We start from the raw sequence: 72089 nt of genomic DNA, 5'->3' as shown, positions 1-72089 counted from the left end.
TCAAACTGCTTTATAAAAGGATGAAGAGCAGTCAAACTGATTTATAATCGGATGAACAGCAGTCAATAATCGGACGAAGAGCAGTCAAACTGTTATATAGGAGGACGAAGAGCAGTCAAACTGAATTATAATCGGATGAAGAGCAGTCAAACTGATTTATAAACGGACGAAGAGCAGTCAATAATCGGACGAAGAGCAGCCAAACTGTTCTATAGGAGGATGAAGCGCAGTCAAACTGTTTTACACGAGGATGTAGAGCAGTCAGACTGGTTTACAAGAGGATGAAGAGCAGTCAACCTGTTTTACAAGAGGTTGAAGAGCAGTCCAACTGTTTTATAAGAGGATGAAGAGCAGTCAAACTGATTTATAAGAGGATGAAGAGCAGTCAAACTGCTTTATAAAAGGATGAAGAGCAGTCAAACTGTTTTATAAGCAGACGAAGAGCAGTCAAACTGATTTATAATCGGACAAAGAGCAGTCAAACTGATTTATAAAAGGATGAAGAGCAGTCAAACTGTTATATAAGCGGACGAAGAGCAGTCAACCTGATTTATTATCGGACGAAGAGCAGTCAAACTGATTTATAAGAGGATGAAGAGCAGTCAAACTGTTTTATAAGCAGACGAAGAGCAGTCAAACTGATTTATAATCGGACGAAGAGCAGTCAAACTGATTTATAAAAGGATGAAGAGCAGTCAAACTGTTTCATAAGCGGATGAACCGCAGTCAAACTGATTTATAATCGGACGAAGAGCAGTCAAACTGATTTATAAGTGGATGAAGAGCAGTCAAACTGCTTTATAAGAGGATGAAGAGCAGTCAAACTGTTCTATAGGAGGATGAAGCGCAGTCAAACTGGTTTATATGAGGATGAAGAGCAGTCAATCTGCTTTATAAGAGGATGAAGAGCAGTCAAACTGCTTTATAAAACGATGAAGAGCAGTCAAACTGTTTTATAAGAGGACGAAGAGCAGTCAAACTGATTTATAAGAGGATGAAGAGCAGTCAAAGTGATTTAAAAGAGGATGAAGAGCAGTCAAACTGCTTTATAAAAGGATGAAGAGCAGTCAAACTGATTTATAATCGGATGAACAGCAGTCAATAATCGGACGAAGAGCAGTCAAACTGTTATATAGGAGGACGAAGAGCAGTCAAACTGAATTATAATCGGATGAAGAGCAGTCAAACTGATTTATAAACGGACGAAGAGCAGTCAATAATCGGACGAAGAGCAGCCAAACTGTTCTATTTGAGGATGAAGCGCAGTCAAACTGTTTTACACGAGGATGTAGAGCAGTCATACTGGTTTACAAGAGGATGAAGAGCAGTCAACCTGTTTTACAAGAGGTTGAAGAGCAGTCAAACTGTTTTATAAGAGGATGAAGAGCAGTGAAACTGATTTATAAGAGGATGAAGAGCAGTCAAACTGCTTTATAAAAGGATGAAGAGCAGTCAAACTGTTTTATAAGCAGACGAAGAGCAGTCAAACTGATTTATAATCGGACGAAGAGCAGTCAAACTGATTTATAAAAGGATGAAGAGCAGTCAAACTGTTATATAAGCGGACGAAGAGCAGTCAACCTGATTTATTATCGGACGAAGAGCAGTCAAACTGATTTATAAGAGGATGAAGAGCAGTCAAACTGCTTTAGAAGAGGATGAAGAGCAGTCAAACTGTTCTATAGGAGGATGAAGAGCAGTCAAACTGCTTTATAAAATGATGAAGAGCAGTCAAACTGTTTTATAAGAGGACGAAGAGCAGTCAAACTGTTTTATAAGAGGATGAAGAGCAGTCAAACTGATTTATAAAAGGATGAACAGCAGTCAAACATATTTATAATCGGATGAACAGCAGTCAATAATCGGACGAAGAGCAGTCAAACTGTTATAAAGGAGGACGATGGGCAGTCAAACTGAATTATAATCGGATGAAGAGCAGTCAAACTGATTTATAAGAGGATGAAGAGCAGTCAACCTGCTTTATAAAAGGATGAAGAGCAGTCAAACTGTTTAATAAGAGGACGAACAGCAGTCAAACTGTTTTATAAGCGGACGAACAGCAGTCAAACTGATTTATAATCGGACGAAGAGCAGTCAAACTGATGTATAATCGGACGAAGAGCAGTCAAACGGTTTTATAAGAGGATGAAGAGCAGTCAAATTGATTTATAAGAGGATGAAGAGCAGTCAAACGGTTTTATAAGAGTATGAAGAGCAGTCAAATTGATTTATAAGAGGATGAAAAGCAGTCAAACTGATTTATAAAAGGATGAAGAGCAGTCAAACTGTTTTATAAGCGGATGAACCGCAGTCAAACTGATTTATAATCGGACGAAGAGCAGTCAAACTGATTTATAAGAGGATGAAGAGCAGTCAAACTGCTTTATAAGAGGATGAAGAGCAGTCAAACTGTTCTATAGGAGGATGAAGCGCAGTCAAACTGGTTTATATGAGGATGAAGAGCAGTCAAACTGCTTTATAAGAGGATGAAGAGCAGTCAAACTGCTTTATAAAACGATGAAGAGCAGTCAAACTGTTTTATAAGAGGACGAAGAGCAGTCAAACTGTTTTATAAGAGGATGAAGAGCAGTCAAACTGCTTTATAAGAGGATGAAGAGCTGTCAACCTGCTTTATAAAACGATGAAGAGCAGTCAAACTGTTTTATAAGAGGACGAAGAGCAGACAAACTGTTTTATAAGAGGATGAAGAGCAGTCAAACTGATTTAAAAGAGGATGAAGAGCAGTCAAACTGCTTTATAAGAGGATGAAGAGCAGTCAAATTGATTTATAAGAGGATGAAGAGCAGTCAATAATCGGACGAAGAGCAGCCAAACTGTTCTATAGGAGGATGAAGCGCAGTCAAACTGTTTTACACGAGGATGTAGAGCAGTCAGATTGGTTTACAAGAGTATGAAGAGCAGTCAACCTATTTTACAAGAGGTTGAAGAGCAGTCAAACTTTTTTATAAGAGGATGAAGAGCAGTCAAACTGATTTATAAGAGGATGAAGAGCAGTCAAACTGCTTTATAAGCGGACGAAGAGCAGTCAAACTGATTTATAATCGGACGAAGAGCAGTCAAACTGATTTATAAAAGGATGAAGAGCAGTCAAACTGTTTTATAAGCGGATGAACCGTAGTCAAACTGATTTATAATCGGACGAAGAGCAGTCAAACTGGTTTATATGAGGATGAAGAGCAGTCAAACTGCTTTATAAGAGGATGAAGAGCAGTCAAACTGCTTTATAAAAGGATGAAGAGCAGTCAAACTGTTTTATAAGCAGACGAAGAGCAGTCAAACTGATTTATAATCGGACAAAGAGCAGTCAAACTGATTTATAAAAGGATGAAGAGCAGTCAAACTGTTATATAAGCGGACGAAGAGCAGTCAACCTGATTTATTATCGGACGAAGAGCAGTCAAACTGATTTATAAGAGGATGAAGAGCAGTCAAACTGTTTTATAAGCAGACGAAGAGCAGTCAAACTGATTTATAATCGGACGAAGAGCAGTCAAACTGATTTATAAAAGGATGAAGAGCAGTCAAACTGTTTCATAAGCGGATGAACCGCAGTCAAACTGATTTATAATCGGACGAAGAGCAGTCAAACTGATTTATAAGTGGATGAAGAGCAGTCAAACTGCTTTATAAGAAGATGAAGAGCAGTCAAACTGTTCTATAGGAGGATGAAGCGCAGTCAAACTGGTTTATATGAGGATGAAGAGCAGTCAATCTGCTTTATAAGAGGATGAAGAGCAGTCAAACTGCTTTATAAAACGATGAAGAGCAGTCAAACTGTTTTATAAGAGGACGAAGAGCAGTCAAACTGATTTATAAGAGGATGAAGAGCAGTCAAAGTGATTTAAAAGAGGATGAAGAGCAGTCAAACTGCTTTATAAAAGGATGAAGAGCAGTCAAACTGATTTATAATCGGATGAACAGCAGTCAATAATCGGACGAAGAGCAGTCAAACTGTTATATAGGAGGACGAAGAGCAGTCAAACTGAATTATAATCGGATGAAGAGCAGTCAAACTGATTTATAAACGGACGAAGAGCAGTCAATAATCGGACGAAGAGCAGCCAAACTGTTCTATTTGAGGATGAAGCGCAGTCAAACTGTTTTACACGAGGATGTAGAGCAGTCATACTGGTTTACAAGAGGATGAAGAGCAGTCAACCTGTTTTACAAGAGGTTGAAGAGCAGTCAAACTGTTTTATAAGAGGATGAAGAGCAGTCAAACTGATTTATAAGAGGATGAAGAGCAGTCAAACTGCTTTATAAAAGGATGAAGAGCAGTCAAACTGTTTTATAAGCAGACGAAGAGCAGTCAAACTGATTTATAATCGGACGAAGAGCAGTCAAACTGATTTATAAAAGGATGAAGAGCAGTCAAACTGTTATATAAGCGGACGAAGAGCAGTCAACCTGATTTATTATCGGACGAAGAGCAGTCAAACTGATTTATAAGAGGATGAAGAGCAGTCAAACTGCTTTAGAAGAGGATGAAGAGCAGTCAAACTGTTCTATAGGAGGATGAAGAGCAGTCAAACTGCTTTATAAAATGATGAAGAGCAGTCAAACTGTTTTATAAGAGGACGAAGAGCAGTCAAACTGTTTTATAAGAGGATGAAGAGCAGTCAAACTGATTTATAAAAGCATGAACAGCAGTCAAACATATTTATAATCGGATGAACAGCAGTCAATAATCGGACGAAGAGCAGTCAAACTGTTATAAAGGAGGACGATGGGCAGTCAAACTGAATTATAATCGGATGAAGAGCAGTCAAACTGATTTATAAGAGGATGAAGAGCAGTCAAACTGCTTTATAAAAGGATGAAGAGCAGTCAAACTGTTTAATAAGAGGACGAACAGCAGTCAAACTGTTTTATAAGCGGACGAACAGCAGTCAAACTGATTTATAATCGGACGAAGAGCAGTCAAACTGATGTATAATCGGACGAAGAGCAGTCAAACGGTTTTATAAGAGGATGAAGAGCAGTCAAATTGATTTATAAGAGGATGAAGAGCAGTCAAACGGTTTTATAAGAGTATGAAGAGCAGTCAAATTGATTTATAAGAGGATGAAAAGCAGTCAAACTGATTTATAAAAGGATGAAGAGCAGTCAAACTGTTTTATAAGCGGATGAACCGCAGTCAAACTGATTTATAATCGGACGAAGAGCAGTCAAACTGATTTATAAGAGGATGAAGAGCAGTCAAACTGCTTTATAAGAGGATGAAGAGCAGTCAAACTGTTCTATAGGAGGATGAAGCGCAGTCAAACTGGTTTATATGAGGATGAAGAGCAGTCAAACTGCTTTATAAGAGGATGAAGAGCAGTCAAACTGCTTTATAAAACGATGAAGAGCAGTCAAACTGTTTTATAAGAGGACGAAGAGCAGTCAAACTGTTTTATAAGAGGATGAAGAGCAGTCAAACTGCTTTATAAGAGGATGAAGAGCTGTCAACCTGCTTTATAAAACGATGAAGAGCAGTCAAACTGTTTTATAAGAGGACGAAGAGCAGACAAACTGTTTTATAAGAGGATGAAGAGCAGTCAAACTGATTTAAAAGAGGATGAAGAGCAGTCAAACTGCTTTATAAGAGGATGAAGAGCAGTCAAATTGATTTATAAGAGGATGAAGAGCAGTCAATAATCTGACGAAGAGCAGCCAAACTGTTCTATAGGAGGATGAAGCGCAGTCAAACTGTTTTACACGAGGATGTAGAGCAGTCAGATTGGTTTACAAGAGTATGAAGAGCAGTCAACCTATTTTACAAGAGGTTGAAGAGCAGTCAAACTTTTTTATAAGAGGATGAAGAGCAGTCAAACTGATTTATAAGAGGATGAAGAGCAGTCAAACTGCTTTATAAGCGGACGAAGAGCAGTCAAACTGATTTATAATCGGACGAAGAGCAGTCAAACTGATTTATAAAAGGATGAAGAGCAGTCAAACTGTTTTATAAGCGGATGAACCGTAGTCAAACTGATTTATAATCGGACGAAGAGCAGTCAAACTGGTTTATATGAGGATGAAGAGCAGTCAAACTGCTTTATAAGAGGATGAAGAGCAGTCAAACTGCTTTATAAAACGATGAAGAGCAGTCAAACTGTTTTATAAGAGGACGAAGAGCAGTCAAACTGTTTTATAAGAGGATGTAGAGCAGTCAAACTGCTTTATAAGAGGATGAAGAGCTGTCAACCTGCTTTATAAAACGATGAAGAGCAGTCAAACTGCTTTATAAAAGGATGAAGAGAAGTCAAACTGTTTAATAAGAGGACGAAGAGCAGTCAAACTGTTTTATAAGCGGACGAACAGCAGTCAAACTGATTTATAATCGGACGAAGAGCAGTCAAACTGATTTATAATCGGACGAAGAGCAGTCAAACGGTTTTATAAGAGGATGAAGAGCAGTCAAATTGATTTATAAGAGGATGAAGAGCAGTCAAATGGTTTTATAAGAGGATGAAGAGCAGTCAAACTGATTTATAAAAGGACGAAGAGCAGTCAAACTGATTTATAAGCGGATGAACCACAGTCAAACTGATTTATAATCGGACGAAGAGCAGTCAAACTGATTTATAAGAGGATGAAGAGCAGTCAAACTGCTTTATAAGAGGATGAAGAGCAGTCAAACTGTTCTATAGGAGGATGAAGCGCAGTCAAACTGGTTTATATGAGGATGAAGAGCAGTCAAACTGCTTTATAAGAGGATGAAGAGCAGTCAAACTGCTTTATAAAACGATGAAGAGCAGTCAAACTGTTTTATAAGAGGACGAAGAGCAGTCAAACTGTTTTATAAGAGGATGAAGAGCAGTCAAACTGCTTTATAAGAGGATGAAGAGCTGTCAACCTGCTTTATAAAACGATGAAGAGCAGTCAAACTGTTTTATAAGAGGATGAAGAGCAGTCAAACGGATTTAAAAGAGGATGAAGAGCAGTCAAACTGCTTTATAAAACGATGAAGAGCAGTCAAACTGTTTTATAAGAGGACGAAGAGCAGTCAAACTGTTTTATAAGAGGATGAAGAGCAGTCAAACTGCTTTATAAGAGGATGAAGAGCTGTCAACCTGCTTTATAAAACGATGAAGAACAGTCAAACTGTTTTATAAGAGGATGAAGAGCAGTCAAACTGATTTAAAAGAGGATGAAGAGCAGTCAAACTGCTTTATAAGAGGATGAAGAGCAGTCAAATTGATTTATAAGAGGATGAAGAGCAGTCAAACTGCTTTATAAAAGGATGAAGAGCAGTCAAACTGTTTTATAAGAGGACGAAGAGCAGTAAAACTGATTTATAAGAGGATGAAGAGCAGTCAAACTGATTTATAAGAGGATGAAGAGCAGTGAAACTGATTTATAAACGGACGAAGAGCAGTCAATAATCGGACGAAGAGCAGCCAAACTGTTCTATAGGAGGATGAAGCGCAGTCAAACTGTTTTACACGAGGATGTAGAGCAGTCAGATTGGTTTACAAGAGTATGAAGAGCAGTCAACCTGTTTTACAAGAGGTTGAAGAGCAGTCAAACTTTTTTATAAGAGGATGAAGAGCAGTCAAACTGATTTATAAGAGGATGAAGAGCAGTCAAACTGCTTTATAATCGGACGAAGAGCAGTCAAACTGATTTATAATCGGACGAAGAGCAGTCAAACGGTTTTATAAGAGGATGAACAGCAGTCAATAATCGGACGAAGAGCAGTCAAACTGTTATATAGGAGGACGAAGAGCAGTCAAACTGAATTATAATCGGATGAAGAGCAGTCAAACTGATTTATAAACGGACGAAGAGCAGTCAATAATCGGACGAAGAGCAGCCAAACTGTTCTATAGGAGGATGAAGCGCAGTCAAACTGTTTTACACGAGGATGTAGAGCAGTCAGACTGGTTTACAAGAGGATGAAGAGCAGTCAACCTGTTTTACAAGAGGTTGAAGAGCAGTCAAACTGTTTTATAAGAGGATGAAGAGCAGTCAAACTGATTTATAAGAGGATGAAGAGCAGTCAAACTGCTTTATAAAAGGATGAAGAGCAGTCAAACTGTTTTATAAGCAGACGAAGAGCAGTCAAACTGATTTATAATCGGACAAAGAGCAGTCAAACTGATTTATAAAAGGATGAAGAGCAGTCAAACTGTTATATAAGCGGACGAAGAGCAGTCAACCTGATTTATTATCGGACGAAGAGCAGTCAAACTGATTTATAAGAGGATGAAGAGCAGTCAAACTGTTTTATAAGCAGACGAAGAGCAGTCAAACTGATTTATAATCGGACGAAGAGCAGTCAAACTGATTTATAAAAGGATGAAGAGCAGTCAAACTGTTTCATAAGCGGATGAACCGCAGTCAAACTGATTTATAATCGGACGAAGAGCAGTCAAACTGATTTATAAGAGGATGAAGAGCAGTCAAACTGCTTTATAAGAGGATGAAGAGCAGTCAAACTGTTCTATAGGAGGATGAAGCGCAGTCAAACTGGTTTATATGAGGATGAAGAGCAGTCAATCTGCTTTATAAGAGGATGAAGAGCAGTCAAATTGCTTTATAAAACGATGAAGAGCAGTCAAACTGTTTTATAAGAGGACGAAGAGCAGTCAAACTGATTTATAAGAGGATGAAGAGCAGTCAAACTGCTTTATAAAAGGATGAAGAGCAGTCAAACTGATTTATAATCGGATGAACAGCAGTCAATAATCGGACGAAGAGCAGTCAAACTGTTATATAGGAGGACGAAGAGCAGTCAAACTGAATTATAATCGGATGAAGAGCAGTCAAACTGATTTATAAACGGACGAAGAGCAGTCAATAATCGGACGAAGAGCAGCCAAACTGTTCGATTTGAGGATGAAGCGCAGTCAAACTGTTTTACACGAGGATGTAGAGCAGTCATACTGGTTTACAAGAGGATGAAGAGCAGTCAACCTGTTTTACAAGAGGTTGAAGAGCAGTCAAACTGTTTTATAAGAGGATGAAGAGCAGTCAAACTGATTTATAAGAGGATGAAGAGCAGTCAAACTGCTTTATAAAAGGATGAAGAGCAGTCAAACTGTTTTATAAGCAGACGAAGAGCAGTCAAACTGATTTATAATCGGACGAAGAGCAGTCAAACTGATTTATAAAAGGATGAAGAGCAGTCAAACTGTTATATAAGCGGACGAAGAGCAGCCAAACTGTTCGATTTGAGGATGAAGCGCAGTCAAACTGTTTTACACGAGGATGTAGAGCAGTCATACTGGTTTACAAGAGGATGAAGAGCAGTCAAACTGATTTATAAGAGGATGAAGAGCAGTCAAACTGCTTTATAAGAGGATGAAGAGCAGTCAAACTGTTCTATAGGAGGATGAAGAGCAGTCAAACTGCTTTATAAAACGATGAAGAGCAGTCAAACTGTTTTATAAGAGGACGAAGAGCAGTCAAACTGTTTTATAAGAGGATGAAGAGCAGTCAAACTGATTTATAAAAGGATGAACAGCAGTCAAACATATTTATAATCGGATGAACAGCAGTCAATAATCGGACGAAGAGCAGTCAAACTGTTATAAAGGAGGACGATGGGCAGTCAAACTGAATTATAATCGGATGAAGAGCAGTCAAACTGATTTATAAGAGGATGAAGAGCAGTCAAACTGCTTTATAAAAGGATGAAGAGCAGTCAAACTGTTTAATAAGAGGACGAACAGCAGTCAAACTGTTTTATAAGCGGACGAACAGCAGTCAAACTGATTTATAATCGGACGAAGAGCAGTCAAACTGATGTATAATCGGACGAAGAGCAGTCAAACGGTTTTATAAGAGGATGAAGAGCAGTCAAATTGATTTATAAGAGGATGAAGAGCAGTCAAACGGTTTTATAAGAGTATGAAGAGCAGTCAAATTGATTTATAAGAGGATGAAAAGCAGTCAAACTGATTTATAAAAGGATGAAGAGCAGTCAAACTGTTTTATAAGCGGATGAACCGCAGTCAAACTGATTTATAATCGGACGAAGAGCAGTCAAACTGATTTATAAGAGGATGAAGAGCAGTCAAACTGCTTTATAAGAGGATGAAGAGCAGTCAAACTGTTCTATAGGAGGATGAAGCGCAGTCAAACTGGTTTATATGATGATGAAGAGCAGTCAAACTGCTTTATAAGAGGATGAAGAGCAGTCAAACTGCTTTATAAAACGATGAAGAGCAGTCAAACTGTTTTATAAGAGGACGAAGAGCAGTCAAACTGTTTTATAAGAGGATGAAGAGCAGTCAAACTGCTTTATAAGAGGATGAAGAGCTGTCAACCTGCTTTATAAAACGATGAAGAGCAGTCAAACTGTTTTATAAGAGGACGAAGAGCAGACAAACTGTTTTATAAGAGGATGAAGAGCAGTCAAACTGATTTAAAAGAGGATGAAGAGCAGTCAAACTGCTTTATAAGAGGATGAAGAGCAGTCAAATTGATTTATAAGAGGATGAAGAGCAGTCAATAATCGGACGAAGAGCAGCCAAACTGTTCTATAGGAGGATGAAGCGCAGTCAAACTGTTTTACACGAGGATGTAGAGCAGTCAGATTGGTTTACAAGAGTATGAAGAGCAGTCAACCTATTTTACAAGAGGTTGAAGAGCAGTCAAACTTTTTTATAAGAGGATGAAGAGCAGTCAAACTGATTTATAAGAGGATGAAGAGCAGTCAAACTGCTTTATAAGCGGACGAAGAGCAGTCAAACTGATTTATAATCGGACGAAGAGCAGTCAAACTGATTTATAAAAGGATGAAGAGCAGTCAAACTGTTTTATAAGCGGATGAACCGTAGTCAAACTGATTTATAATCGGACGAAGAGCAGTCAAACTGGTTTATATGAGGATGAAGAGCAGTCAAACTGCTTTATAAGAGGATGAAGAGCAGTCAAACTGCTTTATAAAACGATGAAGAGCAGTCAAACTGTTTTATAAGAGGACGAAGAGCAGTCAAACTGTTTTATAAGAGGATGAAGAGCAGTCAAACTGCTTTATAAGAGGATGAAGAGCTGTCAACCTGCTTTATAAAAGGATGAAGAGAAGTCAAACTGTTTAATAAGAGGACGAAGAGCAGTCAAACTGTTTTATAAGCGGACGAACAGCAGTCAAACTGATTTATAATCGGAAGAAGAGCAGTCAAACTGATTTATAATCGGACGAAGAGCAGTCAAACGGTTTTATAAGAGGATGAAGAGCAGTCAAATTGATTTATAAGAGGATGAAGAGCAGTCAAATGGTTTTATAAGAGGATGAAGAGCAGTCAAACTGATTTATAAAAGGACGAAGAGCAGTCAAACTGATTTATAAGCGGATGAACCGCAGTCAAACTGATTTATAATCGGACGAAGAGCAGTCAAACTGATTTATAAGAGGATGAAGAGCAGTCAAACTGCTTTATAAGAGGATGAAGAGCAGTCAAACTGTTCTATAGGAGGATGAAGCGCAGTCAAACTGGTTTATATGAGGATGAAGAGCAGTCAAACTGCTTTATAAGAGGATGAAGAGCAGTCAAACTGCTTTATAAAACGATGAAGAGCAGTCAAACTGTTTTATAAGAGGACGAAGAGCAGTCAAACTGTTTTATAAGAGGATGAAGAGCAGTCAAACTGCTTTATAAGAGGATGAAGAGCTGCCAACCTGCTTTATAAAACGATGAAGAGCAGTCAAACTGTTTTATATGAGGATGAAGAGCAGTCAAACTGATTTAAAAGAGGATGAAGAGCAGTCAAACTGCTTTATAAAACGATGAAGAGCAGTCAAACTGTTTTATAAGAGGACGAAGAGCAGTCAAACTGTTTTATAAGAGGATGAAGAGCAGTCAAACTGCTTTATAAGAGGATGAAGAGCTGTCAACCTGCTTTATAAAACGATGAAGAACAGTCAAACTGTTTTATAAGAGGATGAAGAGCAGTCAAACTGCTTTATAAGAGGATGAAGAGCAGTCAAATTGATTTATAAGAGGATGAAGAGCAGTCAAACTGCTTTATAAAAGGATGAAGAGCAGTCAAACTGTTTTATAAGAGGACGAAGAGCAGTAAAACTGATTTATAAGAGGATGAAGAGCAGTCAAACTGATTTATAAGAGGATGAAGAGCAGTGAAACTGATTTATAAACCGACGAAGAGCAGTCAATAATCGGACGAAGAGCAGCCAAACTGTTCTATAGGAGGATGAAGCGCAGTCAAACTGTTTTACACGAGGATGTAGAGCAGTCAGATTGGTTTACAAGAGTATGAAGAGCAGTCAACCTGTTTTACAAGAGGTTGAAGAGCAGTCAAACTTTTTTATAAGAGGATGAAGAGCAGTCAAACTGATTTATAAGAGGATGAAGAGCAGTCAAACTGCTTTATAATCGGACGAAGAGCAGTCAAACTGATTTATAATCGGACGAAGAGCAGTCAAACGGTTTTATAAGAGGATGAAGAGCAGTCAAATTGATTTATAAGAGGATGAAGAGCAGACAAACTGATTTATAAGAGGATGAAGAGCAGTCAAACTGCTTTATAAAAGGATGAAGAGCAGTCAAACTGTTTTATAAGCAGACGAAGAGCAGTCAAACTGATTTATAATCGGACGAAGAGCAGTCAAACTGATTTATAAAAGGATGAAGAGCAGTCAAACTGTTATATAAGCGGACGAAGAGCAGTCAACCTGATTTATTATCGGACGAAGAGCAGTCAAACTGATTTATAAGAGGATGAAGAGCAGTCAAACTGCTTTATAAGAGGATGAAGAGCAGTCAAACTGTTCTATAGGAGGATGAAGAGCAGTCAAACTGCTTTATAAAACGATGAAGAGCAGTCAAACTGTTTTATAAGAGGATGAAGAGCAGTCAAACTGATTTATAAAAGGATGAACAGCAGTCAAACATATTTATAATCGGATGAACAGCAGTCAATAATCGGACGAAGAGCAGTCAAACTGTTATAAAGGAGGACGATGGGCAGTCAAACTGAATTATAATCGGATGAAGAGCAGTCAAACTGATTTATAAGAGGATGAAGAGCAGTCAAATTGATTTATAAGAGGATGAAGAGCAGTCAAATGGTTTTATAAGAGGATGAAGAGCAGTCAAACTGATTTATAAAAGGACGAAGAGCAGTCAAACTGATTTATAAGCGGATGAACCGCAGTCAAACTGATTTATAATCGGACGAAGAGCAGTCAAACTGATTTATAAGAGGATGAAGAGCAGTCAAACTGCTTTATAAGAGGATGAAGAGCAGTCAAACTGTTCTATAGGAGGATGAAGCGCAGTCAAACTGGTTTATATGAGGATGAAGAGCAGTCAAACTGCTTTATAAGAGGATGAAGAGCAGTCAAACTGCTTTATAAAACGATGAAGAGCAGTCAAACTGTTTTATAAGAGGACGAAGAGCAGTCAAACTGTTTTATAAGAGGATGAAGAGCAGTCAAACTGCTTTATAAGAGGATGAAGAGCTGCCAACCTGCTTTATAAAACGATGAAGAGCAGTCAAACTGTTTTATATGAGGATGAAGAGCAGTCAAACTGATTTAAAAGAGGATGAAGAGCAGTCAAACTGCTTTATAAAACGATGAAGAGCAGTCAAACTGTTTTATAAGAGGACGAAGAGCAGTCAAACTGTTTTATAAGAGGATGAAGAGCAGTCAAACTGCTTTATAAGAGGATGAAGAGCTGTCAACCTGCTTTATAAAACGATGAAGAACAGTCAAACTGTTTTATAAGAGGATGAAGAGCAGTCAAACTGCTTTATAAGAGGATGAAGAGCAGTCAAATTGATTTATAAGAGGATGAAGAGCAGTCAAACTGCTTTATAAAAGGATGAAGAGCAGTCAAACTGTTTTATAAGAGGACGAAGAGCAGTAAAACTGATTTATAAGAGGATGAAGAGCAGTCAAACTGATTTATAAGAGGATGAAGAGCAGTGAAACTGATTTATAAACCGACGAAGAGCAGTCAATAATCGGACGAAGAGCAGCCAAACTGTTCTATAGGAGGATGAAGCGCAGTCAAACTGTTTTACACGAGGATGTAGAGCAGTCAGATTGGTTTACAAGAGTATGAAGAGCAGTCAACCTGTTTTACAAGAGGTTGAAGAGCAGTCAAACTTTTTTATAAGAGGATGAAGAGCAGTCAAACTGATTTATAAGAGGATGAAGAGCAGTCAAACTGCTTTATAATCGGACGAAGAGCAGTCAAACTGATTTATAATCGGACGAAGAGCAGTCAAACGGTTTTATAAGAGGATGAAGAGCAGTCAAATTGATTTATAAGAGGATGAAGAGCAGACAAACTGATTTATAAGAGGATGAAGAGCAGTCAAACTGCTTTATAAAAGGATGAAGAGCAGTCAAACTGTTTTATAAGCAGACGAAGAGCAGTCAAACTGATTTATAATCGGACGAAGAGCAGTCAAACTGATTTATAAAAGGATGAAGAGCAGTCAAACTGTTATATAAGCGGACGAAGAGCAGTCAACCTGATTTATTATCGGACGAAGAGCAGTCAAACTGATTTATAAGAGGATGAAGAGCAGTCAAACTGCTTTATAAGAGGATGAAGAGCAGTCAAACTGTTCTATAGGAGGATGAAGAGCAGTCAAACTGCTTTATAAAACGATGAAGAGCAGTCAAACTGTTTTATAAGAGGATGAAGAGCAGTCAAACTGATTTATAAAAGGATGAACAGCAGTCAAACATATTTATAATCGGATGAACAGCAGTCAATAATCGGACGAAGAGCAGTCAAACTGTTATAAAGGAGGACGATGGGCAGTCAAACTGAATTATAATCGGATGAAGAGCAGTCAAACTGATTTATAAGAGGATGAAGAGCAGTCAACCTGCTTTATAAAAGGATGAAGAGCAGTAAAACTGTTTAATAAGAGGACGAACAGCAGTCAAACTGTTTTATAAGCGGACGAACAGCAGTCAAACTGATTTATAATCGGACGAAGAGCAGTCAAACTGATGTATAATCGGACGAAGAGCAGTCAAACGGTTTTATAAGAGGATGAAGAGCAGTCAAATTGATTTATAAGAGGATGAAGAGCAGTCAAACGGTTTTATAAGAGTATGAAGAGCAGTCAAATTGATTTATAAGAGGATGAAAAGCAGTCAAACTGATTTATAAAAGGATGAAGAGCAGTCAAACTGTTTTATAAGCGGATGAACCGCAGTCAAACTGATTTATAATCGGACGAAGAGCAGTCAAACTGATTTATAAGAGGATGAAGAGCAGTCAAACTGCTTTATAAGAGGATGAAGAGCAGTCAAACTGTTCTATAAGAGGATGAAGCGCAGTCAAACTGGTTTATATGATGATGAAGAGCAGTCAAACTGCTTTATAAGAGGATGAAGAGCAGTCAAACTGCTTTATAAAACGATGAAGAGCAGTCAAACTGTTTTATAAGAGGACGAAGAGCAGTCAAACTGTTTTATAAGAGGATGAAGAGCAGTCAAACTGCTTTATAAGAGGATGAAGAGCTGTCAACCTGCTTTATAAAACGATGAAGAGCAGTCAAACTGTTTTATAAGAGGACGAAGAGCAGACAAACTGTTTTATAAGAGGATGAAGAGCAGTCAAACTGATTTAAAAGAGGATGAAGAGCAGTCAAACTGCTTTATAAGAGGATGAAGAGCAGTCAAATTGATTTATAAGAGGATGAAGAGCAGTCAATAATCGGACGAAGAGCAGCCAAACTGTTCTATAGGAGGATGAAGCGCAGTCAAACTGTTTTACACGAGGATGTAGAGCAGTCAGATTGGTTTACAAGAGTATGAAGAGCAGTCAACCTATTTTACAAGAGGTTGAAGAGCAGTCAAACTTTTTTATAAGAGGATGAAGAGCAGTCAAACTGATTTATAAGAGGATGAAGAGCAGTCAAACTGCTTTATAAGCGGACGAAGAGCAGTCAAACTGATTTATAATCGGACGAAGAGCAGTCAAACTGATTTATAAAAGGATGAAGAGCAGTCAAACTGTTTTATAAGCGGATGAACCGTAGTCAAACTGATTTATAATCGGACGAAGAGCAGTCAAACTGGTTTATATGAGGATGAAGAGCAGTCAAACTGCTTTATAAGAGGATGAAGAGCAGTCAAACTGCTTTATAAAACGATGAAGAGCAGTCAAACTGTTTTATAAGAGGACGAAGAGCAGTCAAACTGTTTTATAAGAGGATGAAGAGCAGTCAAACTGCTTTATAAGAGGATGAAGAGCTGTCAACCTGCTTTATAAAAGGATGAAGAGAAGTCAAACTGTTTAATATGAGGACGAAGAGCAGTCAAACTGTTTTATAAGCGGACGAACAGCAGTCAAACTGATTTATAATCGGAAGAAGAGCAGTCAAACTGATTTATAATCGGACGAAGAGCAGTCAAACGGTTTTATAAGAGGATGAAGAGCAGTCAAATTGATTTATAAGAGGATGAAGAGCAGTCAAATGGTTTTATAAGAGGATGAAGAGCAGTCAAACTGATTTATAAAAGGACGAAGAGCAGTCAAACTGATTTATAAGCGGTTGAACCGCAGTCAAACTGATTTATAATCGGACGAAGAGCAGTCAAACTGATTTATAAGAGGATGAAGAGCAGTCAAACTGCTTTATAAGAGGATGAAGAGCAGTCAAACTGTTCTATAGGAGGATGAAGCGCAGTCAAACTGGTTTATATGAGGATGAAGAGCAGTCAAACTGCTTTATAAGAGGATGAAGAGCAGTCAAACTGCTTTATAAAACGATGAAGAGCAGTCAAACTGTTTTATAAGAGGACGAAGAGCAGTCAAACTGTTTTATAAGAGGATGAAGAGCAGTCAAACTGCTTTATAAGAGGATGAAGAGCTGTCAACCTGCTTTATAAAACGATGAAGAGCAGTCAAACTGTTTTATAAGAGGATGAAGAGCAGTCAAACTGATTTAAAAGAGGATGAAGAGCAGTCAAACTGCTTTATAAAACGATGAAGAGCAGTCAAACTGTTTTATAAGAGGACGAAGAGCAGTCAAACTGTTTTATAAGAGGATGAAGAGCAGTCAAACTGCTTTATAAGAGGATGAAGAGCTGTCAACCTGCTTTATAAAACGATGAAGAACAGTCAAACTGTTTTATAAGAGGATGAAGAGCAGTCAAACTGCTTTATAAGAGGATGAAGAGCAGTCAAATTGATTTATAAGAGGATGAAGAGCAGTCAAACTGCTTTATAAAAGGATGAAGAGCAGTCAAACTGTTTTATAAGAGGACGAAGAGCAGTAAAACTGATTTATAAGAGGATGAAGAGCAGTCAAACTGATTTATAAGAGGATGAAGAGCAGTGAAACTGATTTATAAACCGACGAAGAGCAGTCAATAATCGGACGAAGAGCAGCCAAACTGTTCTATAGGAGGATGAAGCGCAGTCAAACTGTTTTACACGAGGATGTAGAGCAGTCAGATTGGTTTACAAGAGTATGAAGAGCAGTCAACCTGTTTTACAAGAGGTTGAAGAGCAGTCAAACTTTTTTATAAGAGGATGAAGAGCAGTCAAACTGATTTATAAGAGGATGAAGAGCAGTCAAACTGCTTTATAATCGGACGAAGAGCAGTCAAACTGATTTATAATCGGACGAAGAGCAGTCAAACGGTTTTATAAGAGGATGAAGAGCAGTCAAATTGATTTATAAGAGGATGAAGAGCAGTCAAACTGATTTATAAGAGGATGAAGAGCAGTCAAACTGCTTTATAAAAGGATGAAGAGCAGTCAAACTGTTTTATAAGCAGACGAAGAGCAGTCAAACTGATTTATAATCGGACGAAGAGCAGTCAAACTGATTTATAAAAGGATGAAGAGCAGTCAAACTGTTTCATAAGCGGATGAACCACAGTCAAACTGATTTATAATCGGACGAAGAGCAGTCAAACTGATTTATAAGAGGATGAAGAGCAGTCAAACTGCTTTATAAGAGGCTGAAGAGCAGTCAAACTGTTCTATAGGAGGATGAAGCGCAGTCAAACTGGTTTATATGAGGATGAAGAGCAGTCAATCTGCTTTATAAGAGGATGAAGAGCAGTCAAACTGCTTTATAAAACGATGAAGAGCAGTCAAACTGTTTTATAAGAGGACGAAGAGCAGTCAAACTGATTTATAAGAGGATGAAGAGCAGTCAAAGTGATTTAAAAGAGGATGAAGAGCAGTCAAACTGCTTTATAAAAGGATGAAGAGCAGTCAAACTGATTTATAATCGGATGAACAGCAGTCAATAATCGGACGAAGAGCAGTCAAACTGTTATATAGGAGGACGAAGAGCAGTCAAACTGAATTATAATCGGATGAAGAGCAGTCAAACTGATTTATAAACGGACGAAGAGCAGTCAATAATCGGACGAAGAGCAGCCAAACTGTTCTATAGGAGGATGAATGCAGTCAAACTGTTTTACACGAGGATGTAGAGCAGTCAGACTGGTTTACAAGAGGATGAAGAGCAGTCAACCTGTTTTACAAGAGGTTGAAGAGCAGTCAAACTGTTTTATAAGAGGATGAAGAGCAGTCAAACTGATTTATAAGAGGATGAAGAGCAGTCAAACTGCTTTATAAAAGGATGAAGAGCAGTCAAACTGTTCTATAGGAGGATGAAGAGCAGTCAAACTGCTTTATAAAACGATGAAGAGCAGTCAAACTGTTTTATAAGAGGACGAAGAGCAGTCAAACTGTTTTATAAGAGGATGAAGAGCAGTCAAACTGATTTATAAAAGGATGAAGAGCAGTCAAACAGATTTATAATCGGATGAACAGCAGTCAATAATCGGACGAAGAGCAGTCAAACTGTTATAAAGGAGGACGATGGGCAGTCAAACTGAATTATAATCGGATGAAGAGCAGTCAAACTGATTTATAAGAGGACGAAGAGCAGTCAAACTGCTTTATAAAAGGATGAAGAGCAGTCAAACTGTTTAATAAGAGGACGAAGAGCAGTCAAACTGTTTTATAAGCGGACGAACAGCAGTCAAACTGATTTATAATCGGACGAAGAGCAGTCAAACTGATTTATAATCGGACGAAGAGCAGTCAAACGGTTTTATAAGAGGATGAAGAGCAGTCAAATTGATTTATAAGAGGATGAAGAGCAGTCAAACGGTTTTATAAGAGGATGAAGAGCAGTCAAATTGATTTATAAGAGGATGAAAAGCAGTCAAACTGATTTATAATCGGACGAAGAGCAGTCAAACTGATTTATAATCGGACGAAGAGCAGTCAAACTGATTTATAAGAGGATGAAGAGCAGTCAAAGTGATTTAAAAAAGGATGAAGAGCAGTCAAACTGCTTTATAAAAGGATGAAGAGCAGTCAAACTGATTTATAATCGGATGAACAGCAGTCAATAATCGGACGAAGAGCAGTCAAACTGTTATATAGGAGGACGAAGAGCAGTCAAACTGAATTATAATCGGATGAAGAGCAGTCAAACTGATTTATAAACGGACGAAGAGCAGTCAATAATCGGACGAAGAGCAGCCAAACTGTTCTATAGGAGGATGAAGCGCAGTCAAACTGTTTTACACGAGGATGTAGAGCAGTCAGACTGGTTTACAAGAGGATGAAGAGCAGTCAACCTGTTTTACAAGAGGTTGAAGAGCAGTCAAACTGTTTTATAAGAGGATGAAGAGCAGTCAAACTGATTTATAAGAGGATGAAGAGCAGTCAAACTGCTTTATAAAAGGATGAAGAGCAGTCAAACTGTTTTATAAGCAGACGAAGAGCAGTCAAACTGATTTATAATCGGACAAAGAGCAGTCAAACTGATTTATAAAAGGATGAAGAGCAGTCAAACTGTTATATAAGCGGACGAAGAGCAGTCAACCTGATTTATTATCGGACGAAGAGCAGTCAAACTGATTTATAAGAGGATGAAGAGCAGTCAAACTGTTTTATAAGCAGACGAAGAGCAGTCAAACTGATTTATAATCGGACGAAGAGTAGTCAAACTGATTTATAAAAGGATGAAGAGCAGTCAAACTGTTTCATAAGCGGATGAACCGCAGTCAAACTGATTTATAATCGGACGAAGAGCAGTCAAACTGATTTATAAGAGGATGAAGAGCAGTCAAACTGCTTTATAAGAGGATGAAGAGCAGTCAAACTGTTCTATAGGAGGATGAAGCGCAGTCAAACTGGTTTATATGAGGATGAAGAGCAGTCAATCTGCTTTATAAGAGGATGAAGAGCAGTCAAACTGCTTTATAAAACGATGAAGAGCAGTCAAACTGTTTTATAAGAGGACGAAGAGCAGTCAAACTGATTTATAAGAGGATGAAGAGCAGTCAAAGTGATTTAAAAGAGGATGAAGAGCAGTCAAACTGATTTATAAACGGACGAAGAGCAGTCAATAATCGGACGAAGAGCAGCCAAACTGTTCTATTTGAGGATGAAGCGCAGTCAAACTGTTTTACAAGAGGTTGAAGAGCAGTCAAACTGTTTTATAAGAGGATGAAGAGCAGTCAAACTGATTTATAAGAGGATGAAGAGCAGTCAAACTGCTTTATAAAAGGATGAAGAGCAGTCAAACTGTTTTATAAGCAGACGAAGAGCAGTCAAACTGATTTATAATCGGACGAAGAGCAGTCAAACTGATTTATAAAAGGATGAAGAGCAGTCAAACTGTGATATAAGCGGACGAAGAGCAGTCAACCTGATTTATTATCGGACGAAGAGCAGTCAAACTGATTTATAAGAGGATGAAGAGCAGTCAAACTGCTTTATAAGAGGATGAAGAGCAGTCAAACTGTTCTATAGGAGGATGAAGAGCAGTCAAACTGCTTTATAAAACGATGAAGAGCAGTCAAACTGTTTTATAAGAGGACGAAGAGCAGTCAAACTGTTTTATAAGAGGATGAAGATCAGTCAAACTGATTTATAAAAGGATGAACAGCAGTCAAACATATTTATAATCGGATGAACAGCAGTCAATAATGGGACAAAGAGCAGTCAAACTGTTATAAAGGAGGACGATGGGCAGTCAAACTGAATTATAATCGGATGAAGAGCAGTCAAACTGATTTATAAGAGGATGAAGAGCAGTCAAACTGCTTTATAAAAGGATGAAGAGCAGTCAAACTGTTTAATAAGAGGACGAACAGCAGTCAAACTGTTTTATAAGCGGACGAACAGCAGTCAAACTGATTTATAATCGGACGAAGAGCAGTCAAACTGATGTATAATCGGACGAAGAGCAGTCAAACGGTTTTATAAGAGGATGAAGAGCAGTCAAACTGGTTTATATGAGGATGAAGAGCAGTCAAACTGCTTTATAAGAGGATGAAGAGCAGTCAAACTGCTTTATAAAACGATGAAGAGCAGTCAAACTGTTTTATAAGAGGACGAAGAGCAGTCAAACTGTTTTATAAGAGGATGAAGAGCAGTCAAACTGCTTTATAAGAGGATGAAGAGCTGTCAACCTGCTTTATAAAACGATGAAGAGCAGTCAAACTGTTTTATAAGAGGACGAAGAGCAGACAAACTGTTTTATAAGAGGATGAAGAGCAGTCAAACTGATTTAAAAGAGGATGAAGAGCAGTCAAACTGCTTTATAAGAGGATGAAGAGCAGTCAAATTGATTTATAAGAGGATGAAGAGCAGTCAATAATCGGACGAAGAGCAGCCAAACTGTTCTATAGGAGGATGAAGCGCAGTCAAACTGTTTTACACGAGGATGTAGAGCAGTCAGATTGGTTTACAAGAGTATGAAGAGCAGTCAACCTATTTTACAAGAGGTTGAAGAGCAGTCAAACTTTTTTATAAGAGGATGAAGAGCAGTCAAACTGATTTATAAGAGGATGAAGAGCAGTCAAACTGCTTTATAAGCGGACGAAGAGCAGTCAAACTGATTTATAATCGGACGAAGAGCAGTCAAACTGATTTATAAAAGGATGAAGAGCAGTCAAACTGTTTTATAAGCGGACGAACAGCAGTCAAACTGATTTATAATCGGACGAAGAGCAGTCAAACTGATTTATAATCGGATGAAGAGCAGTCAAACGGTTTTATAAGAGGATGAAGAGCAGTCAAATTGATTTATAAGAGGATGAAGAGCAGTCAAACGGTTTTATAAGAGGATGAAGAGCAGTCAAATTGATTTATAAGAGGATGAAGAGCAGTCAAATGGTTTTATAAGAGGATGAAGAGCAGTGAAACTCATTTATAAACGGACGAAGAGCAGTCAATAATCGGACGAAGAGCAGCCAAACTGTTCTATAGGAGGATGAAGCGCAGTCAAACTGTTTTACACGAGGATGTAGAGCAGTCAGATTGGTTTACAAGAGTATGAAGAGCAGTCAACCTGTTTTACAAGAGGTTGAAGAGCAGTCAAACTTTTTTATAAGAGGATGAAGAGCAGTCAAACTGCTTTATAAGAGGATGAAGAGCTGTCAACCTGCTTTATAAAACGATGAAGAGCAGTCAAACTGTTTTATAAGAGGATGAAGAGCAGTCAAACTGATTTAAAAGAGGATGAAGAGCAGTCAAACTGCTTTATAAGAGGATGAAGAGCAGTCAAATTGATTTATAAGAGGATGAAGAGCAGTCAAACTGCTTTATAAAAGGATGAAGAGCAGTCAAACTGTTTTATAAGAGGACGAAGAGCAGTAAAACTGATTTATAAGAGGATGAAGAGCAGTCAAACTGATTTATAAGAGGATGAAGAGCAGTGAAACTGATTTATAAACGGACGATGAGCAGTCAATAATCGGACGAAGAGCAGCCAAACTGTTCTATAGGAGGATGAAGCGCAGTCAAACTGTTTTACACGAGGATGTAGAGCAGTCAGATTGGTTTACAAGAGTATGAAGAGCAGTCAACCTGTTTTACAAGAGGTTGAAGAGCAGTCAAACTTTTTTATAAGAGGATGAAGAGCAGTCAAACTGATTTATAAGAGGATGAAGAGCAGTCAAACTGCTTTATAATCGGACGAAGAGCAGTCAAACTGATTTATAATCGGACGAAGAGCAGTCAAACGGTTTTATAAGAGGATGAAGAGCAGTCAAATTGATTTATAAGAGGATGAAGAGCAGTCAAACTGATTTATAAGAGGATGAAGAGCAGTCAAACTGCTTTATAAAAGGATGAAGAGCAGTCAAACTGTTTTATAAGCAGACGAAGAGCAGTCAAACTGATTTATAATCGGACGAAGAGCAGTCAAACTGATTTATAAAAGGATGAAGAGCAGTCAAACTGTTTCATAAGCGGATGAACCACAGTCAAACTGATTTATAATCGGACGAAGAGCAGTCAAACTGATTTTTAAGAGGATGAAGAGCAGTCAAACTGCTTTATAAGAGGATGAAGAGCAGTCAAACTGTTCTATAGGAGGATGAAGCGCAGTCAAACTGGTTTATATGAGGATGAAGAGCAGTCAATCTGCTTTATAAGAGGATTAAGAGCAGTCAAACTGCTTTATAAAACGATGAAGAGCAGTCAAACTGTTTTATAAGAGGACGAAGAGCAGTCAAACTGATTTATAAGAGGATGAAGAGCAGTCAAAGTGATTTAAAAGAGGATGAAGAGCAGTCAAACTGCTTTATAAAAGGATGAAGAGCAGTCAAACTGATTTATAATCGGATGAACAGCAGTCAATAATCGGACGAAGAGCAGTCAAACTGTTATATAGGAGGACGAAGAGCAGTCAAACTAAATTATAATCGGATGAAGAGCAGTCAAACTGATTTATAAACGGACGAAGAGCAGTCAATAATCGGACGAAGAGCAGCCAAACTGTTCTATAGGAGGATGAATGCAGTCAAACTGTTTTACACGAGGATGTAGAGCAGTCAGACTGGTTTACAAGAGGATGAAGAGCAGTCAACCTGTTTTACAAGAGGTTGAAGAGCAGTCAAACTGTTTTATAAGAGGATGAAGAGCAGTCAAACTGATTTATAAGAGGATGAAGAGCAGTCAAACTGCTTTATAAAAGGATGAAGAGCAGTCAAACTGTTTTATAAGCAGACGAAGAGCAGTCAAACTGATTTATAATCGGACGAAGAGCAGTCAAACTGATTTATAAAATGATGAAGAGCAGTCAAACTGTTATATAAGCGGACGAAGAGCAGTCAACCTGATTTATTATCGGACGAAGAGCAGTCAAACTGATTTATAAGAGGATGAAGAGCAGTCAAACTGCTTTATAAGAGGATGAAGAGCAGTCAAACTGTTCTATAGGAGGATGAAGAGCAGTCAAACTGCTTTATAAAACGATGAAGAGCAGTCAAACTGTTTTATAAGAGGACGAAGAGCAGTCAAACTGTTTTATAAGAGGATGAAGAGCAGTCAAACTGATTTATAAAAGGATGAAGAGCAGTCAAACAGATTTATAATCGGATGAACAGCAGTCAATAATCGGACGAAGAGCAGTCAAACTGTTATAAAGGAGGACGATGGGCAGTCAAACTGAATTATAATCGGATGAAGAGCAGTCAAACTGATTTATAAGAGGATGAAGAGCAGTCAAACTGCTTTATAAAAGGATGAAGAGCAGTCAAACTGTTTAATAAGAGGACGAAGAGCAGTCAAACTGTTTTATAAGCGGACGAACAGCAGTCAAACTGATTTATAATCGGACGAAGAGCAGTCAAACTGATTTATAATCGGACGAAGAGCAGTCAAACGGTTTTATAAGAGGATGAAGAGCAGTCAAATTGATTTATAAGAGGATGAAGAGCAGTCAAACGGTTTTATAAGAGGATGAAGAGCAGTCAAATTGATTTATAAGAGGATGAAAAGCAGTCAAACTGATTTATAATCGGACGAAGAGCAGTCAAACTGATTTATAATCGGACGAAGAGCAGTCAAACGGTTTTATAAGAGGATGAAGAGCAGTCAAATTGATTTATAAGAGGATGAAGAGCAGTCAAACTGATTTATAAGAGGATGAAGAGCAGTCAAACTGCTTTATAAAAGGATGAAGAGCAGTCAAACTGTTTTATAAGCAGACGAAGAGCAGTCAAACTGATTTATAATCGGACGAAGAGCAGTCAAACTGATTTATAAAAGGATGAAGAGCAGTCAAACTGTTTTATAAGCGAATGAACCGCAGTCAAACTGATTTATAATCGGACGAAGAGCAGTCAAACTGATTTATAAGAGGATGAAGAGCAGTCAAACTGCTTTATAAGAGGATGAAGAGCAGTCAAACTGTTCTATAGGAGGATGAAGCGCAGTCAAACTGGTTTATATGAGGATGAAGAGCAGTCAAACTGCTTTATAAGAGGATGAAGAGCAGTCAAACTGCTTTATAAAACGATGAAGAGCAGTCAAACTGTTTTATAAGAGGACGAAGAGCAGTCAAACTGTTTTATAAGAGGATTAAGAGCAGTCAAACTGCTTTATAAGAGGATGAAGTGCTGTCAACCTGCTTTATAAAACGATGAAGAGCAGTCAAACTGTTTTAGAAGAGGACGAAGAGCAGACAAACTGTTTTATAAGAGGATGAAGAGCAGTCAAACTGATTTAAAAGAGGATGAAGAGCAGTCAAACTGCTTTATAAGAGGATGAAGAGCAGTCAAATTGATTTATAAGAGGATGAAGAGCAGTCAAACTGCTTTATAAAAGGATGAAGAGCAGTCAAACTGTTTTATAAGAGGACGAAGAGCAGTAAAACTGATTTATAAGAGGATGAAGAGCAGTCAAACTGATTTATAAGAGGATGAAGAGCAGTGAAACTGATTTATAAACGGACGAAGAGCAGTCAATAATCGGACGAAGAGCAGCCAAACTGTTCTATAGGAGGATGAAGCGCAGTCAAACTGTTTTACACGAGGATGTAGAGCAGTCAGATTGGTTTACAAGAGTATGAAGAGCAGTCAACCTGTTTTACAAGAGGTTGAAGAGCAGTCAAACTTTTTTATAAGAGGATGAAGAGCAGTCAAACTGATTTATAAGAGGATGAAGAGCAGTCAAACTGCTTTATAATCGGACGAAGAGCAGTCAAACTGATTTTTAATCGGACGAAGAGCAGTCAAACGGTTTTATAAGAGGATGAAGAGCATTCAAATTGATTTATAAGAGGATGAAGAGCAGTCAAACTGATTTATAAGAGGATGAAGAGCAGTCAAACTGCTTTATAAAAGGATGAAGAGCAGTCAAACTGTTTTATAAGCAGACGAAGAGCAGTCAAACTGATTTATAATCGGACGAAGAGCAGTCAAACTGATTTATAAAAGGATGAAGAGCAGTCAAACTGTTTCATAAGCGGATGAACCGCAGTCAAACTGATTTATAATCGGACGAAGAGCAGTCAAACTGATTTATAAGAGGATGAAGAGCAGTCAAACTGCTTTATAAGAGGATGAAGAGCAGTCAAACTGTTCTATAGGAGGATGAAGCGCAGTCAAACTGGTTTATATGAGGATGAAGAGCAGTCAATCTGCTTTATAAGAGGATGAAGAGCAGTCAAACTGCTTTATAAAACGATGAAGAGCAGTCAAACTGTTTTATAAGAGGACGAAGAGCAGTCAAACTGATTTATAAGAGGATGAAGAGCAGTCAAAGTGATTTAAAAGAGGATGAAGAGCAGTCAAACTGCTTTATAAAAGGATGAAGAGCAGTCAAACTGATTTATAATCGGATGAACAGCAGTCAATAATCGGACGAAGAGCAGTCAAACTGTTATATAGGAGGACGAAGAGCAGTCAAACTGAATTATAATCGGATGAAGAGCAGTCAAACTGCTTTATAAACGGACGAAGAGCAGTCAATAATCGGACGAAGAGCAGCCAAACTGTTCTATAGGAGGATGAAGCGCAGTCAAACTGTTTTACACGAGGATGTAGAGCAGTCAGACTGGTTTACAAGAGGATGAAGAGCAGTCAACCTGTTTTACAAGAGGTTGAAGAGCAGTCAAACTGTTTTATAAGAGGATGAAGAGCAGTCAAACTGATTTATAAGAGGATGAAGAGCAGTCAAACTGCTTTATGAAAGGATGAAGAGCAGTCAAACTGTTTTATAAGCAGACGAAGAGCAGTCAAACTGATTTATAATCGGACAAAGAGCAGTCAAACTGATTTATAAAAGGATGAAGAGCAGTCAAACTGTTATATAAGCGGACGAAGAGCAGTCAACCTGATTTATTATCGGACGAAGAGCAGTCAAACTGATTTATAAGAGGATGAAGAGCAGTCAAACTGTTTTATAAGCAGACGAAGAGCAGTCAAACTGATTTATAATCGGACGAAGAGCAGTCAAACTGATTTATAAAAGGATGAAGAGCAGTCAAACTGTTTCATAAGCGGATGAACCGCAGTCAAACTGATTTATAATCGGACGAAGAGCAGTCAAACTGATTTATAAGAGGATGAAGAGCAGTCAAACTGCTTTATAAGAGGATGAAGAGCAGTCAAACTGTTCTATAGGAGGATGAAGCGCAGTCAAACTGGTTTATATGAGGATGAAGAGCAGTCAATCTGCTTTATAAGAGGATGAAGAGCAGTCAATCTGCTTTATAAGAGGATGAAGAGCAGTCAAACTGATTTATAAAAGGATGAAGAGCAGTTAAACAGATTTATAATCGGATGAACAGCAGTCAATAATCGGACGAAGAGCAGTCAAACTGTTATAAAGGAGGACGATGGGCAGTCAAACTGAATTATAATCGGATGAAGAGCAGTCAAACTGATTTATAAGAGGACGAAGAGCAGTCAAACTGCTTTATAAAAGGATGAAGAGCAGTCAAACTGTTTAATAAGAGGACGAAGAGCAGACAAACTGTTTTATAAGAGGATGAAGAGCAGTCAAACTGATTTAAAAGAGGATGAAGAGCAGTCAAACTGCTTTATAAGAGGATGAAGAGCAGTCAAATTGATTTATAAGAGGATGAAGAGCAGTCAAACTGCTTTATAAAAGGATGAAGAGCAGTCAAACTGTTTTATAAGAGGACGAAGAGCAGTAAAACTGATTTATAAGAGGATGAAGAGCAGTCAAACTGATTTATAAGAGGATGAAGAGCAGTGAAACTGATTTATAAACGGACGAAGAGCAGTCAATAATCGGACGAAGAGCAGCCAAACTGTTCTATAGGAGGATGAAGCGCAGTCAAACTGTTTTACACGAGGATGTAGAGCAGTCAGATTGGTTTACAAGAGTATGAAGAGCAGTCAACCTGTTTTACAAGAGGTTGAAGAGCAGTCAAACTTTTTTATAAGAGGATGAAGAGCAGTCAAACTGATTTATAAGAGGATGAAGAGCAGTCAAACTGCTTTATAATCGGACGAAGAGCAGTCAAACTGATTTTTAATCGGACGAAGAGCAGTCAAACGGTTTTATAAGAGGATGAAGAGCATTCAAATTGATTTATAAGAGGATGAAGAGCAGTCAAACTGATTTATAAGAGGATGAAGAGCAGTCAAACTGCTTTATAAAAGGATGAAGAGCAGTCAAACTGTTTTATAAGCAGACGAAGAGCAGTCAAACTGATTTATAATCGGACGAAGAGCAGTCAAACTGATTTATAAAAGGATGAAGAGCAGTCAAACTGTTTCATAAGCGGATGAACCGCAGTCAAACTGATTTATAATCGGACGAAGAGCAGTCAAACTGATTTATAAGAGGATGAAGAGCAGTCAAACTGCTTTATAAGAGGATGAAGAGCAGTCAAACTGTTCTATAGGAGGATGAAGCGCAGTCAAACTGGTTTATATGAGGATGAAGAGCAGTCAATCTGCTTTATAAGAGGATGAAGAGCAGTCAAACTGCTTTATAAAACGATGAAGAGCAGTCAAACTGTTTTATAAGAGGACGAAGAGCAGTCAAACTGATTTATAAGAGGATGAAGAGCAGTCAAAGTGATTTAAAAGAGGATGAAGAGCAGTCAAACTGCTTTATAAAAGGATGAAGAGCAGTCAAACTGATTTATAATCGGATGAACAGCAGTCAATAATCGGACGAAGAGCAGTCAAACTGTTGTATAGGAGGACGAAGAGCAGTCAAACTGAATTATAATCGGATGAAGAGCAGTCAAACTGCTTTATAAACGGACGAAGAGCAGTCAATAATCGGACGAAGAGCAGCCAAACTGTTCTATAGGAGGATGAAGCGCAGTCAAACTGTTTTACACGAGGATGTAGAGCAGTCAGACTGGTTTACAAGAGGATGAAGAGCAGTCAACCTGTTTTACAAGAGGTTGAAGAGCAGTCAAACTGTTTTATAAGAGGATGAAGAGCAGTCAAACTGATTTATAAGAGGATGAAGAGCAGTCAAACTGCTTTATAAAAGGATGAAGAGCAGTCAAACTGTTTTATAAGCAGACGAAGAGCAGTCAAACTGATTTATAATCGGACAAAGAGCAGTCAAACTGATTTATAAAAGGATGAAGAGCAGTCAAACTGTTATATAAGCGGACGAAGAGCAGTCAACCTGATTTATTATCGGACGAAGAGCAGTCAAACTGATTTATAAGAGGATGAAGAGCAGTCAAACTGTTTTATAAGCAGACGAAGAGCAGTCAAACTGATTTATAATCGGACGAAGAGCAGTCAAACTGATTTATAAAAGGATGAAGAGCAGTCAAACTGTTTCATAAGCGGATGAACCGCAGTCAAACTGATTTATAATCGGACGAAGAGCAGTCAAACTGATTTATAAGAGGATGAAGAGCAGTCAAACTGATTTATAAGAGGATGAAGAGCAGTCAAACTGTTCTATAGGAGGATGAAGCGCAGTCAAACTGGTTTATATGAGGATGAAGAGCAGTCAATCTGCTTTATAAGAGGATGAAGAGCAGTCAATCTGCTTTATAAGAGGATGAAGAGCAGTCAAACTGATTTATAAAAGGATGAAGAGCAGTTAAACAGATTTATAATCGGATGAACAGCAGTCAATAATCGGACGAAGAGCAGTCAAACTGTTATAAAGGAGGACGATGGGCAGTCAAACTGAATTATAATCGGATGAAGAGCAGTCAAACTGATTTATAAGAGGACGAAGAGCAGTCAAACTGCTTTATAAAAGGATGAAGAGCAGTCAAACTGTTTAATAAGAGGACGAAGAGCAGTCAAACTGTTTTATAAGCGGACGAACAGCAGTCAAACTGATTTATAATCGGACGAAGAGCAGTCAAACTGATTTATAATCGGACGAAGAGCAGTCAAACGGTTTTATAAGAGGATGAAGAGCAGTCAAATTGATTTATAAGAGGATGAAGAGCAGTCAAACGGTTTTATAAGAGGATGAAGAGCAGTCAAATTGATTTATAAGAGGATGAAAAGCAGTCAAACTGATTTATAATCGGACGAAGAGCAGTCAAACTGATTTATAATCGGACGAAGAGCAGTCAAACGGTTTTATAAGAGGATGAAGAGCAGTCAAATTGATTTATAAGAGGATGAAGAGCAGTCAAACTGATTTATAAGAGGATGAAGAGCAGTCAAACTGCTTTATAAAAGGATGAAGAGCAGTCAAACTGTTTTATAAGCAGACGAAGAGCAGTCAAACTGATTTATAATCGGACGAAGAGCAGTCAAACTGATTTATAAAAGGATAAAGAGCAGTCAAACTGTTATATAAGCGGACGAAGAGCAGTCAACCTGATTTATTATCGGACGAAGAGCAGTCAAACTGATTTATAAGAGGATGAAGAGCAGTCAAACTGCTTTATAAGAGGATGAAGAGCAGTCAAACTGTTCTATAGGAGGATGAAGAGCAGTCAAACTGCTTTATAAAACGATGAAGAGCAGTCAAACTGTTTTATAAGAGGACGAAGAGCAGTCAAACTGTTTTATAAGAGGATGAAGAGCAGTCAAACTGATTTATAAAAGGATGAAGAGCAGTCAAACAGATTTATAATCGGATGAACAGCAGTCAATAATCGGACGAAGAGCAGTCAAACTGTTATAAAGGAGGACGATGGGCAGTCAAACTGAATTATAATCGGATGAAGAGCAGTCAAACTGATTTATAAGAGGACGAAGAGCAGTCAAACTGTTTTATAAGCGGACGAACAGCAGTCAAACTGATTTATAATCGGACGAACAGCAGTCAAACTGATTTATAATCGGACGAAGAGCAGTCAAACTGATTTATAATCGGACGAACAGCAGTCAAACGGTTTTATAAGAGGATGAAGAGCAGTCAAATTGATTTATAAGAGGATGAAGAGCAGTCAAACGGTTTTATAAGAGGATGAAGAGCAGTCAAATTGATTTATAAGAGGATGAAAAGCAGTCAAACTGATTTATAATCGGACGAAGAGCAGTCAAACTGATTTATAATCGGACGAAGAGCAGTCAAACGGTTTTATAAGAGGATGAAGAGCAGTCAAATTGATTTATAAGAGGATGAAGAGCAGTCAAACTGATTTATAAGAGGATGAAGAGCAGTCAAACTGCTTTATAAAAGGATGAAGAGCAGTCAAACTGTTTTATAAGCAGACGAAGAGCAGTCAAACTGATTTATAATCGGACGAAGAGCAGTCAAACTGATTTATAAAAGGATGAAGAGCAGTCAAACTGTTTTATAAGCGGATGAACCGCAGTCAAACTGATTTATAATCGGACGAAGAGCAGTCAAACTGATTTATAAGAGGATGAAGAGCAGTCAAACTGCTTTATAAGAGGATGAAGAGCAGTCAAACTGTTCTATAGGAGGATGAAGCGCAGTCAAACTGGTTTATATGAGGATGAAGAGCAGTCAAACTGCTTTATAAGAGGATGAAGAGCAGTCAAACTGCTTTATAAAACGATGAAGAGCAGTCAAACTGTTTTATAAGAGGACGAAGAGCAGTCAAACTGTTTTATAAGAGGATGAAGAGCAGTCAAACTGCTTTATAAGAGGATGAAGAGCTGCCAACCTGCTTTATAAAACGATGAAGAGCAGTCAAACTGTTTTATAAGAGGATGAAGAGCAGTCAAACTGATTTAAAAGAGGATGAAGAGCAGTCAAACTGCTTTATAAGAGGATGAAGAGCAGTCAAATTGATTTATAAGAGGATGAAGAGCAGTCAAACTGCTTTATAAAAGGATGAAGAGCCGTCAAACTGTTTTATAAGAGGACGAAGAGCAGTAAAACTGATTTATAAGAGGATGAAGAGCAGTCAAACTGATTTATAAGAGGATGAAGAGCAGTGAAACTGATTTATAAACGGACGAAGAGCAGTCAATAATCGGACGAAGAGCAGCCAAACTGTTCTATAGGAGGATGAAGCGCAGTCAAACTGTTTTACACGAGGATGTAGAGCAGTCAGATTGGTTTACAAGAGTATGAAGAGCAGTCAACCTGTTTTACAAGAGGTTGAAGAGCAGTCAAACTTTTTTATAAGAGGATGAAGAGCAGTCAAACTGATTTATAAGAGGATGAAGAGCAGTCAAACTGCTTTATAATCGGACGAAGAGCAGTCAAACTGATTTATAATCGGACGAAGAGCAGTCAAACGGTTTTATAAGAGGATGAAGAGCAGTCAAATTGATTTATAAGAGGATGAAGAGCAGTCAAACTGATTTATAAGAGGATGAAGAGCAGTCAAACTGCTTTATAAAAGGATGAAGAGCAGTCAAACTGTTTTATAAGCAGACGAAGAGCAGTCAAACTGATTTATAATCGGACGAAGAGCAGTCAAACTGATTTATAAAAGGATGAAGAGCAGTCAAACTGTTTCATAAGCGGATGAACCACAGTCAAACTGATTTATAATCCGACGAAGAGCAGTCAAACTGATTTATAAGAGGATGAAGAGCAGTCAAACTGCTTTATAAGAGGATGAAGAGCAGTCAAACTGTTCTATAGGAGGATGAAGCGCAGTCAAACTGGTTTATATGAGGATGAAGAGCAGTCAATCTGCTTTATAAGAGGATGAAGAGCAGTCAAACTGCTTTATAAAACGATGAAGAGCAGTCAAACTGTTTTATAAGAGGACGAAGAGCAGTCAAACTGATTTATAAGAGGATGAAGAGCAGTCAAAGTGATTTAAAAGAGGATGAAGAGCAGTCAAACTGCTTTATAAAAGGATGAAGAGCAGTCAAACTGATTTATAATCGGATGAACAGCAGTCAATAATCGGACGAAGAGCAGTCAAACTGTTATATAGGAGGACGAAGAGCAGTCAAACTGAATTATAATCGGATGAAGAGCAGTCAAACTGATTTATAAACGGACGAAGAGCAGTCAATAATCGGACGAAGAGCAGCCAAACTGTTCTATAGGAGGATGAATGCAGTCAAACTGTTTTACACGAGGATGTAGAGCAGTCAGACTGGTTTACAAGAGGATGAAGAGCAGTCAACCTGTTTTACAAGAGGTTGAAGAGCAGTCAAACTGTTTTATAAGAGGATGAAGAGCAGTCAAACTGATTTATAAGAGGATGAAGAGCAGTCAAACTGCTTTATAAAAGGATGAAGAGCAGTCAAACTGTTTTATAAGCAGACAAAGAGCAGTCAAACTGATTTATAATCGGACGAAGAGCAGTCAAACTGATTTATAAAAGGATGAAGAGCAGTCAAACTGTTATATAAGCGGACGAAGAGCAGTCAACCTGATTTATTATCGGACGAAGAGCAGTCAAACTGATTTATAAGAGGATGAAGAGCAGTCAAACTGCTTTATAAGAGGATGAAGAGCAGCCAAACTGTTCTATAGGAGGATGAAGCGCAGTCAAACTGTTTTACACGAGGATGTAGAGCAGTCAGATTGGTTTACAAGAGTATGAAGAGCAGTCAACCTGTTTTACAAGAGGTTGAAGAGCAGTCAAACTTTTTTATAAGAGGATGAAGAGCAGTCAAACTGATTTATAAGAGGATGAAGAGCAGTCAAACTGCTTTATAATCGGACGAAGAGCAGTCAAACTGATTTATAATCGGACGAAGAGCAGTCAAACGGTTTTATAAGAGGATGAAGAGCAGTCAAATTGATTTATAAGAGGATGAAGAGCAGTCAAACTGATTTATAAGAGGATGAAGAGCAGTCAAACTGCTTTATAAAAGGATGAAGAGCAGTCAAACTGTTTTATAAGCAGACGAAGAGCAGTCAAACTGATTTATAATCGGACGAAGAGCAGTCAAACTGATTTATAAAAGGATGAAGAGCAGTCAAACTGTTTCATAAGCGGATGAACCACAGTCAAACTGATTTATAATCCGACGAAGAGCAGTCAAACTGATTTATAAGAGGATGAAGAGCAGTCAAACTGCTTTATAAGAGGATGAAGAGCAGTCAAACTGTTCTATAGGAGGATGAAGCGCAGTCAAACTGGTTTATATGAGGATGAAGAGCAGTCAATCTGCTTTATAAGAGGATGAAGAGCAGTCAAACTGCTTTATAAAACGATGAAGAGCAGTCAAACTGTTTTATAAGAGGACGAAGAGCAGTCAAACTGATTTATAAGAGGATGAAGAGCAGTCAAAGTGATTTAAAAGAGGATGAAGAGCAGTCAAACTGCTTTATAAAAGGATGAAGAGCAGTCAAACTGATTTATAATCGGATGAACAGCAGTCAATAATCGGACGAAGAGCAGTCAAACTGTTATATAGGAGGACGAAGAGCAGTCAAACTGAATTATAATCGGATGAAGAGCAGTCAAACTGATTTATAAACGGACGAAGAGCAGTCAATAATCGGACGAAGAGCAGCCAAACTGTTCTATAGGAGGATGAATGCAGTCAAACTGTTTTACACGAGGATGTAGAGCAGTCAGACTGGTTTACAAGAGGATGAAGAGCAGTCAACCTGTTTTACAAGAGGTTGAAGAGCAGTCAAACTGTTTTATAAGAGGATGAAGAGCAGTCAAACTGATTTATAAGAGGATGAAGAGCAGTCAAACTGCTTTATAAAAGGATGAAGAGCAGTCAAACTGTTTTATAAGCAGACAAAGAGCAGTCAAACTGATTTATAATCGGACGAAGAGCAGTCAAACTGATTTATAAAAGGATGAAGAGCAGTCAAACTGTTATATAAGCGGACGAAGAGCAGTCAACCTGATTTATTATCGGACGAAGAGCAGTCAAACTGATTTATAAGAGGATGAAGAGCAGTCAAACTGCTTTATAAGAGGATGAAGAGCAGTCAAACTGTTCTATAGGAGGATGAAGAGCAGTCAAACTGCTTTATAAAACGATGAAGAGCAGTCAAACTGTATTATAAGAGGACGAAGAGCAGTCAAACTGTTTTATAAGAGGATGAAGAGCAGTCAAACTGATTTATAAAAGGATGAAGAGCAGTCAAACAGATTTATAATCGGATGAACAGCAGTCAATAATCGGACGAAGAGCAGTCAAACTGTTATAAAGGAGGACGATGGGCAGTCAAACTGAATTATAATCGGATGAAGAGCAGTCAAACTGATTTATAAGAGGATGAAGAGCAGTCAAACTGCTTTATAAAAGGATGAAGAGCAGTCAAACTGTTTTATAAGCAGACGAAGAGCAGTCAAACTGATTTATAATCGGACGACGAGCAGTCAAACTGATTTATAAAAGGATGAAGAGCAGTCAAACTGTTTTATAAGCGGATGAACCGCAGTCAAACTGATTTATAATCGGACGAAGAGCAGTCAAACTGATTTATAAGAGGATGAAGAGCAGTCAAACTGCTTTATAAGAGGATGAAGAGCAGTCAAACTGTTCTATAGGAGGATGAAGCGCAGTCAAACTGGTTTATATGAGGATGAAGAGCAGTCAAACTGCTTTATAAGAGGATGAAGAGCAGTCAAACTGATTTATAATCGGACGAAGAGCAGTCAAACGGTTTTATAAGAGGATGAAGAGCAGTCAAATTGATTTATAAGAGGATGAAGAGCAGTCAAACTGATTTATAAGAGGATGAAGAGCAGTCAAACTGCTTTATAAAAGGATGAAGAGCAGTCAAACTGTTTTATAAGCAGACGAAGAGCAGTCAAACTGATTTATAATCGGACGAAGAGCAGTCAAACTGATTTATAAAAGGATGAAGAGCAGTCAAACTGTTTCATAAGCGGATGAACCACAGTCAAACTGATTTATAATCCGACGAAGAGCAGTCAAACTGATTTATAAGAGGATGAAGAGCAGTCAAACTGCTTTATAAGAGGATGAAGAGCAGTCAAACTGTTCTATAGGAGGATGAAGCGCAGTCAAACTGGTTTATATGAGGATGAAGAGCAGTCAATCTGCTTTATAAGAGGATGAAGAGCAGTCAAACTGCTTTATAAAACGATGAAGAGCAGTCAAACTGTTTTATAAGAGGACGAAGAGCAGTCAAACTGATTTATAAGAGGATGAAGAGCAGTCAAAGTGATTTAAAAGAGGATGAAGAGCAGTCAAACTGCTTTATAAAAGGATGAAGAGCAGTCAAACTGATTTATAATCGGATGAACAGCAGTCAATAATCGGACGAAGAGCAGTCAAACTGTTATATAGGAGGACGAAGAGCAGTCAAACTGAATTATAATCGGATGAAGAGCAGTCAAACTGATTTATAAACGGACGAAGAGCAGTCAATAATCGGACGAAGAGCAGCCAAACTGTTCTATAGGAGGATGAATGCAGTCAAACTGTTTTACACGAGGATGTAGAGCAGTCAGACTGGTTTACAAGAGGATGAAGAGCAGTCAACCTGTTTTACAAGAGGTTGAAGAGCAGTCAAACTGTTTTATAAGAGAATGAAGAGCAGTCAAACTGATTTATAAGAGGATGAAGAGCAGTCAAACTGCTTTATAAAAGGATGAAGAGCAGTCAAACTGTTTTATAAGCAGACAAAGAGCAGTCAAACTGATTTATAATCGGACGAAGAGCAGTCAAACTGATTTATAAAAGGATGAAGAGCAGTCAAACTGTTATATAAGCGGACGAAGAGCAGTCAACCTGATTTATTATCGGACGAAGAGCAGTCAAACTGATTTATAAGAGGATGAAGAGCAGTCAAACTGCTTTATAAGAGGATGAAGAGCAGTCAAACTGTTCTATAGGAGGATGAAGAGCAGTCAAACTGCTTTATAAAACGATGAAGAGCAGTCAAACTGTTTTATAAGAGGACGAAGAGCAGTCAAACTGTTTTATAAGAGGATGAAGAGCAGTCAAACTGATTTATAAAAGGATGAAGAGCAGTCAAACAGATTTATAATCGGATGAACAGCAGTCAATAATCGGACGAAGAGCAGTCAAACTGTTATAAAGGAGGACGATGGGCAGTCAAACTGAATTATAATCGGATGAAGAGCAGTCAAACTGATTTATAAGAGGATGAAGAGCAGTCAAACTGCTTTATAAAAGGATGAAGAGCAGTCAAACTGTTTTATAAGCAGACGAAGAGCAGTCAAACTGATTTATAATCGGACGACGAGCAGTCAAACTGATTTATAAAAGGATGAAGAGCAGTCAAACTGTTTTATAAGCGGATGAACCGCAGTCAAACTGATTTATAATCGGACGAAGAGCAGTCAAACTGATTTATAAGAGGATGAAGAGCAGTCAAACTGCTTTATAAGAGGATGAAGAGCAGTCAAACTGTTCTATAGGAGGATGAAGCGCAGTCAAACTGGTTTATATGAGGATGAAGAGCAGTCAAACTGCTTTATAAGAGGATGAAGAGCAGTCAAACTGCTTTATAAAACGATGAAGAGCAGTCAAACTGTTTTATAAGAGGACGAAGAGCAGTCAAACTGTTTTATAAGAGGATGAAGAGCAGTCAAACTGCTTTATAAGAGGATGAAGAGCTGCCAACCTGCTTTATAAAACGATGAAGAGCAGTCAAACTGTTTTATAAGAGGATGAAGAGCAGTCAAACTGATTTAAAAGAGGATGAAGAGCAGTCAAACTGCTTTATAAGAGGATGAAGAGCAGTCAAATTGATTTATAAGAGGATGAAGAGCAGTCAAACTGCTTTATAAAAGGATGAAGAGCAGTCAAACTGTTTTATAAGAGGACGAAGAGCAGTAAAACTGATTTATAAGAGGATGAAGAGCAGTCAAACTGATTTATAAGAGGATGAAGAGCAGTGAAACTGATTTATAAACGGACGAAGAGCAGTCAATAATCGGACGAAGAGCAGCCAAACTGTTCTATAGGAGGATGAAGCGCAGTCAAACTGTTTTACACGAGGATGTAGAGCAGTCAGATTGGTTTACAAGAGTATGAAGAGCAGTCAACCTGTTTTACAAGAGGTTGAAGAGCAGTCAAACTTTTTTATAAGAGGATGAAGAGCAGTCAAACTGATTTATAAGAGGATGAAGAGCAGTCAAACTGCTTTATAATCGGACGAAGAGCAGTCAAACTGATTTATAATCGGACGAAGAGCAGTCAAACGGTTTTATAAGAGGAGGAAGAGCAGTCAAATTGATTTATAAGAGGATGAAGAGCAGTCAAACTGATTTATAAGAGGATGAAGAGCAGTCAAACTGCTTTATAAAAGGATGAAGAGCAGTCAAACTGTTTTATAAGCAGACGAAGAGCAGTCAAACTGATTTATAATCGGACGAAGAGCAGTCAAACTGATTTATAAAAGGATGAAGAGCAGTCAAACTGTTTCATAAGCGGATGAACCACAGTCAAACTGATTTATAATCGGACGAAGAGCAGTCAAACTGATTTATAAGAGGATGAAGAGCAGTCAAACTGCTTTATAAGAGGATGAAGAGCAGTCAAACTGTTCTATAGGAGGATGAAGCGCAGTCAAACTGGTTTATATGAGGATGAAGAGCAGTCAATCTGCTTTATAAGAGGATGAAGAGCAGTCAAACTGCTTTATAAAACGATGAAGAGCAGTCAAACTGTTTTATAAGAGGACGAAGAGCAGTCAAACTGATTTATAAGAGGATGAAGAGCAGTCAAAGTGATTTAAAAGAGGATGAAGAGCAGTCAAACTGCTTTATAAAAGGATGAAGAGCAGTCAAACTGATTTATAATCGGATGAACAGCAGTCAATAATCGGACGAAGAGCAGTCAAACTGTTATATAGGAGGACGAAGAGCAGTCAAACTGAATTATAATCGGATGAAGAGCAGTCAAACTGATTTATAAACGGACGAAGAGCAGTCAATAATCGGACGAAGAGCAGCCAAACTGTTCTATAGGAGGATGAATGCAGTCAAACTGTTTTACACGAGGATGTAGAGCAGTCAGACTGGTTTACAAGAGGATGAAGAGCAGTCAACCTGTTTTACAAGAGGTTGAAGAGCAGTCAAACTGTTTTATAAGAGGATGAAGAGCAGTCAAACTGATTTATAAGAGGATGAAGAGCAGTCAAACTGCTTTATAAAAGGATGAAGAGCAGTCAAACTGTTTTATAAGCAGACAAAGAGCAGTCAAACTGATTTATAATCGGACGAAGAGCAGTCAAACTGATTTATAAAAGGATGAAGAGCAGTCAAACTGTTATATAAGCGGACGAAGAGCAGTCAACCTGATTTATTATCGGACGAAGAGCAGTCAAACTGATTTATAAGAGGATGAAGAGCAGTCAAACTGCTTTATAAGAGGATGAAGAGCAGTCAAACTGTTCTATAGGAGGATGAAGAGCAGTCAAACTGCTTTATAAAACGATGAAGAGCAGTCAAACTGTTTTATAAGAGGACGAAGAGCAGTCAAACTGTTTTATAAGAGGATGAAGAGCAGTCAAACTGATTTATAAAAGGATGAAGAGCAGTCAAACAGATTTATAATCGGATGAACAGCAGTCAATAATCGGACGAAGAGCAGTCAAACTGTTATAAAGGAGGACGATGGGCTGTCAAACTGAATTATAATCGGATGAAGAGCAGTCAAACTGATTTATAAGAGGATGAAGAGCAGTCAAACTGCTTTATAAAAGGATGAAGAGCAGTCAAACTGTTTTATAAGCAGACGAAGAGCAGTCAAACTGATTTATAATCGGACGAAGAGCAGTCAAACTGATTTATAAAAGGATGAAGAGCAGTCAAACTGTTTTATAAGCGGATGAACCGCAGTCAAACTGATTTATAATCGGACGAAGAGCAGTCAAACTGATTTATAAGAGGATGAAGAGCAGTCAAACTGCTTTATAAGAGGATGAAGAGCAGTCAAACTGTTCTATAGGAGGATGAAGCGCAGTCAAACTGGTTTATATGAGGATGAAGAGCAGTCAAACTGCTTTATAAGAGGATGAAGAGCAGTCAAACTGCTTTATAAAACGATGAAGAGCAGTCAAACTGTTTTATAAGAGGACGAAGAGCAGTCAAACTGTTTTATAAGAGGATGAAGAGCAGTCAAACTGCTTTATAAGAGGATGAAGAGCTGCCAACCTGCTTTATAAAACGATGAAGAGCAGTCAAACTGTTTTATAAGAGGATGAAGAGCAGTCAAACTGCTTTATAAAACGATGAAGAGCAGTCAAACTGTTTTATAAGAGGACGAAGAGCAGTCAAACTGTTTTATAAGAGGATGAAGAGCAGTCAAACTGCTTTATAAGAGGATGAAGAGCTGCCAACCTGCTTTATAAAACGATGAAGAGCAGTCAAACTGTTTTATAAGAGGATGAAGAGCAGTCAAACTGATTTAAAAGAGGATGAAGAGCAGTCAAACTGCTTTATAAGAGGATGAAGAGCAGTCAAATTGATTTATAAGAGGATGAAGAGCAGTCAAACTGCTTTATAAAAGGATGAAGAGCAGTCAAACTGTTTTATAAGAGGACGAAGAGCAGTAAAACTGATTTATAAGAGGATGAAGAGCAGTCAAACTGATTTATAAGAGGATGAAGAGCAGTGAAACTGATTTATAAACGGACGAAGAGCAGTCAATAATCGGACGAAGAGCAGCCAAACTCTTCTATAGGAGGATGAAGCGCAGTCAAACTGTTTTACACGAGGATGTAGAGCAGTCAGATTGGTTTACAAGAGTATGAAGAGCAGTCAACCTGTTTTACAAGAGGTTGAAGAGCAGTCAAACTGCTTTATAATCGGACGAAGAGCAGTCAAACTGATTTATAATCGGACGAAGAGCAGTCAAACGGTTTTATAAGAGGATGAAGAGCAGTCAAATTGATTTATAAGAGGATGAAGAGCAGTCAAACTGATTTATAAGAGGATGAAGAGCAGTCAAACTGCTTTATAAAAGGATGAAGAGCAGTCAAACTGTTTTATAAGCAGACGAAGAGCAGTCAAACTGATTTATAATCGGACGAAGAGCAGTCAAACTGATTTATAAAAGGATGAAGAGCAGTCAAACTGTTTCATAAGCGGATGAACCACAGTCAAACTGATTTATAATCGGACGAAGAGCAGTCAAACTGATTTATAAGCGGATGAACCACAGTCAAACTGATTTATAATCGGACGAAGAGCAGTCAAACTGATTTATAAGAGGATGAAGAGCAGTCAAACTGCTTTATAAGAGGATGAAGAGCAGTCAAACTGTTCTATAGGAGGATGAAGCGCAGTCAAACTGGTTTATATGAGGATGAAGAGCAGTCAATCTGCTTTATAAGAGGATGAAGAGCAGTCAAACTGCTTTATAAAACGATGAAGAGCAGTCAAACTGTTTTATAAGAGGACGAAGAGCAGTCAAACTGATTTATAAGAGGATGAAGAGCAGTCAAAGTGATTTAAAAGAGGATGAAGAGCAGTCAAACTGCTTTATAAGAGGATGAAGAGCAGTCAAACTGTTCTATAGGAGGATGAAGAGCAGTCAAACTGCTTTATAAAAGGATGAAGAGCAGTCAAACTGTTTTATAAGCAGACGAAGAGCAGTCAAACTGATTTATAATCGGACGAAGAGCAGTCAAACTGATTTATAAAAGGATGAAGAGCAGTCAAACTGTTTCATAAGCGGATGAACCACAGTCAAACTGATTTATAATCCGACGAAGAGCAGTCAAACTGATTTATAAGAGGATGAAGAGCAGTCAAACTGCTTTATAAGAGGATGAAGAGCAGTCAAACTGCTTTATAAGAGGATGAAGAGCAGTCAAACTGTTCTATAGGAGGATGAAGCGCAGTCAAACTGGTTTATATGAGGATGAAGAGCAGTCAATCTGCTTTATAAGAGGATGAAGAGCAGTCAAACTGCTTTATAAAACGATGAAGAGCAGTCAAACTGTTTTATAAGAGGACGAAGAGCAGTCAAACTGATTTATAAGAGGATGAAGAGCAGTCAAAGTGATTTAAAAGAGGATGAAGAGCAGTCAAACTGCTTTATAAAAGGATGAAGAGCAGTCAAACTGATTTATAATCGGATGAACAGCAGTCAATAATCGGACGAAGAGCAGTCAAACTGTTATATAGGAGGACGAAGAGCAGTCAAACTGAATTATAATCGGATGAAGAGCAGTCAAACTGATTTATAAACGGACGAAGAGCAGTCAATAATCGGACGAAGAGCAGCCAAACTGTTCTATAGGAGGATGAATGCAGTCAAACTGTTTTACACGAGGATGTAGAGCAGTCAGACTGGTTTACAAGAGGATGAAGAGCAGTCAACCTGTTTTACAAGAGGTTGAAGAGCAGTCAAACTTTTTTATAAGAGGATGAAGAGCAGTCAAACTGATTTATAAGAGGATGAAGAGCAGTCAAACTGCTTTATAAAAGGATGAAGAGCAGTCAAACTGTTTTATAAGCAGACAAAGAGCAGTCAAACTGATTTATAATCGGACGAAGAGCAGTCAAACTGATTTATAAAAGGATGAAGAGCAGTCAAACTGTTATATAAGCGGACGAAGAGCAGTCAACCTGATTTATTATCGGACGAAGAGCAGTCAAACTGATTTATAAGAGGATGAAGAGCAGTCAAACTGCTTTATAAGAGGATGAAGAGCAGTCAAACTGTTCTATAGGAGGATGAAGAGCAGTCAAACTGCTTTATAAAACGATGAAGAGCAGTCAAACTGTTTTATAAGAGGACGAAGAGCAGTCAAACTGTTTTATAAGAGGATGAAGAGCAGTCAAACTGATTTATAAAAGGATGAAGAGCAGTCAAACAGATTTATAATCGGATGAACAGCAGTCAATAATCGGACGAAGAGCAGTCAAACTGTTATAAAGGAGGACGATGGGCAGTCAAACTGAATTATAATCGGATGAAGAGCAGTCAAACTGATTTATAAGAGGATGAAGAGCAGTCAAACTGCTTTATAAAAGGATGAAGAGCAGTCAAACTGTTTTATAAGCAGACGAAGAGCAGTCAAACTGATTTATAATCGGACGACGAGCAGTCAAACTGATTTATAAAAGGATGAAGAGCAGTCAAACTGTTTTATAAGCGGATGAACCGCAGTCAAACTGATTTATAATCGGACGAAGAGCAGTCAAACTGATTTATAAGAGGATGAAGAGCAGTCAAACTGCTTTATAAGAGGATGAAGAGCAGTCAAACTGTTCTATAGGAGGATGAAGCGCAGTCAAACTGGTTTATATGAGGATGAAGAGCAGTCAAACTGCTTTATAAGAGGATGAAGAGCAGTCAAACTGCTTTATAAAACGATGAAGAGCAGTCAAACTGTTTTATAAGAGGACGAAGAGCAGTCAAACTGTTTTATAAGAGGATGAAGAGCAGTCAAACTGCTTTATAAGAGGATGAAGAGCTGCCAACCTGCTTTATAAAACGATGAAGAGCAGTCAAACTGTTTTATAAGAGGATGAAGAGCAGTCAAACTGATTTAAAAGAGGATGAAGAGCAGTCAAACTGCTTTATAAGAGGATGAAGAGCAGTCAAATTGATTTATAAGAGGATGAAGAGCAGTCAAACTGCTTTATAAAAGGATGAAGAGCAGTCAAACTGTTTTATAAGAGGACGAAGAGCAGTAAAACTGATTTATAAGAGGATGAAGAGCAGTCAAACTGATTTATAAGAGGATGAAGAGCAGTGAAACTGATTTATAAACGGACGAAGAGCAGTCAATAATCGGAGGAAGAGCAGCCAAACTGTTCTATAGGAGGATGAAGCGCAGTCAAACTGTTTTACACGAGGATGTAGAGCAGTCAGATTGGTTTACAAGAGTATGAAGAGCAGTCAACCTGTTTTACAAGAGGTTGAAGAGCAGTCAAACTTTTTTATAAGAGGATGAAGAGCAGTCAAACTGATTTATAAGAGGATGAAGAGCAGTCAAACTGCTTTATAATCGGACGAAGAGCAGTCATACTGATTTATAATCGGACGAAGAGCAGTCAAACGGTTTTATAAGAGGATGAAGAGCAGTCAAATTGATTTATAAGAGGATGAAGAGCAGTCAAACTGATTTATAAGAGGATGAAGAGCAGTCAAACTGCTTTATAAAAGGATGAAGAGCAGTCAAACTGTTTTATAAGCAGACGAAGAGCAGTCAAACTGATTTATAATCGGACGAAGAGCAGTCAAACTGATTTATAAAAGGATGAAGAGCAGTCAAACTGTTTCATAAGCGGATGAACCACAGTCAAACTGATTTATAATCGGACGAAGAGCAGTCAAACTGATTTATAAGAGGATGAAGAGCAGTCAAACTGCTTTATAAGAGGATGAAGAGCAGTCAAACGGTTTTATAAGAGGATGAAGAGCAGTCAAATTGATTTATAAGAGGATGAAGAGCAGTCAAACTGATTTATAAGAGGATGAAGAGCAGTCAAACTGCTTTATAAAAGGATGAAGAGCAGTCAAACTGTTTTATAAGCAGACGAAGAGCAGTCAAACTGATTTATAATCGGACGAAGAGCAGTCAAACTGATTTATAAAAGGATGAAGAGCAGTCAAACTGTTTCATAAGCGGATGAACCACAGTCAAACTGATTTATAATCCGACGAAGAGCAGTCAAACTGATTTATAAGAGGATGAAGAGCAGTCAAACTGCTTTATAAGAGGATGAAGAGCAGTCAAACTGTTCTATAGGAGGATGAAGCGCAGTCAAACTGGTTTATATGAGGATGAAGAGCAGTCAATCTGCTTTATAAGAGGATGAAGAGCAGTCAAACTGCTTTATAAAACGATGAAGAGCAGTCAAACTGTTTTATAAGAGGACGAAGAGCAGTCAAACTGATTTATAAGAGGATGAAGAGCAGTCAAAGTGATTTAAAAGAGGATGAAGAGCAGTCAAACTGCTTTATAAAAGGATGAAGAGCAGTCAAACTGATTTATAATCGGATGAACAGCAGTCAATAATCGGACGAAGAGCAGTCAAACTGTTATATAGGAGGACGAAGAGCAGTCAAACTGAATTATAATCGGATGAAGAGCAGTCAAACTGATTTATAAACGGACGAAGAGCAGTCAATAATCGGACGAAGAGCAGCCAAACTGTTCTATAGGAGGATGAATGCAGTCAAACTGTTTTACACGAGGATGTAGAGCAGTCAGACTGGTTTACAAGAGGATGAAGAGCAGTCAACCTGTTTTACAAGAGGTTGAAGAGCAGTCAAACTTTTTTATAAGAGGATGAAGAGCAGTCAAACTGATTTATAAGAGGATGAAGAGCAGTCAAACTGTTTTATAAGCAGACGAAGAGCAGTCAAACTGATTTATAATCGGACGAAGAGCAGTCAAACTGATTTATAAAAGGATGAAGAGCAGTCAAACTGTTTTATAAGCGGATGAACCGCAGTCAAACTGATTTATAATCGGACGAAGAGCAGTCAAACTGATTTATAAGAGGATGAAGAGCAGTCAAACTGCTTTATAAGAGGATGAAGAGCAGTCAAACTGTTCTATAGGAGGATGAAGCGCAGTCAAACTGGTTTATATGAGGATGAAGAGCAGTCAAACTGCTTTATAAGAGGATGAAGAGCAGTCAAACTGCTTTATAAAACGATGAAGAGCAGTCAAACTGTTTTATAAGAGGACGAAGAGCAGTCAAACTGTTTTATAAGAGGATGAAGAGCAGTCAAACTGCTTTATAAGAGGATGAAGAGCTGCCAACCTGCTTTATAAAACGATGAAGAGCAGTCAAACTGTTTTATAAGAGGATGAAGAGCAGTCAAACTGATTTAAAAGAGGATGAAGAGCAGTCAAACTGCTTTATAAGAGGATGAAGAGCAGTCAAATTGATTTATAAGAGGATGAAGAGCAGTCAAACTGCTTTATAAAAGGATGAAGAGCAGTCAAACTGTTTTATAAGAGGACGAAGAGCAGTAAAACTGATTTATAAGAGGATGAAGAGCAGTCAAACTGATTTATAAGAGGATGAAGAGCAGTGAAACTGATTTATAAACGGACGAAGAGCAGTCAATAATCGGACGAAGAGCAGCCAAACTGTTCTATAGGAGGATGAAGCGCAGTCAAACTGTTTTACACGAGGATGTAGAGCAGTCAGATTGGTTTACAAGAGTATGAAGAGCAGTCAACCTGTTTTACAAGAGGTTGAAGAGCAGTCAAACTTTTTTATAAGAGGATGAAGAGCAGTCAAACTGATTTATAAGAGGATGAAGAGCAGTCAAACTGCTTTATAATCGGACGAAGAGCAGTCAAACTGATTTATAATCGGACGAAGAGCAGTCAAACGGTTTTATAAGAGGATGAAGAGCAGTCAAATTGATTTATAAGAGGATGAAGAGCAGTCAAACTGATTTATAAGAGGATGAAGAGCAGTCAAACTGCTTTATAAAAGGATGAAGAGCAGTCAAACTGTTTTATAAGCAGACGAAGAGCAGTCAAACTGATTTATAATCGGACGAAGAGCAGTCAAACTGATTTATAAAAGGATGAAGAGCAGTCAAACTGTTTCATAAGCGGATGAACCACAGTCAAACTGATTTATAATCCGACGAAGAGCAGTCAAACTGATTTATAAGAGGATGAAGAGCAGTCAAACTGCTTTATAAGAGGATGAAGAGCAGTCAAACTGTTCTATAGGAGGATGAAGCGCAGTCAAACTGGTTTATATGAGGATGAAGAGCAGTCAATCTGCTTTATAAGAGGATGAAGAGCAGTCAAACTGCTTTATAAAACGATGAAGAGCAGTCAAACTGTTTTATAAGAGGACGAAGAGCAGTCAAACTGATTTATAAGAGGATGAAGAGCAGTCAAAGTGATTTAAAAGAGGATGAAGAGCAGTCAAACTGCTTTATAAAAGGATGAAGAGCAGTCAAACTGATTTATAATCGGATGAACAGCAGTCAATAATCGGACGAAGAGCAGTCAAACTGTTATATAGGAGGACGAAGAGCAGTCAAACTGAATTATAATCGGATGAAGAGCAGTCAAACTGATTTATAAATGGACGAAGAGCAGTCAATAATCGGACGAAGAGCAGCCAAACTGTTCTATAGGAGGATGAATGCAGTCAAACTGTTTTACACGAGGATGTAGAGCAGTCAGACTGGTTTACAAGAGGATGAAGAGCAGTCAACCTGTTTTACAAGAGGTTGAAGAGCAGTCAAACTGTTTTATAAGAGGATGAAGAGCAGTCAAACTGATTTATAAGAGGATGAAGAGCAGTCAAACTGCTTTATAAAAGGATGAAGAGCAGTCAAACTGTTTTATAAGCAGACAAAGAGCAGTCAAACTGATTTATAATCGGACGAAGAGCAGCCAAACTGGTTTATAAAAGGATGAAGAGCAGTCAAACTGTTATATAAGCGGACGAAGAGCAGTCAACCTGATTTATTATCGGACGAAGAGCAGTCAAACTGATTTATAAGAGGATGAAGAGCAGTCAAACTGCTTTATAAGAGGATGAAGAGCAGTCAAACTGTTCTATAGGAGGATGAAGAGCAGTCAAACTGCTTTATAAAACGATGAAGAGCAGTCAAACTGTTTTATAAGAGGACGAAGAGCAGTCAAACTGTTTTATAAGAGGATGAAGAGCAGTCAAACTGATTTATAAAAGGATGAAGAGCAGTCAAACAGATTTATAATCGGATGAACAGCAGTCAATAATCGGACGAAGAGCAGTCAAACTGTTATAAAGGAGGACGATGGGCAGTCAAACTGAATTATAATCGGATGAAGAGCAGTCAAACTGATTTATAAGAGGATGAGGAGCAGTCAAACTGCTTTATAAAAGGATGAAGAGCAGTCAAACTGTTTTATAAGCAGACGAAGAGCAGTCAAACTGATTTATAATCGGACGAAGAGCAGTCAAACTGATTTATAAAAGGATGAAGAGCAGTCAAACTGTTTTATAAGCGGATGAACCGCAGTCAAACTGATTTATAATCGGACGAAGAGCAGTCAAACTGATTTATAAGAGGATGAAGAGCAGTCAAACTGCTTTATAAGAGGATGAAGAGCAGTCAAACTGTTCTATAGGAGGATGAAGCGCAGTCAAACTGGTTTATATGAGGATGAAGAGCAGTCAAACTGCTTTATAAGAGGATGAAGAGCAGTCAAACTGCTTTATAAAACGATGAAGAGCAGTCAAACTGTTTTATAAGAGGACGAAGAGCAGTCAAACTGTTTTATAAGAGGATGAAGAGCAGTCAAACTGCTTTATAAGAGGATGAAGAGCTGCCAACCTGCTTTATAAAACGATGAAGAGCAGTCAAACTGTTTTATAAGAGGATGAAGAGCAGTCAAACTGATTTAAAAGAGGATGAAGAGCAGTCAAACTGCTTTATAAGAGGATGAAGAGCAGTCAAATTGATTTATAAGAGGATGAAGAGCAGTCAAACTGCTTTATAAAAGGATGAAGAGCAGTCAAACTGTTTTATAAGAGGACGAAGAGCAGTAAAACTGATTTATAAGAGGATGAAGAGCAGTCAAACTGATTTATAAGAGGATGAAGAGCAGTGAAACTGATTTATAAACGGACGAAGAGCAGTCAATAATCGGACGAAGAGCAGCCAAACTGTTCTATAGGAGGATGAAGCGCAGTCAAACTGTTTTACACGAGGATGTAGAGCAGTCAGATTGGTTTACAAGAGTATGAAGAGCAGTCAACCTGTTTTACAAGAGGTTGAAGAGCAGTCAAACTTTTTTATAAGAGGATGAAGAGCAGTCAAACTGATTTATAAGAGGATGAAGAGCAGTCAAACTGCTTTATAATCGGACGAAGAGCAGTCAAACTGATTTATAATCGGACGAAGAGCAGTCAAACGGTTTTATAAGAGGATGAAGAGCAGTCAAATTGATTTATAAGAGGATGAAGAGCAGTCAAACTGATTTATAAGAGGATGAAGAGCAGTCAAACTGTTCTATAGGAGGATGAAGAGCAGTCAAACTGTTTTATAAGCAGACGAAGAGCAGTCAAACTGATTTATAATCGGACGAAGAGCAGTCAAACTGATTTATAAAAGGATGAAGAGCAGTCAAACTGTTTCATAAGCGGATGAACCACAGTCAAACTGATTTATAATCGGACGAAGAGCAGTCAAACTGATTTATAAGAGGATGAAGAGCAGTCAAACTGCTTTATAAGAGGATGAAGAGCAGTCAAACTGTTCTATAGGAGGATGAAGCGCAGTCAAACTGGTTTATATGAGGATGAAGAGCAGTCAATCTGCTTTATAAGAGGATGAAGAGCAGTCAAACTGCTTTATAAAACGATGAAGAGCAGTCAAACTGTTTTATAAGAGGACGAAGAGCAGTCAAACTGATTTATAAGAGGATGATTAGCAGTCAAAGTGATTTAAAAGAGTATGAAGAGCAGTCAAACTGCTTTATAAAAGGATGAAGAGCAGTCAAACTGATTTATAATCGGATGAACAGCAGTCAATAATCGGACGAAGAGCAGTCAAACTGTTATATAGGAGGACGAAGAGCAGTCAAACTGAATTATAATCGGATGAAGAGCAGTCAAACTGATTTATAAACGGACGAAGAGCAGTCAATAATCGGACGAAGAGCAGCCAAACTGTTCTATAGGAGGATGAATGCAGTCAAACTGTTTTACACGAGGATGTAGAGCAGTCAGACTGGTTTACAAGAGGATGAAGAGCAGTCAACCTGTTTTACAAGAGGTTGAAGAGCAGTCAAACTGTTTTATAAGAGGATGAAGAGCAGTCAAACTGATTTATAAGAGGATGAAGAGCAGTCAAACTGCTTTATAAAAGGATGAAGAGCAGTCAAACTGTTTTATAAGCAGACAAAGAGCAGTCAAACTGATTTATAATCGGACGAAGAGCAGTCAAACTGATTTATAAAAGGATGAAGAGCAGTCAAACTGCTTTATAAGAGGATGAAGAGCAGTCAAACTGTTCTATAGGAGGATGAAGAGCAGTCAAACTGCTTTATAAAACGATGAAGAGCAGTCAAACTGTTTTATAAGAGGACGAAGAGCAGTCAAACTGTTTTATAAGAGGATGAAGAGCAGTCAAACTGATTTATAAAAGGATGAAGAGCAGTCAAACAGATTTATAATCGGATGAACAGCAGTCAATAATCGGACGAAGAGCAGTCAAACTGTTATAAAGGAGGACGATGGGCAGTCAAACTGAATTATAATCGGATGAAGAGCAGTCAAACTGATTTATAAGAGGATGAAGAGCAGTCAAACTGCTTTATAAAAGGATGAAGAGCAGTCAAACTGTTTAATAAGAGGACGAAGAGCAGTCAAACTGTTTTATAAGCGGACGAACAGCAGTCAAACTGATTTATAATCGGACGAAGAGCAGTCAAACTGATTTATAATCGGACGAAGAGCAGTCAAACGGTTTTATAAGAGGATGAAGAGCAGTCAAATTGATTTATAAGAGGATGAAGAGCAGTCAAACGGTTTTATAAGAGGATGAAGAGCAGTCAAATTGATTTATAAGAGGATGAAAAGCAGTCAAACTGATTTATAATCGGACGAAGAGCAGTCAAACTGATTTATAATCGGACGAAGAGCAGTCAAACGGTTTTATAAGAGGATGAAGAGCAGTCAAATTGATTTATAAGAGGATGAAGAGCAGTCAAACTGATTTATAAGAGGATGAAGAGCAGTCAAACTGCTTTATAAAAGGATGAAGAGCAGTCAAACTGTTTTATAAGCAGACGAAGAGCAGTCAAACTGATTTATAATCGGACGAAGAGCAGTCAAACTGATTTATAAAAGGATGAAGAGCAGTCAAACTGTTTTATAAGCGGATGAACCGCAGTCAAACTGATTTATAATCGGACGAAAAGCAGTCAAACTGATTTACAAGAGGTTGAAGAGCAGTCAAACTGTTTTATAAGAGGATGAAGAGCAGTCAAACTGATTTATAAGAGGATGAAGAGCAGTCAAACTGCTTTATAAAAGGATGAAGAGCAGTCAAACTGTTTTATAAGCAGACAAAGAGCAGTCAAACTGATTTATAATCGGACGAAGAGCAGTCAAACTGATTTATAAAAGGATGAAGAGCAGTCAAACTGTTATATAAGCGGACGAAGAGCAGTCAACCTGATTTATTATCGGACGAAGAGCAGTCAAACTGATTTATAAGAGGATGAAGAGCAGTCAAACTGCTTTATAAGAGGATGAAGAGCAGTCAAACTGTTCTATAGGAGGATGAAGAGCAGTCAAACTGCTTTATAAAACGATGAAGAGCAGTCAAACTGTTTTATAAGAGGACGAAGAGCAGTCAAACTGTTTTATAAGAGGATGAAGAGCAGTCAAACTGATTTATAAAAGGATGAAGAGCAGTCAAACAGATTTATAATCGGATGAACAGCAGTCAATAATCGGACGAAGAGCAGTCAAACTGTTATAAAGGAGGACGATGGGCAGTCAAACTGAATTATAATCGGATGAAGAGCAGTCAAACTGATTTATAAGAGGATGAAGAGCAGTCAAACTGCTTTATAAAAGGATGAAGAGCAGTCAAACTGTTTTATAAGCAGACGAAGAGCAGTCAAACTGATTTATAATCGGACGAAGAGCAGTCAAACTGATTTATAAAAGGATGAAGAGCAGTCAAACTGTTTTATAAGCGGATGAACCGCAGTCAAACTGATTTATAATCGGACGAAGAGCAGTCAAACTGATTTATAAGAGGATGAAGAGCAGTCAAACTGCTTTATAAGAGGATGAAGAGCAGTCAAACTGTTCTATAGGAGGATGAAGCGCAGTCAAACTGGTTTATATGAGGATGAAGAGCAGTCAAACTGCTTTATAAGAGGATGAAGAGCAGTCAAACTGCTTTATAAAACGATGAAGAGCAGTCAAACTGTTTTATAAGAGGACGAAGAGCAGTCAAACTGTTTTATAAGAGGATGAAGAGCAGTCAAACTGCTTTATAAGAGGATGAAGAGCTGCCAACCTGCTTTATAAAGCGATGAAGAGCAGTCAAACTGTTTTATAAGAGGATGAAGAGCAGTCAAACTGATTTAAAAGAGGATGAAGAGCAGTCAAACTGCTTTATAAGAGGATGAAGAGCACTCAAATTGATTTATAAGAGGATGAAGAGCAGTCAAACTGCTTTATAAAAGGATGAAGAGCAGTCAAACTGTTTTATAAGAGGACGAAGAGCAGTAAAACTGATTTATAAGAGGATGAAGAGCAGTCAAACTGATTTATAAGAGGATGAAGAGCAGTGAAACTGATTTATAAACGGACGAAGAGCAGTCAATAATCGGACGAAGAGCAGCCAAACTGTTCTATAGGAGGATGAAGCGCAGTCAAACTGTTTTACACGAGGATGTAGAGCAGTCAGATTGGTTTACAAGAGTATGAAGAGCAGTCAACCTGTTTTACAAGAGGTTGAAGAGCAGTCAAACTTTTTTATAAGAGGATGAAGAGCAGTCAAACTGATTTATAAGAGGATGAAGAGCAGTCAAACTGCTTTATAATCGGACGAAGAGCAGTCAAACTGATTTATAATCGGACGAAGAGCAGTCAAACGGTTTTATAAGAGGATGAAGAGCAGTCAAATTGATTTATAAGAGGATGAAGAGCAGTCAAACTGATTTATAAGAGGATGAAGAGCAGTCAAACTGCTTTATAAAAGGATGAAGAGCAGTCAAACTGTTTTATAAGCAGACGAAGAGCAGTCAAACTGATTTATAATCGGACGAAGAGCAGTCAAACTGATTTATAAAAGGATGAAGAGCAGTCAAACTGTTTCATAAGCGGATGAACCACAGTCAAACTGATTTATAATCGGACGAAGAGCAGTCAAACTGATTTATAAGAGGATGAAGAGCAGTCAAACTGCTTTATAAGAGGATGAAGAGCAGTCAAACTGTTCTATAGGAGGATGAAGCGCAGTCAAACTGGTTTATATGAGGATGAAGAGCAGTCAATCTGCTTTATAAGAGGATGAAGAGCAGTCAAACTGCTTTATAAAACGATGAAGAGCAGTCAAACTGTTTTATAAGAGGACGAAGAGCAGTCAAACTGATTTATAAGAGGATGAAGAGCAGTCAAAGTGATTTAAAAGAGGATGAAGAGCAGTCAAACTGCTTTATAAAAGGATGAAGAGCAGTCAAACTGATTTATAATCGGATGAACAGCAGTCAATAATCGGACGAAGAGCAGTCAAACTGTTATATAGGAGGACGAAGAGCAGTCAAACTGAATTATAATCGGATGAAGAGCAGTGAAACTGATTTATAAACGGACGAAGAGCAGTCAATAATCGGACGAAGAGCAGCCAAACTGTTCTATAGGAGGATGAATGCAGTCAAACTGTTTTACACGAGGATGTAGAGCAGTCAGACTGGTTTACAAGAGGATGAAGAGCAGTCAACCTGTTTTACAAGAGGTTGAAGAGCAGTCAAACTGTTTTATAAGAGGATGAAGAGCAGTCAAACTGATTTATAAGAGGATGAAGAGCAGTCAAACTGCTTTATAAAAGGATGAAGAGCAGTCAAACTGTTTTATAAGCAGACAAAGAGCAGTCAAACTGATTTATAATCGGACGAAGAGCAGTCAAACTGATTTATAAAAGGATGAAGAGCAGTCAAACTGTTATATAAGCGGAAGGAGAGCAGTCAACCTGATTTATTATCGGACGAAGAGCAGTCAAACTGATTTATAAGAGGATGAAGAGCAGTCAAACTGCTTTATAAGAGGATGAAGAGCAGTCAAACTGTTCTATAGGAGGATGAAGAGCAGTCAAACTGCTTTATAAAACGATGAAGAGCAGTCAAACTGTTTTATAAGAGGACGAAGAGCAGTCAAACTGTTTTATAAGAGGATGAAGAGCAGTCAAACTGATTTATAAAAGGATGAAGAGCAGTCAAACAGATTTATAATCGGATGAACAGCAGTCAATAATCGGACGAAGAGCAGTCAAACTGTTATAAAGGAGGACGATGGGCAGTCAAACTGAATTATAATCGGATGAAGAGCAGTCAAACTGATTTATAAGAGGATGAAGAGCAGTCAAACTGCTTTATAAAAGGATGAAGAGCAGTCAAACTGTTTAATAAGAGGACGAAGAGCAGTCAAACTGTTTTATAAGCGGACGAACAGCAGTCAAACTGATTTATAATCGGACGAAGAGCAGTCAAACTGATTTATAATCGGACGAAGAGCAGTCAAACGGTTTTATAAGAGGATGAAGAGCAGTCAAATTGATTTATAAGAGGATGAAGAGCAGTCAAACGGTTTTATAAGAGGATGAAGAGCAGTCAAATTGATTTATAAGAGGATGAAAAGCAGTCAAACTGATTTATAATCGGACGAAGAGCAGTCAAACTGATTTATAATCGGACGAAGAGCAGTCAAACGGTTTTATAAGAGGATGAAGAGCAGTCAAATTGATTTATAAGACGATGAAGAGCAGTCAAACTGATTTATAAGAGGATGAAGAGCAGTCAAACTGCTTTATAAAAGGATGAAGAGCAGTCAAACTGTTTTATAAGCAGACGAAGAGCAGTCAAACTGATTTATAATCGGACGAAGAGCAGTCAAACTGATTTATAAAAGGATGAAGAGCAGTCAAACTGTTTTATAAGCGGATGAACCGCAGTCAAACTGATTTATAATCGGACGAAAAGCAGTCAAACTGATTTATAAGAGGATGAAGAGCAGTCAAACTGCTTTATAAGAGGATGAAGAGCAGTCAAACTGTTCTATAGGAGGATGAAGCGCAGTCAAACTGGTTTATATGAGGATGAAGAGCAGTCAAACTGCTTTATAAGAGGATGAAGAGCAGTCAAACTGCTTTATAAAACGATGAAGAGCAGTCAAACTGTTTTATAAGAGGACGAAGAGCAGTCAAAATGTTTTATAAGAGGATTAAGAGCAGTCAAACTGCTTTATAAGAGGATGAGGGCTGTCAACCTGCTTTATAAAACGATGAAGAGCAGTCAAACTGTTTTATAAGAGGACGAAGAGCAGACAAACTGTTTTATAAGAGGATGAAGAGCAGTCAAACTGATTTAAAAGAGGATGAAGAGCAGTCAAACTGCTTTATAAGAGGATGAAGAGCAGTCAAATTGATTTATAAGAGGATGAAGAGCAGTCAAACTGCTTTATAAAAGGATGAAGAGCAGTCAAACTGTTTTATAAGAGGACGAAGAGCAGTAAAACTGATTTATAAGAGGATGAAGAGCAGTCAAACTGATTTATAAGAGGATGAAGAGCAGTGAAACTGATTTATAAACGGACGAAGAGCAGTCAATAATCGGACGAAGAGCAGCCAAACTGTTCTATAGGAGGATGAAGCGCAGTCAAACTGTTTTACACGAGGATGTAGAGCAGTCAGATTGGTTTACAAGAGTATGAAGAGCAGTCAACCTGTTTTACAAGAGGTTGAAGAGCAGTCAAACTTTTTTATAAGAGGATGAAGAGCAGTCAAACTGATTTATAAGAGGATGAAGAGCAGTCAAACTGCTTTATAATCGGACGAAGAGCAGTCAAACTGATTTATAATCGGACGAAGAGCAGTCAAACGGTTTTATAAGAGGATGAAGAGCAGTCAAATTGATTTATAAGAGGATGAAGAGCAGTCAAACTGATTTATAAGAGGATGAAGAGCAGTCAAACTGCTTTATAAAAGGATGAAGAGCAGTCAAACTGTTTTATAAGCAGACGAAGAGCAGTCAAACTGATTTATAATCGGACGAAGAGCAGGCAAACTGATTTATAAAAGGATGAAGAGCAGTCAAACTGTTTCATAAGCGGATGAACCGCAGTCAAACTTATTTATAATCGGACGAAGAGCAGTCAAACTGATTTATAAGAGGATGAAGAGCAGTCAAACTGCTTTATAAGAGGATGAAGAGCAGTCAAACTGATTTATAATCGGATGAACAGCAGTCAATAATCGGACGAAGAGCAGTCAAACTGTTATATAGGAGGACGAAGAGCAGTCAAACTGAATTATAATCGGATGAAGAGCAGTCAAACTGATTTATAAACGGACGAAGAGCAGTCAATAATCGGACGAAGAGCAGCCAAACTGTTCTATAGGAGGATGAATGCAGTCAAACTGTTTTACACGAGGATGTAGAGCAGTCAGACTGGTTTACAAGAGGATGAAGAGCAGTCAACCTGTTTTACAAGAGGTTGAAGAGCAGTCAAACTGTTTTATAAGAGGATGAAGAGCAGTCAAACTGATTTATAAGAGGATGAAGAGCAGTCAAACTGCTTTATAAAAGGATGAAGAGCAGTCAAACTGTTTTATAAGCAGACAAAGAGCAGTGAAACTGATTTATAATCGGACGAAGAGCAGTCAAACTGATTTATAAAAGGATGAAGAGCAGTCAAACTGTTATATAAGCGGACGAAGAGCAGTCAACCTGATTTATTATCGGACGAAGAGCAGTCAAACTGATTTATAAGAGCATGAAGAGCAGTCAAACTGCTTTATAAGAGGATGAAGAGCAGTCAAACTGTTCTATAGGAGGATGAAGAGCAGTCAAACTGCTTTATAAAACGATGAAGAGCAGTCAAACTGTTTTATAAGAGGACGAAGAGCAGTCAAACTGTTTTATAAGAGGATGAAGAGCAGTCAAACTGATTTATAAGAGGATGAAGAGCAGTCAAACAGATTTATAATCGGATGAACAGCAGTCAATAATCGGACGAAGAGCAGTCAAACTGTTATAAAGGAGGACGATGGGCAGTCAAACTGAATTATAATCGGATGAAGAGCAGTCAAACTGATTTATAAGAGGATGAAGAGCAGTCAAACTGCTTTATAAAAGGATGAAGAGCAGTCAAACTGTTTAATAAGAGGACGAAGAGCAGTCAAACTGTTTTATAAGCGGACGAACAGCAGTCAAACTGATTTATAATCGGACGAAGAGCAGTCAAACTGATTTATAATCGGACGAAGAGCAGTCAAACGGTTTTATAAGAGGATGAAGAGCAGTCAAATTGATTTATAAGAGGATGAAGAGCAGTCAAACGGTTTTATAAGAGGATGAAGAGCAGTCAAATTGATTTATAAGAGGATGAAAAGCAGTCAAACTGATTTATAATCGGACGAAGAGCAGTCAAACTGATTTATAATCGGACGAAGAGCAGTCAAACGGTTTTATAAGAGGATGAAGAGCAGTCAAATTGATTTATAAGAGGATGAAGAGCAGTCAAACTGATTTATAAGAGGATGAAGAGCAGTCAAACTGCTTTATAAAAGGATGAAGAGCAGTCAAACTGTTTTATAAGCAGACGAAGAGCAGTCAAACTGATTTATAATCGGACGAAGAGCAGTCAAACTGATTTATAAAAGGATGAAGAGCAGTCAAACTGTTTTATAAGCGGATGAACCGCAGTCAAACTGATTTATAATCGGACGAAGAGCAGTCAAACTGATTTATAAGAGGATGAAGAGCAGTCAAACTGCTTTATAAGAGGATGAAGAGCAGTCAAACTGTTCTATAGGAGGATGAAGCGCAGTCAAACTGGTTTATATGAGGATGAAGAGCAGTCAAACTGCTTTATAAGAGGATGAAGAGCAGTCAAACTGCTTTATAAAACGATGAAGAGCAGTCAAACTGTTTTATAAGAGGACGAAGAGCAGTCAAACTGTTTTATAAGAGGATTAAGAGCAGTCAAACTGCTTTATAAGAGGATGAGGGCTGTCAACCTGCTTTATAAAACGATGAAGAGCAGTCAAACTGTTTTATAAGAGGACGAAGAGGAGACAAACTGTTTTATAAGAGGATGAAGAGCAGTCAAACTGATTTAAAAGAGGATGAAGAGCAGTCAAACTGCTTTATAAGAGGATGAAGAGCAGTCAAATTGATTTATAAGAGGATGAAGAGCAGTCAAACTGCTTTATAAAAGGATGAAGAGCAGTCAAACTGTTTTATAAGAGGACGAAGAGCAGTAAAACTGATTTATAAGAGGATGAAGAGCAGTCAAACTGATTTATAAGAGGATGAAGAGCAGTGAAACTGATTTATAAACGGACGAAGAGCAGTCAATAATCGGACGAAGAGCAGCCAAACTGTTCTATAGGAGGATGAAGCGCAGTCAAACTGTTTTACACGAGGATGTAGAGCAGTCAGATTGGTTTACAAGAGTATGAAGAGCAGTCAACCTGTTTTACAAGAGGTTGAAGAGCAGTCAAACTTTTTTATAAGAGGATGAAGAGCAGTCAAACTGATTTATAAGAGGATGAAGAGCAGTCAAACTGCTTTATAATCGGACGAAGAGCAGTCAAACTGATTTATAATCGGACGAAGAGCAGTCAAACGGTTTTATAAGAGGATGAAGAGCAGTCAAATTGATTTATAAGAGGATGAAGAGCAGTCAAACTGATTTATAAGAGGATGAAGAGCAGTCAAACTGCTTTATAAAAGGATGAAGAGCAGTCAAACTGTTTTATAAGCAGACGAAGAGCAGTCAAACTGATTTATAATCGGACGAAGAGCAGGCAAACTGATTTATAAAAGGATGAAGAGCAGTCAAACTGTTTCATAAGCGGATGAACCGCAGTCAAACTGATTTATAAACGGACGAAGAGCAGTCAATAATCGGACGAAGAGCAGCCAAACTGTTCTATAGGAGGATGAAGCGCAGTCAAACTGTTTTACACGAGGATGTAGAGCAGTCAGATTGGTTTACAAGAGTATGAAGAGCAGTCAACCTGTTTTACAAGAGGTTGAAGAGCAGTCAAACTTTTTTATAAGAGGATGAAGAGCAGTCAAACTGATTTATAAGAGGATGAAGAGCAGTCAAACTGCTTTATAATCGGACGAAGAGCAGTCAAACTGATTTATAATCGGACGAAGAGCAGTCAAACGGTTTTATAAGAGGATGAAGAGCAGTCAAATTGATTTATAAGAGGATGAAGAGCAGTCAAACTGATTTATAAGAGGATGAAGAGCAGTCAAACTGCTTTATAAAAGGATGAAGAGCAGTCAAACTGTTTTATAAGCGGATGAACCGCAGTCAAACTGATTTATAATCGGACGAAGAGCAGTCAAACTGATTTATAAAAGGATGAAGAGCAGTCAAACTTTTTTATAAGCGGATGAACCGCAGTCAAACTGATTTATAATCGGACGAAGAGCAGTCAAACTGATTTATAAGAGGATGAAGAGCAGTCAAACTGCTTTATAAGAGGATGAAGAGCAGTCAAACTGTTCTATAGGAGGATGAAGCGCAGTCAAACTGGTTTATATGAGGATGAAGAGCAGTCAAACTGCTTTATAAGAGGATGAAGAGCAGTCAAACTGCTTTATAAAACGATGAAGAGCAGTCAAACTGTTTTATAAGAGGACGAAGAGCAGTCAAACTGTTTTATAAGAGGATTAAGAGCAGTCAAACTGCTTTATAAGAGGATGAGGGCTGTCAACCTGCTTTATAAAACGATGAAGAGCAGTCAAACTGTTTTATAAGAGGACGAAGAGGAGACAAACTGTTTTATAAGAGGATGAAGAGCAGTCAAACTGATTTAAAAGAGGATGAAGAGCAGTCAAACTGCTTTATAAGAGGATGAAGAGCAGTCAAATTGATTTATAAGAGGATGAAGAGCAGTCAAACTGCTTTATAAAAGGATGAAGAGCAGTCAAACTGTTTTATAAGAGGACGAAGAGCAGTAAAACTGATTTATAAGAGGATGAAGAGCAGTCAAACTGATTTATAAGAGGATGAAGAGCAGTGAAACTGATTTATAAACGGACGAAGAGCAGTCAATAATCGGACGAAGAGCAGCCAAACTGTTCTATAGGAGGATGAAGCGCAGTCAAACTGTTTTACACGAGGATGTAGAGCAGTCAGATTGGTTTACAAGAGTATGAAGAGCAGTCAACCTGTTTTACAAGAGGTTGAAGAGCAGTCAAACTTTTTTATAAGAGGATGAAGAGCAGTCAAACTGATTTATAAGAGGATGAAGAGCAGTCAAACTGCTTTATAATCGGACGAAGAGCAGTCAAACTGATTTATAATCGGACGAAGAGCAGTCAAACGGTTTTATAAGAGGATGAAGAGCAGTCAAATTGATTTATAAGAGGATGAAGAGCAGTCAAACTGATTTATAAGAGGATGAAGAGCAGTCAAACTGCTTTATAAAAGGATGAAGAGCAGTCAAACTGTTTTATAAGCAGACGAAGAGCAGTCAAACTGATTTATAATCGGACGAAGAGCAGGCAAACTGATTTATAAAAGGATGAAGAGCAGTCAAACTGTTTCATAAGCGGATGAACCGCAGTCAAACTGATTTATAAACGGACGAAGAGCAGTCAATAATCGGACGAAGAGCAGCCAAACTGTTCTATAGGAGGATGAAGCGCAGTCAAACTGTTTTACACGAGGATGTAGAGCAGTCAGATTGGTTTACAAGAGTATGAAGAGCAGTCAACCTGTTTTACAAGAGGTTGAAGAGCAGTCAAACTTTTTTATAAGAGGATGAAGAGCAGTCAAACTGATTTATAAGAGGATGAAGAGCAGTCAAACTGCTTTATAATCGGACGAAGAGCAGTCAAACTGATTTATAATCGGACGAAGAGCAGTCAAACGGTTTTATAAGAGGATGAAGAGCAGTCAAATTGATTTATAAGAGGATGAAGAGCAGTCAAACTGATTTATAAGAGGATGAAGAGCAGTCAAACTGCTTTATAAAAGGATGAAGAGCAGTCAAACTGTTTTATAAGCAGACGAAGAGCAGTCAAACTGATTTATAATCGGACGAAGAGCAGGCAAACTGATTTATAAAAGGATGAAGAGCAGTCAAACTGTTTCATAAGCGGATGAACCGCAGTCAAACTGATTTATAATCGGACGAAGAGCAGTCAAACTGATTTATAAGAGGATGAAGAGCAGTCAAACTGCTTTATAAGAGGATGAAGAGCAGTCAAACTGATTTATAATCGGATGAAGAGCAGTCAATAATCGGACGAAGAGCAGTCAAACTGTTATATAGGAGGACGAAGAGCAGTCAAACTGAATTATAATCGGATGAAGAGCAGTCAAACTGATTTATAAACGGACGAAGAGCAGTCAATAATCGGACGAAGAGCAGCCAAACTGTTCTATAGGAGGATGAATGCAGTCAAACTGTTTTACACGAGGATGTAGAGCAGTCAGACTGGTTTACAAGAGGATGAAGAGCAGTCAACCTGTTTTACAAGAGGTTGAAGAGCAGTCAAACTGTTTTATAAGAGGATGAAGAGCAGTCAAACTGATTTATAAGAGGATGAAGAGCAGTCAAACTGCTTTATAAAAGGATGAAGAGCAGTCAAACTGTTTTATAAGCAGACAAAGAGCAGTGAAACTGATTTATAATCGGACGAAGAGCAGTCAAACTGATTTATAAAAGGATGAAGTGCAGTCAAACTGTTATATAAGCGGACGAAGAGCAGTCAACCTGATTTATTATCGGACGAAGAGCAGTCAAACTGATTTATAAGAGGATGAAGAGCAGTCAAACTGCTTTATAAGAGGATGAAGAGCAGTCAAACTGTTCTATAGGAGGATGAAGAGCAGTCAAACTGCTTTATAAAACGATGAAGAGCAGTCAAACTGTTTTATAAGAGGACGAAGAGCAGTCAAACTGTTTTATAAGAGGATGAAGAGCAGTCAAACTGATTTATAAAAGGATGAAGAGCAGTCAAACAGATTTATAATCGGATGAACAGCAGTCAATAATCGGACGAAGAGCAGTCAAACTGTTATAAAGGAGGACGATGGGCAGTCAAACTGAATTATAATCGGATGAAGAGCAGTCAAACTGATTTATAAGAGGATGAAGAGCAGTCAAACTGCTTTATAAAAGGATGAAGAGCAGTCAAACTGTTTAATAAGAGGACGAAGAGCAGTCAAACTGTTTTATAAGCGGACGAACAGCAGTCAAACTGATTTATAATCGGACGAAGAGCAGTCAAACTGATTTATAATCGGACGAAGAGCAGTCAAACGGTTTTATAAGAGGATGAAGAGCAGTCAAATTGATTTATAAGAGGATGAAGAGCAGTCAAACGGTTTTATAAGAGGATGAAGAGCAGTCAAATTGATTTATAAGAGGATGAAAAGCAGTCAAACTGATTTATAATCGGACGAAGAGCAGTCAAACTGATTTATAATCGGACGAAGAGCAGTCAAACGGTTTTATAAGAGGATGAAGAGCAGTCAAATTGATTTATAAGAGGATGAAGAGCAGTCAAACTGATTTATAAGAGGATGAAGAGCAGTCAAACTGCTTTATAAAAGGATGAAGAGCAGTCAAACTGTTTTATAAGCAGACGAAGAGCAGTCAAACTGATTTATAATCGGACGAAGAGCAGTCAAACTGATTTATAAAAGGATGAAGAGCAGTCAAACTGTTTTATAAGCGGATGAACCGCAGTCAAACTGATTTATAATCGGACGAAGAGCAGTCAAACTGAATTATAAGAGGATGAAGAGCAGTCAAACTGCTTTATAAGAGGATGAAGAGCAGTCAAACTGTTCTATAGGAGGATGAAGCGCAGTCAAACTGGTTTATATGAGGATGAAGAGCAGTCAAACTGCTTTATAAGAGGATGAAGAGCAGTCAAACTGATTTATAAAACGATGAAGAGCAGTCAAACTGTTTTATAAGAGGACGAAGAGCAGTCAAACTGTTTTATAAGAGGATTAAGAGCAGTCAAACTGCTTTATAAGAGGATGAGGGCTGTCAACCTGCTTTATAAAACGATGAAGAGCAGTCAAACTGTTTTATAAGAGGACGAAGAGCAGACAAACTGTTTTATAAGAGGATGAAGAGCAGTCAAACTGATTTAAAAGAGGATGAAGAGCAGTCAAACTGCTTTATAAGAGGATGAAGAGCAGTCAAACTGCTTTATAAAAGGATGAAGAGCAGTCAAACTGCTTTATAAAAGGATGAAGAGCAGTCAAACTGTTTTATAAGAGGACGAAGAGCAGTAAAACTGATTTATAAGAGGATGAAGAGCAGTCAAACTGATTTATAAGAGGATGAAGAGCAGTGAAACTGATTTATAAACGGACGAAGAGCAGTCAATAATCGGACGAAGAGCAGCCAAACTGTTCTATAGGAGGATGAAGCGCAGTCAAACTGTTTTACACGAGGATGTAGAGCAGTCAGATTGGTTTATAAGAGTATGAAGAGCAGTCAAGCTGTTTTACAAGAGGTTGAAGAGCAGTCAAACTTTTTTATAAGAGGATGAAGAGCAGTCAAACTGATTTATAAGAGGATGAAGAGCAGTCAAACTGCTTTATAATCGGACGAAGAGCAGTCAAACTGATTTATAATCGGACGAAGAGCAGTCAAACGGTTTTATAAGAGGATGAAGAGCAGTCAAATTGATTTATAAGAGGATGAAGAGCAGACAAACTGATTTATAAGAGGATGAAGAGCAGTCAAACTGCTTTATAAAAGGATGAAGAGCAGTCAAACTGTTTTATAAGCAGACGAAGAGCAGTCAAACTGATTTATAATCGGACGAAGAGCAGGCAAACTGATTTATAAAAGGATGAAGAGCAGTCAAACTGTTTCATAAGCGGATGAACCGCAGTCAAACTGATTTATAATCGGACGAAGAGCAGTCAAACTGATTTATAAGAGGATGAAGAGCAGTCAAACTGCTTTATAAGAGGATGAAGAGCAGTCAAACTGATTTATAATCGGATGAAGAGCAGTCAATAATCGGACGAAGAGCAGCCAAACTGTTCTATAGGAGGATGAATGCAGTCAAACTGTTTTACACGAGGATGTAGAGCAGTCAGACTGGTTTACAAGAGGATGAAGAGCAGTCAACCTGTTTTACAAGAGGTTGAAGAGCAGTCAAACTGTTTTATAAGAGGATGAAGAGCAGTCAAACTGATTTATAAGAGGATGAAGAGCAGTCAAACTGCTTTATAAAAGGATGAAGAGCAGTCAAACTGTTTTATAAGCAGACAAAGAGCAGTCAAACTGATTTATAATCTGACGAAGAGCAGTCAAACTGATTTATAAAAGGATGAAGAGCAGTCAAACTGTTATATAAGCGGACGAAGAGCAGTCAACCTGATTTATTATCGGACGAAGAGCAGTCAAACTGATTTATAAGAGGATGAAGAGCAGTCAAACTGCTTTATAAGAGGATGAAGAGCAGTCAAACTGTTCTATAGGAGGATGAAGAGCAGTCAAACTGCTTTATAAAACGATGAAGAGCAGTCAAACTGTTTTATAAGAGGACGAAGAGCAGTCAAACTGTTTTATAAGAGGATGAAGAGCAGTCAAACTGATTTATAAAAGGATGAAGAGCAGTCAAACAGATTTATAATCGGATGAACAGCAGTCAATAATCGGACGATGGGCAGTCAAACTGAATTATAATCGGATGAAGAGCAGTCAAACTGATTTATAATCGGACGAAGAGCAGTCAAACGGTTTTATAAGAGGATGAAGAGCAGTCAAATTGATTTATAAGAGGATGAAGAGCAGTCAAACTGATTTATAAGAGGATGAAGAGCAGTCAAACTGCTTTATAAAAGGATGAAGAGCAGTCAAACTGTTTTATAAGCAGACGAAGAGCAGTCAAACTGATTTATAATCGGACGAAGAGCAGGCAAACTGATTTATAAAAGGATGAAGAGCAGTCAAACTGTTTCATAAGCGGATGAACCGCAGTCAAACTGATTTATAATCGGACGAAGAGCAGTCAAACTGATTTATAAGAGGATAAAGAGCAGTCAAACTGCTTTATAAGAGGATGAAGAGCAGTCAAACTGATTTATAATCGGATGAAGAGCAGTCAATAATCGGACGAAGAGCAGCCAAACTGTTCTATAGGAGGATGAATGCAGTCAAACTGTTTTACACGAGGATGTAGAGCAGTCAGACTGGTTTACAAGAGGATGAAGAGCAGTCAACCTGTTTTACAAGAGGTTGAAGAGCAGTCAAACTGTTTTATAAGAGGATGAAGAGCAGTCAAACTGATTTATAAGAGGATGAAGAGCAGTCAAACTGCTTTATAAAAGGATGAAGAGCAGTCAAACTGTTTTATAAGCAGACAAAGAGCAGTAAAACTGATTTATAATCGGACGAAGAGCAGTCAAACTGATTTATAAAAGGATGAAGAGCAGTCAAACTGTTATATAAGCGGACGAAGAGCAGTCAACCTGATTTATTATCGGACGAAGAGCAGTCAAACTGATTTATAAGAGGATGAAGAGCAGTCAAACTGCTTTATAAGAGGATGAAGAGCAGTCAAACTGTTCTATAGGAGGATGAAGAGCAGTCAAACTGCTTTATAAAACGATGAAGAGCAGTCAAACTGTTTTATAAGAGGACGAAGAGCAGTCAAACTGTTTTATAAGAGGATGAAGAGCAGTCAAACTGATTTATAAAAGGATGAAGAGCAGTCAAACAGATTTATAATCGGATGAACAGCAGTCAATAATCGGACGAAGAGCAGTCAAACTGTTATAAAGGAGGACGATGGGCAGTCAAACTGAATTATAATCGGATGAAGAGCAGTCAAACTGATTTATAAGAGGATGAAGAGCAGTCAAACTGCTTTATAAAAGGATGAAGAGCAGTCAAACTGTTTAATAAGAGGACGAAGAGCAGTCAAACTGTTTTATAAGCGGACGAACAGCAGTCAAACTGATTTATAATCGGACGAAGAGCAGTCAAACTGATTTATAATCGGACGAAGAGCAGTCAAACGGTTTTATAAGAGGATGAAGAGCAGTCAAATTGATTTATAAGAGGATGAAGAGCAGTCAAACGGTTTTATAAGAGGATGAAGAGCAGTCAAATTGATTTATAAGAGGATGAAAAGCAGTCAAACTGATTTATAATCGGACGAAGAGCAGTCAAACTGATTTATAATCGGACGAAGAGCAGTCAAACGGTTTTATAAGAGGATGAAGAGCAGTCAAATTGATTTATACGAGGATGAAGAGCAGTCAAACTGATTTATAAGAGGATGAAGAGCAGTCAAACTGCTTTATAAAAGGATGAAGAGCAGTCAAACTGTTTTATAAGCAGACGAAGAGCAGTCAAACTGATTTATAATCGGACGAAGAGCAGTCAAACTGATTTATAAAAGGATGAAGAGCAGTCAAACTGTTTTATAAGCGGATGAACCGCAGTCAAACTGATTTATAATCGGACGAAGAGCAGTCAAACTGATTTATAAGAGGATGAAGAGCAGTCAAACTGCTTTATAAGAGGATGAAGAGCAGTCAAACTGTTCTATAGGAGGATGAAGCGCAGTCAAACTGGTTTATATGAGGATGAAGAGCAGTCAAACTGCTTTATAAGAGGATGAAGAGCAGTCAAACTGCTTTATAAAACGATGAAGAGCAGTCAAACTGTTTTATAAGAGGACGAAGAGCAGTCAAACTGTTTTATAAGAGGATTAAGAGCAGTCAAACTGCTTTATAAGAGGATGAGGGCTGTCAACCTGCTTTATAAAACGATGAAGAGCAGTCAAACTGTTTTATAAGAGGACGAAGAGCAGACAAACTGTTTTATAAGAGGATGAAGAGCAGTCAAACTGATTTAAAAGAGGATGAAGAGCAGTCAAACTGCTTTATAAGAGGATGAAGAGCAGTCAAATTGATTTATAAGAGGATGAAGAGCAGTCAAACTGCTTTATAAAAGGATGAAGAGCAGTCAAACTGTTTTATAAGAGGACGAAGAGCAGTAAAACTGATTTATAAGAGGATGAAGAGCAGTCAAACTGATTTATAAGAGGATGAAGAGCAGTGAAACTGATTTATAAACGGACGAAGAGCAGTCAATAATCGGACGATGAGCAGCCAAACTGTTCTATAGGAGGATGAAGCGTAGTCAAACTGTTTTACACGAGGATGTAGAGCAGTCAGATTGGTTTACAAGAGTATGAAGAGCAGTCAACCTGTTTTACAAGAGGTTGAAGAGCAGTCAAACTTTTTTATAAGAGGATGAAGAGCAGTCAAACTGATTTATAAGAGGATGAAGAGCAGTCAAACTGCTTTATAATCGGACGAAGAGCAGTCAAACTGATTTATAATCGGACGAAGAGCAGTCAAACGGTTTTATAAGAGGATGAAGAGCAGTCAAATTGATTTATAAGAGGATGAAGAGCAGTCAAACTGATTTATAAGAGGATGAAGAGCAGTCAAACTGCTTTATAAAAGGATGAAGAGCAGTCAAACTGTTTTATAAGCAGACGAAGAGCAGTCAAACTGATTTATAATCGGACGAAGAGCAGGCAAACTGATTTATAAAAGGATGAAGAGCAGTCAAACTGTTTCATAAGCGGATGAACCGCAGTCAAACTGATTTATAATCGGACGAAGAGCAGTCAAACTGATTTATAAGAGGATGAAGAGCAGTCAAACTGCTTTATAAGAGGATGAAGAGCAGTCAAACTGTTCTATAGGAGGATGAAGTGCAGTCAAACTGGTTTATATGAGGATGAAGAGCAGTCAATCTGCTTTATAAGAGGATGAAGAGCAGTCAAACTGCTTTATAAAACGATGAAGAGCAGTCAAACTGTTTTATAGGAGGACGAGGAGCAGTCAAACTGATTTATAAGAGGATGAAGAGCAGTCAAAGTGATTTAAAAGAGGATGAAGAGCAGTCAAATTGATTTATAAGAGGATGAAGAGCAGTCAAACTGCTTTTTAAAAGGATGAAGAGCAGTCAAACTGTTTTATAAGAGGACGAAGAGCAGTAAAACTGATTTATAAGAGGATGAAGAGCAGTCAAACTGATTTATAAGAGGATGAAGAGCAGTGAAACTGATTTATAAACGGACGAAGAGCAGTCAATAATCGGACGAAGAGCAGCCAAACTGTTCTATAGGAGGATGAAGCGCAGTCAAACTGTTTTACACGAGGATGTAGAGCAGTCAGATTGGTTTATAAGAGTATGAAGAGCAGTCAACCTGTTTTACAAGAGGTTGAAGAGCAGTCAAACTTTTTTATAAGAGGATGAAGAGCAGTCAAACTGATTTATAAGAGGATGAAGAGCAGTCAAACTGCTTTATAATCGGACGAAGAGCAGTCAAACTGATTTATAATCGGACGAAGAGCAGTCAAACGGTTTTATAAGAGGATGAAGAGCAGTCAAATTGATTTATAAGAGGATGAAGAGCAGTCAAACTGATTTATAAGAGGATGAAGAGCAGTCAAACTGCTTTATAAAAGGATGAAGAGCAGTCAAACTGTTTTATAAGCAGACGAAGAGCAGTCAAACTGATTTATAATCGGACGAAGAGCAGGCAAACTGATTTATAAAAGGATGAAGAGCAGTCAAACTGTTTCATAAGCGGATGAACCGCAGTCAAACTGATTTATAATCGGACGAAGAGCAGTCAAACTGATTTATAAGAGGATGAAGAGCAGTCAAACTGCTTTATAAGAGGATGAAGAGCAGTCAAACTGATTTATAATCGGATGAAGAGCAGTCAATAATCGGACGAAGAGCAGCCAAACTGTTCTATAGGAGGATGAATGCAGTCAAACTGTTTTACACGAGGATGTAGAGCAGTCAGACTGGTTTACAAGAGGATGAAGAGCAGTCAACCTGTTTTACAAGAGGTTGAAGAGCAGTCAAACTGTTTTATAAGAGGATGAAGAGCAGTCAAACTGATTTATAAGAGGATGAAGAGCAGTCAAACTGCTTTATAAAAGGATGAAGAGCAGTCAAACTGTTTTATAAGCAGACAAAGAGCAGTCAAACTGATTTATAATCGGACGAAGAGCAGTCAAACTGATTTATAAAAGGATGAAGAGCAGTCAAACTGTTATATAAGCGGACGAAGAGCAGTCAACCTGATTTATTATCGGACGAAGAGCAGTCAAACTGATTTATAAGAGGATGAAGAGCAGTCAAACTGCTTTATAAGAGGATGAAGAGCAGTCAAACTGTTCTATAGGAGGATGAAGAGCAGTCAAACTGCTTTATAAAACGATGAAGAGCAGTCAAACTGTTTTATAAGAGGACGAAGAGCAGTCAAACTGTTTTATAAGAGGATGAAGAGCAGTCAAACTGATTTATAAAAGGATGAAGAGCAGTCAAACAGATTTATAATCGGATGAACAGCAGTCAATAATCGGACGAAGAACAGTCAAACTGTTATAAAGGAGGACGATGGGCAGTCAAACTGAATTATAATCGGATGAAGAGCAGTCAAACTGATTTATAAGAGGATGAAGAGCAGTCAAACTGCTTTATAAAAGGATGAAGAGCAGTCAAACTGTTTAATAAGAGGACGAAGAGCAGTCAAACTGTTTTATAAGCGGACGAACAGCAGTCAAACTGATTTATAATCGGACGAAGAGCAGTCAAACTGATTTATAATCGGACGAAGAGCAGTCAAACGGTTTTATAAGAGGATGAAGAGCAGTCAAATTGATTTATAAGAGGATGAAGAGCAGTCAAACGGTTTTATAAGAGGATGAAGAGCAGTCAAATTGATTTATAAGAGGATGAAAAGCAGTCAAACTGATTTATAATCGGACGAAGAGCAGTCAAACTGATTTATAATCGGACGAAGAGCAGTCAAACGGTTTTATAAGAGGATGAAGAGCAGTCAAATTGATTTATACGAGGATGAAGAGCAGTCAAACTGATTTATAAGAGGATGAAGAGCAGTCAAACTGCTTTATAAAAGGATGAAGAGCAGTCAAACTGTTTTATAAGCAGACGAAGAGCAGTCAAACTGATTTATAATCGGACGGAGAGCAGTCAAACTGATTTATAAAAGGATGAAGAGCAGTCAAACTGTTTTATAAGCGGATGAACCGCAGTCAAACTGATTTATAATCGGACGAAGAGCAGTCAAACTGATTTATAAGAGGATGAAGAGCAGTCAAACTGCTTTATAAGAGGATGAAGAGCAGTCAAACTGTTCTATAGGAGGATGAAGCGCAGTCAAACTGGTTTATATGAGGATGAAGAGCAGTCAAACTGCTTTATAAGAGGATGAAGAGCAGTCAAACTGCTTTATAAAACGATGAAGAGCAGTCAAACTGTTTTATAAGAGGACGAAGAGCAGTCAAACTGTTTTATAAGAGGATTAAGAGCAGTCAAACTGCTTTATAAGAGGATGAGGGCTGTCAACCTGCTTTATAAAACGATGAAGAGCAGTCAAACTGTTTTATAAGAGGACGAAGAGCAGACAAACTGTTTTATAAGAGGATGAAGAGCAGTCAAACTGATTTAAAAGAGGATGAAGAGCAGTCAAACTGCTTTATAAGAGGATGAAGAGCAGTCAAATTGATTTATAAGAGGATGAAGAGCAGTCAAACTGCTTTATAAAAGGATGAAGAGCAGTCAAACTGTTTTATAAGAGGACGAAGAGCAGTAAAACTGATTTATAAGAGGATGAAGAGCAGTCAAACTGATTTATAAGAGGATGAAGAGCAGTGAAACTGATTTATAAACGGACGAAGAGCAGTCAATAATCGGACGAAGAGCAGCCAAACTGTTCTATAGGAGGATGAAGCGTAGTCAAACTGTTTTACACGAGGATGTAGAGCAGTCAGATTGGTTTACAAGAGTATGAAGAGCAGTCAACCTGTTTTAAAAGAGGTTGAAGAGCAGTCAAACTTTTTTATAAGAGGATGAAGAGCAGTCAAACTGATTTATAAGAGGATGAAGAGCAGTCAAACTGCTTTATAATCGGACGAAGAGCAGTCAAACTGATTTATAATCGGACGAAGAGCAGTCAAACGGTTTTATAAGAGGATGAAGAGCAGTCAAATTGATTTATAAGAGGATGAAGAGCAGTCAAACTGATTTATAAGAGGATGAAGAGCAGTCAAACTGCTTTATAAAACGATGAAGAGCAGTCAAACTGTTTTATAAGCAGACGAAGAGCAGTCAAACTGTTTTATAATCGGACGAAGAGCAGGCAAACTGATTTATAAAAGGATGAAGAGCAGTCAAACTGTTTCATAAGCGGATGAACCGCAGTCAAACTGATTTATAATCGGACGAAGAGCAGTCAAACTGATTTATAAGAGGATGAAGAGCAGTCAAACTGCTTTATAAGAGGATGAAGAACAGTCAAACTGTTCTATAGGAGGATGAAGTGCAGTCAAACTGGTTTATATGAGGATGAAGAGCAGTAAATCTGCTTTATAAGAGGATGAAGAGCAGTCAAACTGCTTTATAAAACGATGAAGAGCAGTCAAACTGTTTTATAGGAGGACGAGGAGCAGTCAAACTGATTTATAAGAGGATGAAGAGCAGTCAAAGTGATTTAAAAGAGGATGAAGAGCAGTCAAACTGCTTTATAAAAGGATGAAGAGCAGTCAAACTGATTTATAATCGGATGAACAGCAGTCAATAATCGGACGAAGAGCAGTCAAACTGTTATATAGGAGGACGAAGAGCAGTCAAACTGAATTATAATCGGATGAAGAGCAGTCAAACTGATTTATAAACGGACGAAGAGCAGTCAATAATCGGACGAAGAGCAGCCAAACTGTTCTATAGGAGGATGAAGCGCAGTCAAACTGTTTTACACGAGGATGTAGAGCAGTCAGACTGGTTTACAAGAGGATGAAGAGCAGTCAACCTGTTTTACAAGAGGTTGAAGAGCAGTCAAACTGTTTTATAAGAGGATGAAGAGCAGTCAAACTGATTTATAAGAGGATGAAGAGCAGTCAAACTGCTTTATAAAAGGATGAAGAGCAGTCAAACTGTTTTATAAGCCGACGAAGTGCAGTCTAACTGATTTATAATCGGACGAAGAGCAGTCAAACTGATTTATAAAAGGATGAAGAGCAGTCAAACTGTTATATAAGCGGACGAAGAGCAGTCAACCTGATTTATTATCGGACGAAGAGCAGTCAAACTGATTTATAAGAGGATGAAGAGCAGTCAAACTGTTTTATAAGCAGACGAAGAGCAGTCAAACTGATTTATAATCGGACGAAGAGCAGTCAAACTGATTTATAAAAGGATGAAGAGCAGTCAAACTGTTTCATAAGCGGATGAACCGCAGTCAAACTGATTTATAATCGGACGAAGAGCAGTCAAACTGATTTATAAGAGGATGAAGAGCAGTCAAACTGCTTTATAAGAGGATGAAGAGCAGTCAAACTGTTCTATA

This window comes from Lampris incognitus, chromosome 12 (assembly GCF_029633865.1).
Source record: "Lampris incognitus isolate fLamInc1 chromosome 12, fLamInc1.hap2, whole genome shotgun sequence".
Classification (NCBI taxonomy): Eukaryota; Metazoa; Chordata; class Actinopteri; order Lampriformes; family Lampridae; genus Lampris; species Lampris incognitus.
The sequence above is the reverse complement of the archived record's forward strand: the minus strand, read 5'-3'. Positions refer to the sequence as shown.